This window comes from Dryobates pubescens, chromosome 36 (assembly GCF_014839835.1).
Source record: "Dryobates pubescens isolate bDryPub1 chromosome 36, bDryPub1.pri, whole genome shotgun sequence".
Classification (NCBI taxonomy): domain Eukaryota; kingdom Metazoa; phylum Chordata; class Aves; order Piciformes; family Picidae; genus Dryobates; species Dryobates pubescens.
The window spans coordinates 5,570,191-5,636,371 of NC_071647.1; the positions used below are offsets into that span (position 1 = coordinate 5,570,191).

Consider the following 66,181-nt stretch of genomic DNA (forward strand, 5'->3'; position numbering starts at 1 on the left):
GGCAGGGGGGTGGGAGCTGGGGGGTCTTTGAGGCCCCTTCCAAGCCTGACAGTTCTGTGACTCTGTGACTGCCCAGAGCCTTGAACCCAGCCAGGCCAGGGGCTGGTGGTTAAACATTGTCCCAGCTGCATGGCTGGCTGCCAGCCACAGCCTTTTGCTTGCTGCCTGCAGGGAGCTGAAAGCTTGAGGAGAAGCAGCAGCAGCAGCAGCAGCCCCCAGCACAGGGGCCCTGGGACCCCCTTGCTTCCACCTGGTCCCCCAGGCATGTGCTCTGCAGCCACCCTGCCTGGGCTTCTGCTTTTCATCTCCTCCCTGACAGCTGGAGCCTCTGCAAAGCAGTAAGCACTCTGTGTCTGCCTGGCCCTGCCTGCTGCATGCTCTGCTGCCACTGCTGCATGCTCTGCTGCCACTGCTGCATGCTCTGCTCCCACTGCTGCATGCTCTGGTGCCACTGCTGCATGCTCTGCTGCCACTGCTGCCAGCTCTGGTGCCACTGCTGCATGCTCTGCTCCCACTGCTGCATGCTCTGGTGCCACTGCTGCCATGCTCTGCTGCCACTGCTGCGTGCTCTGCTGCCACTGCTGCATGCTCTGGTGCCACTGCTGCATGCTCTGCTCCCACTGCTGCATGCTCTGCTGCCACTGCTGCGTGCTCTGCTGCCACTGCTGCATGCTCTGGTGCCACTGCTGCCAGCTCTGGTGCCACTGCTGCATGCTCTGCTGCCACTGCTGCATGCTCTGGTGCCACTGCTGCATGCTCTGGTGCCACTGCTGGCATGGTCTGGTGCCACTGCTGCATGCTTTGCTCCCACTGCTGCATGCTCTGGTGCCACTGCTGCATGCTCTGGTGCCACTGCTGCCAGCTCTGCTGCCACTGCTGCATGCTCTGCTCCTACTGCTGCCATGCTCTGCTGCCACTGCTGCCAGCTCTGCTGCCACTGCTGCATGCTCTGGTGCCACTGCTGGCATGGTCTGGTGCCACTGCTGCATGCTCTGCTGCCACTGCTGCCAGCTCTGCTGCCACTGCTGCATGCTCTGGTGCCACTGCTGCATGCTCTGGTGCCACTGCTGCATGCTTTGCTCCCACTGCTGCATGCTCTGGTGCCACTGCTGCATGCTCTGGTGCCACTGCTGCCAGCTCTGCTGCCACTGCTGCATGCTCTGGTGCCACTGCTGGCATGGTCTGGTGCCACTGCTGCATGCTTTGCTCCCACTGCTGCATGCTCTGGTGCCACTGCTGCATGCTCTGGTGCCACTGCTGCCAGCTCTGCTGCCACTGCTGCATGCTCTGGTGCCACTGCTGGCATGGTCTGGTGCCACTGCTGCATGCTTTGCTCCCACTGCTGCATGCTCTGGTGCCACTGCTGCATGCTCTGCTCCCACTGCTGCATGCTCTGCTGCCACTGCTGCATGCTCTGCTGCCACTGCTGTATGCTCTGGTGCCACTGCTGCATGCTCTGCTGCCACTGCTGCCATGCTCTGCTGCCACTGCTGCCAGCTCTGGTGCCACTGCTGCCATGCTCTGCTGCCACTGCTGCATGCTCTGGTGCCACTGCTGCATGCTTTGCTCCCACTGCTGCATGCTTTGCTCCCACTGCTGCATGCTCTGCTGCCACTGCTGCATGCTCTGCTGCCACTGCTGCATGCTCTGGTGCCACTGCTGGCATGGTCTGGTGCCACTGCTGCATGCTTTGCTCCCACTGCTGCATGCTCTGCTGCCACTGCTGCATGCTCTGCTGCCACTGCTGCATGCTCTGGTGCCACTGCTGCCATGCTCTGCTGCCACTGCTGCATGCTCTGCTCCCACTGCTGCATGCTCTGGTGCCACTGCTGCCATGCTCTGCTGCCACTGCTGCCAGCTCTGCTGCCACTGCTGTATGCTCTGGTGCCACTGCTGCCATGCTCTGCTGCCACTGCTGCCAGCTCTGGTGCCACTGCTGCATGCTCTGGTGCCACTGCTGCATGCTCTGGTGCCACTGCTGGCATGCTCTGCTCCCACTGCTGCATGCTCTGCTGCCACTGCTGCATGCTCTGGTGCCACTGCTGGCATGCTCTGGTGCCACTGCTGCATGCTCTGCTGCCACTGCTGCGTGCTCTGGTGCCACTGCTGCATGCTCTGCTGCCACTGCTGCCAGCTCTGGTGCCACTGCTGCATGCTCTGGTGCCACTGCTGTATGCTCTGCTGCCACTGCTGCCAGCTCTGGTGCCACTGCTGTATGCTCTGCTGCCACTGCTGCCAGCTCTGGTGCCACTGCTGCATGCTCTGCTGCCACTGCTGCATGCTCTGGTGCCACTGCTGCATGCTCTGGTGCCACTGCTGCATGCTCTGCTCCCACTGCTGCATGCTCTGCTGCCACTGCTGCCAGCTCTGGTGCCACTGCTGCATGCTCTGCTGCCACTGCTGCATGCTCTGGTGCCACTGCTGCCAGCTCTGGTGCCACTGCTGCATGCTCTGCTGCCACTGCTGCATGCTCTGGTGCCACTGCTGCATGCTCTGGTGCCACTGCTGCATGCTCTGCTGCCACTGCTGCATGCTCTGCTCCCACTGCTGCATGCTCTGCTCCCACTGCTGCATGCTCTGCTGCCACTGCTGCCAGCTCTGCTGCCACTGCTGTATGCTCTGGTGCCACTGCTGCCATGCTCTGCTGCCACTGCTGCCAGCTCTGGTGCCACTGCTGCCATGCTCTGCTGCCACTGCTGCCAGCTCTGCTGCCACTGCTGCATGCTCTGGTGCCACTGCTGCCATGCTCTGCTGCCACTGCTGCCAGCTCTGGTGCCACTGCTGCATGCTCTGGTGCCACTGCTGCCATGCTCTGGTGCCACTGCTGCCAGCTCTGGTGCCACTGCTGTGGCAGTCCTGGCTGTGAGCCATTGCTGCTGGGGGTGGCAGTGCCTGGGGTGCTGGGTGGTCCCCACAGAGAACTTTGCAGCTGGGGTTGGTGCCTTGGGGCTGGTTTGGTGCAGGGCCAGGGCTCAGCACAGCCTTTGCTCCCTGCTCAGATGGACCTTGGCTGCTCCCAAGGGGTTTCGCTGCAGGGGGCTCTGCCTTGGCCTCCCAGGGAGCAAGGTGGAGCCCTGCAGAGACCACCCAGGGCCAGGACAAAACCCAGGAGCCCCACACCAGGGGAGCCTGGAGTGGAAAGGAGCCCCGAGGCTTGGGGGGGTGGGGCTGGGGGGTGTCTCTGCTACCCTCCCCTCACGGGGTGCCCCCTCCCCAGGCACTACCTGGTGCTCTTCCCCTCTGCCTTCCACTACCCATACACGGGCCAGGTGCACATCCACCTCCTGGGGCTGGAGGCGCCGGTGAGGGTCACCCTGCACCTGGAGAGCAGCCATGAGGTGCCTGATGCGGTGCTGGAGGAGCAGGGCAGTGGGGTCCTGCAGCTGCCTTGGCCTCGCTTCACCCATGTGAGACACAGCCCCGCGGGACGGGGGGGAGCCAGCCCCTGCCCCTGCCAGAGCCAGAGCCAGAGCCAGAGCCAGCCCCTGCCCCTGCCAGAGCCAGAGCCAGCCCCTGCCAGAGCCAGAGCCAGAGCCAGCCCCTGCCCCTGCCAGAGCCAGAGCCAGAGCCAGAGCCAGCCCCTGCCCCTGCCAGAGCCAGAGCCAGAGCCAGAGCCAGCCCCTGCCCCTGCCCCAGCCCCTGCCAGAGCCAGAGCCAGAGCCAGAGCCAGAGCCAGAGCCAGCCCCTGCCCCTGCCAGAGCCAGAGCCAGAGCCAGAGCCAGAGCCAGAGCCAGCCCCTGCCCCTGCCAGAGCCAGCCCCTGCCCCCTCCTCCTGCCCCTGCCCCTGCCCCTGCCAGAGCCAGCCCCTGCCCCTGCCAGAGCCAGAGCCAGAGCCAGCCCCTGCCCCTGCCAGAGCCAGAGCCAGAGCCAGAGCCAGCCCCTGCCCCTGCCAGAGCCAGAGCCAGCCCCTGCCCCTGCCAGAGCCAGAGCCAGAGCCAGCCCCTGCCCCTGCCAGAGCCAGAGCCAGAGCCAGCCCCTGTCCCCTGCCCCTGCCCCTGCCAGAGCCAGCCCCTGCCCCTGTCAGAGCCAGCCCCTGCCCCCTGCTCCTGCCCCTGCCCCTGCCAGAGCCAGCCCCTGCCCCCTGCCCCTGCCAGAGCCAGCCCCTGCCCCCTGCCCCTTCCCCCTGCCCCTGCCAGAGCCAGCCCGGGGCAGCTGGCAGGGCACAGGAGCTCCATCCTGGGTGGAGAGGGAGGGAGGGAGGTGAAGAGCAGAGGGACAGGAGGAACATAGAGACCTTGTGGGCTCTATCTGCATCATCTTCCCACACACAGCAGTGCCCTGGTGCCCTTCTGGTGCCCTCCTGGTGCCTCCCTGGTGCCAGAGGGTGGTGGGGCCGGGCTCTGGGTGTGCTGTCTCGGGGGCACCCACCCCAGGCTGTGGCCCCAGCTCTGCTCTTTTGCTGGGGGCAGATGGCTGCGGAGCACGAAGCCTTCTACGAGGTGGCAGAGCTCCAGGTCTCCATCCAGGGAGCTGCCCTGCAGGTCTTTGAGAAGCTGATGGTGGTGGTGGAGGCCTTGGAGCCCAGAGTCCTGCTCCAGACGGATAAGGACTCCTACGAGCCTGGAGCAGCTGGTGAGGGGCAGCAGCCGCGGGGGGAGCTTGCAGGCTCTGGGGGTGAGGTGCCCGGGGGTGAGGTGCCTGGGGGTGGGGTGCCTGGGGGTGGGGTGCCCAGGGGTGGGGTGCCCGGGGGTGGGGTGCCCGGGGGTGAGGTGCCCAGGGGTGGGGTGCCCGGGGGTGGGGTGCCCGGGGTGAGGTGCCCAGAGGTGGGGTGCCCAGGGGTGGGGTGCCCAGGGGTGGGCCCTGGGCTGCAGCAGTCACCCCTGCCCCTGCCTTTGCCTTCTGCAGTGAAGCTGAGAATCGTCTGCCTGGACCAGAACCTGATGCCCAGAGACAGGAAGGTGAGGAAGGGTCGGGGTGCAGGGTGGGCATGGAGGCAACAGGGTCCCCACGGGCCCAGGATGAGCAGCCTGGGCAGCAGTGGCACATCCTTCAGTGCCAGCACAGACAGAGCTTCCAGTGCCAGCACAGTGCCACAGGCTTCAGTGCCAGCACAGAGACTCCAGTGCCAGCACAGTGCCACAGGCTTCAGTGCCAGCACAGTGCCACAGCCTTCAGTGCCAGCACAGAGACTCCAGTGCCAGCACAGTGCCACAGGCTTCAGTGCCAGCACAGTGCCACAGCCTTCAGTGCCAGCACAGAGACTCCAGTGCCAGCACAGTGCCACAGCCTTCAGTGCCAGCACAGAGACTCCAGTGCCAGCACAGTGCCACAACCTTCAGTGCCAGCACGGAGACTCCAGTGCCAGCACAGTGCCACAGCCTTCAGTGCCAGCACAGAGACTCCAGTGCCAGCACAGTGCCACAGGCTTCAGTGCCAGCACAGACACAGCCTTCAGTGCCAGCACAGTGCCACAGCCTTGTGCCAGCACAAGCATGGAGGAGATGTGTGTGGGGAGGGAATTCCCCAAACACCAAAGGGATGTGGCACAGCCTGAGTGCCCTGGGTACCAGCCCTTGCCTTTGGCACTGGCAGTGGCACTGGCACAGCTCTGCAGGGGCCAACCCAGAGCCCCCAGACTCAAAGCCCAGCTCAGCCCCGGGGGCTTTGGGCAGGCTGAAGGTTTCCTCTCTCTCTCTTTGCAGCTCCAGCTGGTGGTCTTGCAGGTGAGTTGTCACCAGGTGCCCACCTGCCAGCTCCCTGGGGAGCAGCCAAGGGCCCCAGCACGTGTGTGGAGCTGGGCACAAGGAGCAGGGAAAGGGACACCCCACCCCCACCCCCGCGGCTGCTGAGAGAAGTTGTCAGCAGCAAGGCTTTGGGACCCTCACCCTCATTTCCAGCCCACTCAGGTCAGCTGGGTGCCCGCCTGCGGGATGGGGATGCCCTCTGGGCATGGATGGAGGTGGCAGTGCCTATGGGCACAGAGACTCTGACCCAGGCTGGAGAAGCCCCTGAGCCCGCGGCCCGGGCTGGGGCAGCCCCCTGCCCCCTCCAGCTGCCGCGGCCCGGGCTGGGGCAGCCCCCTGCCCCCTCCAGCTGCCGCGGCCAGGCTGGGGCTCGGCGCAGGCAGCCCCCCAGGGGCAGTTTTCCCTTGGCAGGGCTGATCCCCTCGGGGCTGCTCTGAGCATGGTGGCAGGGCAAAGCCTCTGCTCCTTGTGGGGGGTCCCACGCAGGACTTGAGCTCTCGAAGTTGTCAGCCCACGCCCGGCCCCACGGGCGAGGGCTGACAGCGGCTGTCCCCGTGTGCAGGACCCCGACTTCGAGCAAGTGATGGAGTGGAGGGGGGTGAGGCTGCGGCAGGGCATGGCGGAGCTGTCCTTCCTGCTGCCCCCTGACTCCGTCCCGGGCACCTACACCATCCGCACGGGGACAAGCAGCCACAGCTTCAGCGTGGAGGAGCAGGGTGCGTGGGGACACGGGAGCCTGGGCTGCTCCTGCCGCCTCTGGCGACGGCCGGGAGCCGCCGAAGGAAGCTATGGGCACAGCCCCGGTCCCCACTGGGGTCCCTCCTTCCCTCCCCCCCAGGTCTCCCCCAGTTCGCGGCGCTGCTCCAGCTGCCCCACGCCGTGACGCCGGAGGACGAGACGATCCCACTGCGCGTCTGTGGGTGGTGAGTGGCAGGGCAGCGCCGGCAGCGAGCCCGGCCCGGCAGCGAGCCCGGCCCGGCAGCGAGCCCGGCCCGGCAGCGAGCCCGGCCCGGCAGCGAGCCCGGCCCGGCAGCGACCGGCCCGGGGTGATGCTGCCCCCAGCAGCCACCCAGCCAGCTCCTGCTCCCCGCCCAGGAACCCCTCCGGGAAGGCTTTCCGGGGCAGCGCTGATGCCAGGCTGTGCCAGTACAGCCTCCTCCCGGACGGACCCACCCGGCAGTGCGCCGTCTTGGGGGGCCAGGTGAGGGCATCGGCAGAGCCGGGGGGCGCAGGGCTGCTGGTCCCGGAGGGGTCTCCCCACGCTGGGCTGCTGATGGCTGGGCGCCTCAGCTGGGCATCAGCACCCACCCTGCTCTCCCGCAGCGGTGCTGCAAACCCAGAGACCACCCCCCCAGGAGAGCAGAGGAGCCGAGCGGGGACCTTTGGGTGGTTCTTGGGCCAGGATGGGCAGGAAGGGGCCAGGCAGGTGTGCGTGGCACGGAGTGGCACCAGCCCGGCGAGGGGGAACAAGCCTGCGGGATGCCAGGGCCCCAGGACAGGAGGGAGGGGGCGGCCGGGGGGGGTGAGGGTGAGGGCAGATGGCACTCAGGGGCCCAGCCAGGGGCCGGGGCTGACGCTGGCGCTCGCTTCAGACAGGGAGGAAGGGCTGCTTCTCCAGCGAGGTGCCGACGGCTGCCTTCAACCTGAGCAGCCCGCACGCCAAGCCTCGGCTCTACGCCGTCGCCCGGCTGCAGCAGGAGGGCACCGGTGAGCAGCGCCCTGCCAAGGGCCACCCCGCGGCGTCCTGGAGTGGTGGCACCGGCAGGGCACGGCACTACTGCTCCCCTCGGGTCTCCCTGGGGTCTCTCCCCTCCCCATCCATGAGCACAGAAGCAGAGGTCGGTGGTGGCTGGGAAGGACCTCTGGAGCTCACCCAGTCCAACCCAGCAGGGCACCCCCAGCAGCTTGCCCAGCAGCACAGTGCCCAGAGGGGGTTGGAAGCTCTCCACACCAGGACACTCCACAACCTCTCTGGGCAGCCTGCTCCAGGCCTCCAGCACCCTCACACCAAACAACTTTCTCCTCCTGCTCAGATGGAACCTCGTGGGGTCCAGTTTGTGCCCTCTGCCCTTTGTGCTGTCCCTGGGCAGCACTGAGCAGAGCCTGGCCCCAGCCTCTTGCCCCCCAGCCTTTAGCTCTTGCTGAGCATTGCTCAGCTCCCCTCTGGGGCTGCTCTTCTGCAGGCTCTCAGCCCCAGGGCTCTCAGCCTTTGCTCTTCACAGAGCTGCTCCAGGCCCCTCAGCAGCTTTGGAGCCTCCCCTGGACTCCCTCCAGCAGTTCTCTGTCTCCCTGGAACTGGGGAGCCCAGAACTGGACCCAGGACTCCAGATGTGGCCTCACTAGGGCAGAGCAGAGGAGGAGGAGAACCTCCCTGGACCTGCTGGCCACACTCTGCTTACTGCCTCCCAGGACCCCATTGCCCTTCTTGCCCATCAGGGCACCTTGCTGGCTCATGTGGATCTTGTCCCCCAGCACTCCCAGGTCCTTCTCCTTGGAGCTGCTTCCCAGCAGGTCTCCCCTCACCTGTCCTGGTGCAGGAGGTTGTTCCTCCCCAGGGGCAGGGTCCTGCACTTGCCCTTGCTGACCTTCATGGGGTTGCCTCTGCCCAGCTCTCCCCTGGCTGGGTCAATCACTGTGCTTTTGAGAGTCTCTGACCCATCTTTCTTGGAGGGCAGCACTGGGACAGTTGCTGAGAGCCTCTCTCCTCTCTCCTTCTTGCTCTCTGCTCTCTCCTGTCTTCTCTCTCCTCTCTCTTCTCTCCTCTCTCCTCTCCCCTCACTCCTGTCTTCTCTCTCCTGTCTCCTCTCCCCAGGGCTGTGGCACACAGTGACCCAAACCTGTCAGGTTGTGCAGGAAACAGCCACAATCAGCCTCCAGAGCCCTGATTTCTTCTACAATCCTGGGGCTCCCTACAAAGCCACGGTAACAGGGTGGGGGCTGCACCCTGCTGCACCCAACCCTGCTCTCTCTGAGCCCCAGCCCTGCCCTGCCACCCCTGCCCTCTGCCCCACGGCTGCAGCCCAGCCCAGCCCAGGGCATTTCCCTTTCTTTCCCGGTGCAGATGCTGCTGAAGGGCCCCAAGGGCTCTGTGCTGAGGGAGAAGGAGGTCCTCCTTGTGATCAACAACGTGACAGGGGTGGTGGGGATGCAAACCCTGCTCACAGATGAGCTGGGGAGAGCCTCTGTGGAGCTGGACACCTCTGGCTGGAGTGACAAAATCACCCTGCACGTGAGTGAGCCCTCAGGAGACAGAGGTCTTCTTATGGGGCACCTTCCAGCCTCCTCTTGACCCCAGCTGGTCCTTTTACCCCCTCAGCACCCCCCTGGTGAAAGCTCCACCTGTTCCTTAGCCCTCTTCAAGCCTTGGTTGCCCACCTGAAGACCCCAGCTGGTCCTTTTACCCCCTCAGCACCCCCCTGGTGAAAGCTCCACCTGTTCCTTAGCCCTCTTCAAGCCTTGGTTGCCCACCTGAAGACCCTTCCTGCTCCTGCTGCACAACTCTCAGTCCTGGTGCTCTCTGCAAATTCCTCCTTTCTGCCTTCCTGCTCTCCTACTCCACTGCCCAGATTCAGGACCCCTTTCTGCCTTCCCCACCTGGGGCACAAGATCAGATCCTCATGGGCTGGGCTTTCAGTTCCTATCCCCTGCTCACACCTGCTGCTCAGCCCTTGCCTCCTCCTCCTGCCACCCCCTTCGAGGGTCCCTTGTGCTGGTGCTCAGCTCTCTGCTTTGGGTGCTGAGCACAGCTGGGCTCTGCTCCTTGGCAACCTCCCTGCAGGGATGCCACAGCTGCAGAGTGGCTCTGCCCCCCTCCCTGCTTCTGCTCTTTGCTGTTGCCCTCAGGGAGCCTTCAAGGATGGGCCTCCAGCTGCAGAGCCTGAAATCCTGGGCAGCTCCCACTACCAAAGTGTTGTTTACCACCTGTACCCCAGCTCCTGGGGGGGAAAAGCCTTCCTGGCCATCCACAGGGTGGCAAAGGAGCTGCCCTGTGGCCAGACCCTGCAGTTGGAGGTGGATTACTTCTTGAGGGAGAAGGCCACGGGGATGGAGCAGCACAGCCTGGATGTGGTCTTCCTGGTGAGCCTTCACCTGGGGAGGGATGGGAGGCTGCAGGGGAGGCTGTACAGGGGTGGGGGTCAGCAGAAACCATTCCCAGCCAGCCCTGGGAGCTGGCCCTGGCAGGTCTTGAGGCCCCATTTCCATCCCTCCTGCAGGATGTGGCTCTAATGGTGTCTCCCTGAGCCTCCTCAGTGGTATCCCCTCAGCTGCTTGTGCTCATTCCCTGCTCAGCATCAGTTTGGTTGTTCCATCTCCTCCTCTGCAGGTCCTGGCCAAGGGGGCCATAGTCACTGTCCTCAGGAAAGAGCTGCCTGCAGAGCCTGGTGAGTCTCAAGGCATGGATGGGCTGTGCAGGGCTCTGCTCTCCATCCCTGGCCCTCATAGGCTCACAGCATCATGAAATGGTTTGGGTTGGAAGGGACCTTCAAGCTCATCCAGTTCCAGCCCCCTGCCGTGGGCAGGGACCCCTCCCACTAGCCCAGCTTGCTCAAGGCCTCATCCAGCCTGGCCCTGAACACCTCCAGGGAGGAGGCAGCCACAGCCTCCCTGGGCAGCCTGTGCCAGAGTCTCCCCATCCACCTCCTCTCCTTTCCTGTGGTCCAGGGCTGAAAGGCTTCTCCCTGGAGCTGCCCATCAGCCTCCAGCTGGCACCCAGGTTCAGGGTGCTGGGTTACATGGTGCTGCCTGATGGGGAGCTGGTGGCTGACAGCACCAAGTTCAGCGTGGCCAAGTGCTTCCCCACCAAGGTGAGCAGGGGCTGCCAGAGCCAGGGGAGCTGCTGCTGGGCTTGGTGGGGTGCTGCAGGCACTGAGCCTCACTCCTCAGCAGAGCTTTCCCTCACCCCCAGACTCTCCTTTCAGGGAGGGTTCTCCTTCCCCTCCCATTCCTGCTGCTGCTGCAAACCACCTCCTGGCTGTGCTCACGCTGCTCGCTCTCCATCCTCTGCTGGTGCCTGGGGCCAGGCTGTGGCACAGAGGTGCTTCCTGGGACCAGCTCCCACTCTCCTAATGCAAAGGCTTCCTCCCTCCCCAGGTGAACCTCTCCTTCTCGGAGCAGAGGGCCCTGGGGGGCTCCCAGCTCCGGCTGAAGGTGCAGGCTGCCCCAGGGTCACTCTGTGCCACCTACGCCAGGGACCATCGCGCTCAGCCCTCGGCTTCCAAGCCCAAGCTCAACCCTGACGTGGTGAGGATGAAGTAACCTCAGAGCTGAGCTGGCCCTGGGCTGGGACATGGGGCCAGCAGTTTCTTTTCACTGCCTCCTATTCTAGAGGAGGGCAGCAGGGACCCTGGGGAGCTGCTGGGTGTGCAGGAGCCTGCAGTGAGCCACTGCCACCACCCATGGCCCTTGGGGCTTTGCTGGGGAGATGCTGCACCACTGCCTGGTGGTGCCTCCCAGCAGCATCCACAGCCTCCCTGGCCACCCTGTTCCAGTGTCTCCCCACCCATCTCCCTCTCCTGTGCTCCAAGGCTGAGAGGCTGCCTCTCCCTGGAGCTGCCCATCCGCCTCCAGCTGAGGCGCTCCGTGGTGCCTCCTGGCAGGGGGTGGGTGGTGGGAAGCATCCCCTGCTCTTGGAGAGAAGAGAGATGGGGCAGTGATGAGGCCCAGGGGAGAGGCTGGCAGCAGGGCAGCATCACTGCCATGCCCTGAGAGGTGCAGAAGCTCCAGGAGCAATGCCAGGGGCCACAGAGGCTGGAGCTGGGCCGGCAGCGTTCTGTGTGTGGCTTTGGTTTAGGTCTATGACAGCATCCCCAGGTTCTATGAAAGCAACTACCCCGTTGAAGTGGACGACTATGACTTACCCACGTGTGCACTGCTGGGGTTCAGAGGCATAATCACAGGTTTGCCCTCCCTCAACTGCTTCGAGGTGCCAGGCAACCACAGCTGGAGGCGCTGCTTCCGCAGCCTGCGGCGCAGGGCCGCAGACGCCCCAGGCCCCTCCACCCTCATGCAGGTAGGAGCCCCCCAGCCCTCCCTCACACTCCTCTCCCTCCCAGGGTGCTGGGGGACACCTGCCCCCCCCCCCCCCCCCAGCCAGCCCCTTGTCTGTGCTCCTGAACGATGCTCACAGACTCGTTCCGGTTGGCAAAGCCCTCTGGGGCCAGCAGCCCAGCCCCAGCCTGCCCCCAAGGCACTGCCCCAGGGGCCATGGCCACAGGCTTCCTGAGCACCTCCCTGGGCAGCCTGTGCCAGTCCCTGACCACCCCTGCAGCAAGGAAATTGTTCCTCACATCCAACCTAACCCTCCCCTGGTGCAACCTGAGACCTCTTGTCCTGTCAGTGCTGCAGGCTGGGGTCAGAGTGGCTGAGAGCAGCCAGGCACAAAGGGACCTGGGGGTAGTGGTGGACAGCAGCTGAACAGGAGCCTGCAGTGTGCCCAGGGGGCCAAGAAGGCCAAGGGCATCCTGGCCTGCAGCAGGAAGAGTGTGGCCAGCAGGAGCAGGGAAGTCCTTGTGCCCTGTGCTCAGCACTGCTGAGGCCACACCTGGAGTCCTGGGTCCAGTTCTGGGCTCCTCAGGTTAGGAAAGAGGTTGAGCTGCTGGAAGGTGTCCAGAGAAGGGCAAGAAAGCTGGGGAGGGGTCTGGAGCACAGCCCTGGGAGGAGAGGCTGAGGGAGCTGGGGTTGCTTAGCCTGCAGAAGAGGAGGCTCAGGGGAGACCTTCTTGCTCTCTGCAACTCCCTGCAGGGAGGTTGGAGCCAGGTGGGGGTTGGGCTCTTCTGCCAGGCAAGCAGCAGCAGAACAAGAGGACACAGTCTCAAGCTATGCCAGGGGAGGTTCAGGCTGGAGGTGAGGAGAAAGTTCTTCCCAGCAAGAGAGATTGGCCACTGGGATGTGCTGCCCAGGGAGGTGGTGGAGTCCCCATCCCTGGAGGTGTTTAGGAGGAGAGTTGATAGGGTGCTTGGTGCCATGGTTGAGTTGATTAGGTGGTGCTGGGTGAGAGGTTGGACTTGGTGATCTCTGAGGTATCTTCCAACCTGGTTGATTCTATTCTGTTCTGGGCCATGTTTCAGGCTGCAAGTTTGAAAGTGATCACCAACACCCTCCTGGGTTGTTCCTCCAGGATCCGGTACCAGACGTTCAAAAGCCGCCTCTTCATCAGAGGCAAGTGGGGAGGGGCTGGAGCTGCCTGTGTGCTGGCTGCAGAAGGCCAGGCAGGGACCTCCTGCCTCTTCCCTTCCTTTCTGACAGCAGACTGTTTGCAGGAGCAGCCCTGGAGGACATTGAGCAGGCAGGGGTCCTGCAGGACACCGGGCTGCGGAGGGACTTGCTGAGGACCTGGCTGTGGGAGCTGCTCCCTGTGGGGTGAGTTGGGAGCCCCAGCAGAGCTGGAGCCGAGGGGCTGCCCTTATCTCACCAGCCTCACCCCTGGGTGCAGCACCCACAGCTCCAGCTCAGTGCCCAGGAGTGACACTGAGACACGGCCAGCTCCTTCCCTTGGAACTCAGCACCATACCCAAGAGGGATTCAGGATCTGTTCTGTAGGCAGGGGCTGCCGTGAGGGGCGGGGGCTGCCGTGAGGGGCGGGGGCTGCCGTGAGGGGCAGGGGGGCTGCCAGGAGAGGCGGGGGCTGCCGTGAGGGGTAGGGGCTGCCGTGAGGGGCGGGGGATGCCGTGAGGGGCAGGGGCTGCCGTGAGGGGCGGGGGCTGCCGTGATGGGTAGGGGCTGCCAGGAGAGGCAGGGGCTGCCGTGAGGGGCGGGGGCTGCCGTGAGGGGCAGGGGCTGCCGTGAGGGGCGGGGGCTGCCGTGAGGGGCAGGGGCTGCCGTGAGGGGCGGGGGGCTGCCAGGAGAGGCAGGGGCTGCCGTGAGGGGCGGGGGCTGCCGTGCGGGGCGGGGGCTGCCAGGAGAGGCAGGGGCTGCCGTGAGGGGCAGGGGCTGCCGTGAGGGGTAGGGGCTGCCAGGAGAGGCAGGGGCTGCCGTGAGGGGCAGGGGCTGCCGTGCGGGGCGGGGGCTGCCGTGAGGGGTAAGAGCTGCCGTGAGGGGCGGGGGCTGCCGTGAGGGGTAGGGGCTGCCGTGAGGGGCGGGGGCTGCCGTGAGGGGTAGGGGCTGCCGTGAGGGGTAGGGGCTGCCGTGAGGGGCGGGGGCTGCCAGGAGAGGCAGGGGCTGCCGTGAGGGGCAGGGGCTGCCGTGCGGGGCGGGGGCTGCCAGGAGAGGCAGGGGCTGCCAGGAGAGGCAGGGGCTGCCAGGAGAGGCAGGGGCTGCCAGGAGAGGCAGGGGCTGCCGTGCGGGGCGGGGGCTGCCGTGAGGGGCAGGGGCAGGGGCAGTGAGGGTGCCTCAGCCCATCCCCGAGTCTGTGCTGGCCTGCAGGTGTCCCTCAGCTCTCCTGGCCCCCCGCAGGCACTGAGCTGCCGGTGGGGACAGGTCCCCAGCGCCTGCAGGAAGGGCACAGGCTGTGCCCAATCACCCCCAGCCTGCGAGCTCTGTGCCATCCTCCCCTGCCCCGCAGGGAGAGCGGCTCCGCAGAGATGGTGGTGACAGTGCCCAACGCTACCGCCAGCTGGGAAGCTGGGATGCTCTGCACGACTCCCCTGGGCTTGGGGCTGGCCCCTGCCACCACCCTGACCACCTTCAAGCCCCTCTCCGTGGAGCTGGCACTGCCCTACTCCGTGGCCCCCCACGAAGCCTTCACCCTGGTGGCCACCGTCTCCAACTACCTGCAGCAGTGCCTGCGGGTGAGCGGGGCTGGGGAGGGGGCCCTGGGGCTGGGGTCTGGCGGGGGCTGACGGAGCTGTGGCCGTGGTCTGGCAGGTCCAGGTGAGGCTGGTGACATCTGTGGAGCTGAAGGTGCTGGCAGGAATCAGCAGGGTCTACAGGGACTGCGTCTGCCCGCAGGAACCGAGGACCTTCCACTGGAGACTGAGAGCCACCAGCCAGGGTACAGAGGGGACAGCAGAGGGCTGGGGAGGGGGCAGGGGAAGGCCAGCAGTGACACCCCTCACAAACCTCCCCTTTCTCACTGCTTTCCTCATCTCTTCCTCCCTCTCCCAATCACCTCTCTCCTCTTTCCCTTTTTCCTTCTCCACTCTCCAGCCTCTTCCCTTCCATTCTCTTCCCTTCCATTCTCTTCCCTTCCATTCTCTTCCCTCCAATTCTCTTCCCTCCAATCTCTTCTTCCCTCCAATCTCTTCTTCCCTCTCCCAACCACCTCCCTCCTCTTTCCCTTTCCCCTTCAGCCTGACCTCCATCCCTGGAAAGGTAATGAAGCAACTTATGCTTGGTGCTGTCCCACCCCTGGAGGTGTTTAGGAAGAGCCTGGCTGAGGCACTTGGTGCCATGGTCGAGTTGATCAGATGGTGCTGGGTGAGAGGTTGGACTTGAGGATCTCAAAGGTCTTTTCCAAGCTGGTTAATTCTATTCTATTCTATTCTATTCTATTCTATTCTATTCTATTCTATTCTATTCTATTCCATTCCATTCCATTCCATTCCATTCCATTCCATTCTATTCTATTCTATTCTATTCCATGCCATTCCATGCCATGCCATTCCATGCCATTCCATTCCATGCCATTCCATTCCATGCCATTCCATTCCATTCTCCACTCTCCAGCCTCTTCCCTCCAATTCTGGTCCCATCACACCCCCACCCCCCCACCCTCCTCCTCTTCCTTCCCCAGCTCCCCAGGATGCCTCTGAGCTGGAGCCAGCCCCTGAGGCAGTGTCACAGTGACCTCTCCATCTGCCTCTGCAGGGAACATGACTGCCATGGCTGTGGCCAGGACCCTGAAGTCTGGGAACCTCTGTGGCACCCAGGGGCCCACAGTGCTCAGCCAGGGGCAGCAGGACACCGACTCCAAAGTGCTGCTGGTGCAGGTGAGCAGAGCTGTGCTGGTGGTGGCAGACTGCTGCTGGTGCAGCTGAGCAGAGCTGGGAGCCAGGCTGAGAGAGTTGGCCTTGGGCAGCCTCCAGGGAGACCTTCTGGTGGCCTTGCAGTGCTTCAAGGGCCCAGCAGAGAGCTGGGGACAGAGCTTTGAGCAGGGCCTGATGGGACAGGACAAGGGGGGATGGTTGGAAAGGGCAAGAGGGAGCTTGAGAGTGGAGAGAAGGAGAAAGGTTTGGCACTGAGGGTGGGGAGAGCCTGGCCCAGGCTGCCCAGAGAGCTGGGAGCTGCCCCATGCCTGGCAGCAGTGCAGGGGAGGCTGTCTGGGGCTGTGAGCAGCCTGCTGGGGCTGGGGCTGTCCCTGCTGGCTGCAGGGGGCTGCACTGGGTGAGCTTTAAAGGTCTCTTCCCTGATTCTATCCATGCTGTATTCCTCTTTTTAAGCCTCCAGCATCAAAGTGAAGGAAAAGTGCAGCTGCCTGGCTGTGCCTCCACCCCCATCCCTGCCACAGCCAGCAGACACCCATGGCCTCCAGAGCTGGCAGCCTCTTCCTATCCCTTGGTCCCCTTCACCTGACCCAGCAGGAGCCTGAGCAGCGTGGTTGAGAAGAAGACTCTGAGCCCACCATGGAGTCCTGGTGCCCCTGCAGCCCCTTGGAGAGGACACCAGGGCAGCTGAGCTGAGCCTGGGCTGACCACAAGCCTTGGGAGATGAGTGGAAGGATGATGGGTGGCCATGGAGAGGGGGCCCTGGGTGCAGCCCTGGCCCTGGCCCCACTCCACCAGGCTGGAAACCAAAGAAATCTCCAAGGGGGCTAAAGGAGGTGGAAGCAGCAAATTGTTTTGCTTGCAAGAAAACTTCTTTTCTCCAGGCTCTCTCCCACCCCTGCTGACCCAAACTCTGCTGGTCTTGGAGGCTCAGTGATGTGCCAGAGGGGATGCATCTTCCCTTTGCTTTGCTGAATAAAGAGCTGGAAGCAGAGAGAGCACTGATGGCATGGGCAGCAAGGCAGGAGGAGAAGCAGCACCACATGGGCTCAGGGCTGCCAGCTCTGCAGGGCTGGGGACAAGGCACTTGGGCTCCTGCTCCCAAGTCACCAGCAGATGACAAAACCTCTGGGCAATGCTTCCCCTGCAGGCACTGATCCCACAGGCAGAGCCCTTCCTGCTCCTGGGTCAGCCTCCTGCTCCTCCAGGTGCCCAACACATCCTGTGCTGTGTCCTGAAGGGCCTGGAGTGCTGGTGGCCCCCAGCTCCTGCCACAGTGACCCCCAGGGTGCCTGTGGGGCACTGAGCCATGCCCACACCCTGGGGCAGCAGCAGGAGCTCAGGGCCGTGCTCCCTTCTTGTGTTCATGGGGCTGGGGGAGACCAAACTCTTCTGGACACCAGCACCACGTGGGACTGCTCCTGAAGGATGGGGAGGGGGGCACAGGAGGGTGCCCAGCAATACCTGAGCAGGGCAGGCAGGGGGACAGCAGCCATGGGCACTGAGAGCCCACAGGGAAGAGCACAGCTCCACAGAGCCACTGGATGGCAGAACAGGTTGAGCTGGAAGACACCTTTCAAGTTCAGCCAGTCCAAGCCCTGCAGCCAGCAGGGACAGCCCCAGCCCCAGCAGGCTGCTCACAGCCCCAACCAACCTCCCCTGCACTGCTGCCAGCCATGGGGCAGCTCCCAGCTCTCTGGGCAGCCTGGGCCAGGCTCTCCCCACCCTCACTGCCAAACCTTTCTCCTTCTCTCCACTCTCAAGCTCCCTCTTGCCCTTTCCAACCATCCCCCCTTGTCCTGTCCCATCAGGCCCTGCTCAAAGCTCTGTCCCCAGCTCTCTGCTGGGCCCTTGAAGCACTGCAAGGCCACCAGAAGCTCTCCCTGGAGCCTTCTCTCCTGCAGGCTGCCCAAGGCCAACTCTCTCAGCCTGGCTCCCAGCAGAGGGCTTCCAGCCCTGCCAGCACTGCTGTGGCCTCCTCTGGCCCTGCTCCCCCAGCTCCCTGTCTGTGCTGAGGGCTCCAGAGCTGCCCCAGCCCTGCAGGGGAGGTCTGAGCAGACCACAGAGGCAGAATCCCCTCCCTGCCCCTGCTGCCCACCCTGCTGGGGCTCAGCCCAGGCCAGGGCTGGGGCTGGGCTGGCAGTGCTCAGTGCCAGCTCCTGTCCAGCTTCTCCCCCACCAGCACCCCCAAGCCCTTCTCCACAGGGCTGCTCTCAGGGGCAGAGTTAGCCCAGCCCAGTGCAGCCCTCACCCTGCACCATGCTCCTCCCTCCACCCAGCTCTGCAGCCCACAGAGAAGCTGTGGTGTCTGCAGGGATGCTCTGAGTGCAGTGATGCCCCCAGGCAAGGAGATGGAGCCCCCCTCACCGTGCCCCCCTCAGCACAGGCAGGACATGGTGCACACACCACCAGCTGTGGGCTGTTTATTCTTGCACCCTTCTCTCACAGTTCACCATCAAGGATGCTCTGCCCCCGTGGCAACATCCCCTGGGCCTCCTGCCCCCTCCCCAAGCCGTTCACTGCACTCTGGAGCCCTGCCCAGGGCTGGCTGCAGCTCAGCAGCATTGCCAGCTTGCAGGAGCCTCTGGAAGAAGCAACCCAGCAAGCCCATGGGGGAGCCTCACCACCAGTCACACCATCAGGGCTGGGTGGGAAGTGGTGCCATGAACCCCCCCCAGCACAGTCCCACACTGCTCTGCTTCCCCTGGCACCAGGGCACTGCTGCAGGGTCGCACAGGAGGGTGGAGGTTGGAAGGGACCTCTGGAGAGCATCCAGCCCAAACCCCCTGCTCCAGCAGGGCACCCACAGCAGGCAGCCCAGGGCCACCATGGCCAGCTGGGGCTGGGATCTCTGCAGAGCAGGAGCCTCCACAGCCTCTCTGGGCAGCCTGCCCCAGCCCCCCAGCAGCCTCACACCAAAGAAGTTTCTCCTGGTGGAGCAGGGCAGTGGCAGGTCTGCAGAGCACATGCCCAGGGGACCAGGGGACAGCAGGGCCCAGCCTCTGGCTGTGCCACCTCCCTCTCAGCCCTGAGAGCCTTGGTCCTAGTTGCTGGTCTGGGCTGTGCCCTGCTGGCCCCCTGGGCTGGCTGTGTCCCTGGCAGCAGCAGCACAGGGCCGGTGCCCAGGGCCACCCGCGGCCATCTGGGCGAGGACGTCAGCCATGGCCTGCCAGACCCTCTCTGCCAGCTGGGGCACATCCTTTGGGGTCAGGCCCTGGGTTTCTACCCTGGGGAGGATCTGGATGCTGCAGGTCCCTGAGGAGGGAAGGGAAAAGCCAAGGATGCTGTTAGACAAAGCCACCAGGACAGAGGGCTTCCCCCCAGCTGCCTCTCCCAGCCTCAGGCATCCCGCAGGGAGCCCTCCCAGCCCCAGCTGCCTCTCCCAGCCTCAGCCATCCCACAGGGAGCCCTCCCAGCCCCAGCTGCCTCTCCCAGCCTCAGCCATCCCACAGGGAGCCCTCCCAGCCCCAGCTGCCTCTCCCAGCCTCAGCCATCCCACAGGGAGCCCTCCCAGCCCCAGCTGCCTCTCCCAGCCTCAGCCATCCCACAGGGAGCCCTCCCAGCCCCACCTGCCCCACAGGATCATAGGCTCAATAAGGTTGGGAAAGAGCTCAGAGAGCATCAAGTCCAAGCTGGCACCCAACACCTCCTGACAACTAAACCATGGCTCCAAGTGCCACATCCAGTCCCCTCCTGAGCACCTCCAGGGATGGGGACTCCACCACCTCCCTGGGCAGCACATCCCAGTGGCCAATCTCTCTTGCTGGGAAGAACTTTCTCCTCACCTCCAGCCTAAACCTCCCCTGGCACAGCTTGAGACTGTGTCCTCTTGTTCTGCTGCTGCTTGCCTGGCAGAAGAGCCCAACCCCCACCTGGCTCCAACCTCCCTGCAGGGAGTTGCAGAGAGCAAGAAGGTCTCCCCTGAGCCTCCTCTTCTGCAGGCTAAGCAACCCCAGCTCCCTCAGTCTCTCCTCATGGCCACCCCCAGCCCTGCCCTCCAGCAAGGGGCTTCTCATCCACCACTTACCAGAGGTGAATCTCTTCTCCTTCGAGCTGAAGAAGTCCCAGTATGGGGAGATGACCATGGGGAAAATGGGAACCTGCAGGAGAGGAGGCCTCAGGAATGTCCTCCACACAGACCCCCCCACACCTCCCCACCAAGGGGGGGACTCCAGCTCCTGCCTTGCCCCAGGCTCCAGCAGGTCCTCATTCCCTGCCTGGAGCCTGCACAAGCAGGATGCCTGTCCCTGGGGACTGCAGACCCCAAGAGACCCTCAGGTTCCCCATCCCACTGCCTCAGGGTGCAGGCCCACCCCAGTCCATCCAGGACAAGTGGAGGAGGAGGATGGAGAAGGGTGGAAGACTAGGATGAAGGAGCAGGATGGGGGAGAAGGATGAGGAGGAGGATGGGTGAGAAGGATGGAGAGGAGAATGGGGAGGAGGAATGGGGAGAAGGAATGGGGATGAGGATGGGGGAGAAGGATGGAGAGGAGAATGGGGGAGGAGGATGGGGAGAAGGATGGGGGAGAAGGATGGGGGAGGAGGATGGGGGAGAAGGATGGGGGAGAAGGATGGGGAGGAGGATGGGGAGGAGGATGGGGGAGGGGATGGAGAGGAGGAATGGGGGAGGAGGATGGGGGAGGATAGAAGAGGAAGATAGAGGAGGAGGATAGAGGAAGAGGATAGAGGATTAGGATAGAGGAGGAGGACAGAGGAGGATGGGGGAGGAGAACGGGGAGAAGGAATGGGGAGAAGGCATGGGGAGAAGGATGGGGGAGGAGGAATGGGGAGGAAGAACGGGGGAGGAGGATGGGGGAGGAGGATGGGGAGGAGGAATGGGGAGAAGGAATGGGGAGAAGGATGGGGGAGGAGGAATGGGGAGCAGGAATGGGGAGAAGGAATGGAGAGAAGGATGGGGGAGGAGGAATGAGAAGGAGAAATGGGGGAGGAGGATGGAGAGGAGAATGGGGGAGGATAGAAGAGGGGGATAGAAGAGGAGGATGGAGGAGGATAGAATAGGAGGATAGAATAGGAGGATAGAGGAAGAGGATAGAGGAGGAGGATAGAGGAGGAGGACAGAGGAGGATGGGGGAGGAGGATGGGGTTAGGAGGACGGGGGGAGGAGGACGGGGGGAGGAGGAGGAGGATAGTCTCACCTGAGCCTGCACGGCCAGGTGGAAAGCCCCACGCTTGAAGGGCAGCATGGACCTCTGCTGGTTCCTGGTGCCTTCAGGGAAAATCAAGATCCGGAGCTGCACGGGAGAGACGTGAGCATGGAGCCCGAGCTCAGCACCCCGGAGCCTGCCGCGCCCTCCCTCCCCGCCGCCCCCGGACCCCGCCGCCGCCCCCGGCCCCCCGCTGCCCCCGGACCCCCGCCGCCGGCGCCCTCACGTTGTCCCGCAGCATGGTCCTGGCCGTCCGGGAAATGACTTCGATGGCCTCTGCCCTGCGGCGGCGGTCGATGAAGATGATGCCGCTGAGCCAGCAGGCCCAGCCCACCGTGCCCAGGTAGAGCAGCTCCTTCTTGGCCATGGGCACGCAGCGCTCGGGAATCACCTCCACCATGCCTGCGGGGCGGACGGCAGGGGAAAGCCTCTGTCCCCGCCCCGAGGGACCGAGCAGCCGGCGGCTGTGGCGACCCGGCAGCATCCCCCACCGCCTCAGCCCCGCCGCCGCAGCGCGTCCGGAGCGCCAGGCTCCTGTGCCCCCAGCCCTCCTGTGCCCTCCCGTGCCTGCCATGCTGCCCTCTACACAGCCTGGTGCTGGCCTTGCTGGGACCCCCAGGGTGAGCCTGGTCCACCCTTAGAATCAGAATCATTTGAGTTGGAAAAGATCTTCAAGGTCATCAAGTCATAGAATCAGCACAGAGGCACAGAATGGTTTAGGCTGGAAGGGAGCTCAGAGATCATCTCCAACCTCCCCACAGTGCCCAGGGACACCTCTCAGCCAGACTCAGCTGTTCAAGGCCTCATCCAACCTGGTCTTGAGCAACCCCAGGGAGGAGGCAGCCACAGCCTCCCTGGGAAGCCTGTGCCAGACTCTCACCACCCTCAGACTGAAAAACTTCTCCCTCAGCTCCAGTCCAACCCTGCTCTGCCTCAGCTCCAAACCATTCCCCCTTGGCCTGGCTCCAGACACCCTCAGGGAAAGTCTCTCTGCAGCCTTCCTGCAGGATCCCTTCAGCTCCTGGCAGGCAGCTCTGAGGTCCCCCTGGAGCCTTCTCCTCTGCAGGCTGCACAGCCCCAGCTCCCTCAGCCTGTGCTCCCAGCAGAGCTGCTCCAGCCCTTGGAGCATCTTTGTGGCCTCCTTTGGACTCTCTCCAGCAGATCTGTGTCCTGCTGCTGGGGACAGCAGAGCTGGAGGCAGGATTGGAGGTGAGGTCTGAGCAGAGCCCAGGGGCAGAATGCCCTCTGCTGCCCTGCTGCCCACCTTGCTCTGGCTGCAGCCCAGCACACAGCTGCCTGCAGGGCTGCAGGAGAGCACTGCTGGCTCCTGGGGAGCTGCTCAGCAATCAATACACCAAACCATTAACCCTCCTCTGCCAAGACCACCACTAAGCCATGTCCCCAAGCACCACATCTCCCCAGCTTTGAAACACCTCCAGGGATGGGGACTCCACCACCTCCCTGTGCAGCCTGGCCCAGTGCCTGACAAACTGCAGCACCCTAAATGCTGCCCTTGCAGTGATGAGCTCCACACCCCCTCCTCCCTCACCCCCACCCCCATCCCTTCCACATACCCAGGAGGTCAAGGGAAGCCTGGTGGTTGCAAACCATCACAAAGGGCTCCTTGATGTTCAGGTGCTCAGAGCCCCTCACCTGCATCTTGATGCCATAGATGTGTTTGAGGGGCAGGAGCGCAGCACGCAGCAGCCTAGGGCAGAGGAAGAGGTTGGGAGCAGATCAGCAAACACAGGCTGGGGCTGGTTGATGTTTTCCAGCCCTCCACAGCCACTCAGGGAGCAAGGTGCAAGCTGGGCCAGGCCAGACCTGGTCTCCACAAGCAGAGTCCCCCAAGGTGGGTCTGGGTCCAGTTGCAGTGGTGCTTGTCTGTTCTAAGAGCCAAGCTGGCCTCAAGTTGCACCAAAGGAAGTTTTAGGTTGAGCATGAGGGAAAATATCTTCCCCAAAAGGGTTCTCAAAGACTGGAGCAGGCTGTGCAGGGAGGTAGCTGAATGCCCAGCCCTGGAGGTGTCCCTCAGCTGTGGTGCTGAGGGACATGGCCTAACACATCCAAGTGCCAGGTTCTACACAACAACCCCAGGCAGTGCTACAGGCTGGGGGCAGAGTGGCTGAGAGCAGCCAGGCAGAGAGGGACCTGGGGGTGCTGGTGGACAGCAGCTGAACATGAGCCAGCAGTGTGCCCAAGTGGCCAAGAAGGCCAAGGGCAGCCTGGCCTGCAGCAGGAAGAGTGTGGCCAGCAGGAGCAGGGAAGTCCTTGTGCCCTGTGCTCAGCACTGCTGAGGCCACACCTGGAGTTCTGTGTCCAGCTCTGGGCTCCTCAGGTTAGGAAAGAGGTTGAGCTGCTGGAAGGTGTCCAGAGAAGGGCAAGAAAGCTGGGGAGGGGTCTGGAGCACAGCCCTGGGAGGAGAGGCTGAGGGAGCTGGGGTTGCTTAGCCTGCAGAAGAGGAGGCTCAGGGGAGACCTTCTTGCTCTCTGCAACTCCCTGCAGGGAGGTTGGAGCCAGGTGGGGGTTGGTTTCTTCTGCCAGGCAAGCAGCAGCAGAACAAGAGGACACAGTCTCAAGCTGTGCCAGGGGAGGCCTAGGCTGGAGGTGAGGAGAAAGTTCTTCCCAGCAAGAGAGATTGGCCACTGGGATGTGCTGCCCAGGGAGGTGGTGGAGTCCCCATCCCTGGAGGTGTTTAGGAAGAGCCTGGCTGAGGCCCTTGGTGCCATGGTTGAGTTGCTCAGATGGTGCTGGGTGAGAGGTTGGGCTGGATGATCTCTGAGGTCTCTTCCAACCTGGTTAATTCTATTCTATTCTATTCTATTCTATTCTATTCTATTCTATTCTATTCTATTCTAATGATCTTTCAAGGTCTCTTCCAGCCCAAGCTACTCAATGATGTCTCCAAGGACTCTCCCTGCAGAGCAGCCCAAGGGCAGCTTTGTGCTGCAGGTGGAGGGGGAAGAGACCAGGGAAAGGAAAAGCAACTCAGCTTCGTTGAGGAGAGGAAAGCCCTGGGGACAACTTCATGGACCTGCAAGGGTGGGCAGAGGTGGAGGCTCCACCTGTGGAGATGAAAGGGAGAAGAAGGAAGAGTGGTGTCACCATGCAGGGAGGGTTGGGCAGGCAGGGTAACAGCAGGATGGCAGAGTGATGAAGGGTATGGGAAAACCAAAATGGATGGAGGGAGGATGGAGCAATGGGGATTGCAGCACCCAGAGCAGAGATAAAGCACCAGGAAGCTGATGGTGATGAAATGGAGCACTGCAACCCACAGCAGGAGCAGAAACCATGCCAGGGTCCACACATCTGGCAGCAAGCTGTCAGGGGAAACCCACTGGGGACAGGGCAGGGGACAGAGCTGTCAGCACCAGGTAGGGATGAGAAAGCCAATGACATCCTGGGCTGCAGCAAGAGAAGCAGAGCCAGCAGGACCAGGGAGGGGATTCTGCCCCTCTGCTCCACTCTGCTGAGACCACAGCTGCAGCTCTGGGGCCAGTTCTGGAGCCTCTGTGCTAGGAAGGATCTGGAGGGGCTGGAAGGTGTCCAGAGCAGGGCCAGGAGGAGGAGCAGAGGGCTGGAGCTGCTCTGCTGTGAGCACAGACTGAGGGAGTTGGGGTTGTGCAGGCTGGAGAGGAGAAGGCTCCCAGGAGACCTCATTGTGGCCTTCCAGGATCTGCAGGAGGCTCCAAGAAAGCTGGGGAGGGACTTCTGAGGGTGTCAGGGAGTGATAGGACTGGGGGGATGGAGCAAAACTAGAAGTGGGGAGATTGAGATTGGCTGTGAGGAAGAAGTTGTTGCCCATGAGGGTGGTGAGAGCCTGGCACAGGCTGCCCAGGGAGGTGGTGGCAGCCTCCTGCCTGGAGGTGTTTGCAGCCAGGCTGGAGGTGGCTGTGAGCAACCTGCTGTGGTGTGAGGTGTCCCTGGCCACGGCAGGGGGGTTGGGACTGGCTGAGCCTTGAGCTCCCTTCCAGACCTGAGAATTCTGTGATTCTATGGTACAAAAGTCTGGGAGGAGACAGCAGAGGCAGGCACGGAGGGAGGAGGAGGAGGAGTGCTGCGGGGAGGGTCTGCTGCAGCAGAAGCCCCTCGGGGGATGCAGAGAAGCAAAGCAGCCGTGGCAGCGCCCCGGAGCCAAGCCCAGCGACAGGATCGTGCTGCAGGGAGCAGGCTGTGGGGCTTGGAGGCTGAGGAGGAGATGGAGCCGGGCGTGCAGCCGCGCCGGGAGGGTGGCTGCGAGCTGGCGGTGGAAGAAGGCAGGGCAGGGCAGGGCAGGGCAGGGCAGGGCAGCGCAGGGCAGGAAGTCAGCCCTGCGATGCCCTCCCCCTGCCGCCCGGCCGGGAGCCTTCCTGCCGCGGCTCCGAGCAGCTCCATCCATGTGCCTGTGAGCACAGCACGGCAAGGACGAGGGAGAGAAGCTCCGCGGGGAGCCCGAGGACCACCAAACCTCTGCCCACCCTGCTGCCCAGGGCCAGCAGGTGACAGAGGATGGCTCCAGCTCGGCGGATGCCAGCGGCTCAGGAATGACACAGTGACATCTCCCCTGGAATGCCATCGTGCCCAGGAATCCGGTGACAAGATTGCAACAGCCTTGGCAGCAGGCAGCCCTTCCTCTGGCGTTGCACAGCGATGCTATCTCGGCTGCTGCCACCCTGCCAGCGTGTGCCAGGCCGGGCGGGCACCGTGCCACGAGGCAGCTGACGGCACCAGCGCATCCCAAAGCTCCCTCTGACAAAACGTGGTCCTCGGGGCTCCCACTGGGCCAGCCCTGGCTGCACTGCCAGCAGGCAGCCACGGGGGTGAGCCTGTGCCCTGCTGGTGATGGTGCCTCCCAGCTCTGCCAGCCTCCCACTGCGGCCCTCCCGGGCGGTGACCTCAATGCTTCGACAGCCAGGGATGATCCCCTCCGTGCTACCTCATCCTCTAGCCCTCCCCCAGCTGGCCTCCCTCCCCCAGCTGGCCTCCCTCCCCGTGGGGAAACCCACACCACAAGATGAAGATGGAGCCTTCACAGCCACGTGGCCATGACCACAGCCCTCGGCGTGGCTCCAGGGCTCAACCGGCAGCCAGGAGGTGCACCCAGAGCAGCAGAGAGCCCTGTGGCCATGAGGCCACGCAGCATCAGAGCCCAGCCCCAGCCATCTCCACACCAGCAGCCCATCCCCAGGCCGTACTCACTTCATGTTCTCCACAGAACGCCCCCGGAAGGCCGCCAGGGGGGACAGGAGGGTGGCCAAGGTGACAATCCAGCAGTTGAAGAAGGCCACCTTGCAGAAGTACTGGACAGTGGCACTGCAGCAGTAAAGCAGCAGGGCCAAGGGGAGGAGGAGCAGCAGCCCGTGGAGCAGGACCACCTCCATCACGCTGCCCTGGGCAGGAGGGTGCTGAGGAGCTCAGCTCCTGCTCCCGGGAGGCAGGCAAGTGGCACAGGGGACACTGAGGAGCAGGGCAGTGACTCAGGTGCTCAGCACAGCAGGCTGTGGGCGTTTGGGGCTGGTTCAGGGGAAGGTGCTGTGTGTATGCCACCCTGTACAGAGGTCAGGGCTGGACTGGTTCAGGTGGGAGGCAGGCAACCCCACCAGGAGTGCACAGTGGAGGTGACTCAACCCCAGGGGACCCTGAGTCACCCAGGGTGTCCTTGCTGCCAGGGGCCCTCCTGTTGCGGTGCCTCCGACTTGGTGCAATCAGATCTGTTGCCCACAAAGGTGGCCTTGCTCTGGGCACCTCCCCTGGCCACAGGGACCCCGGGAAAGTGGGATTTCAGCTGGCAGGGACAGCAGGAGCTGGATCTGCTCCGTGCCCAGCAGCCTGGCAAGGCTCACTGCAGAGCCCTGCTGGCACGCTGGCGAGTGCCCAAGCCTCACCCTGCAGGTGATCAGTTATTGGAAACCATCCCCCTGCTGCTCCCTGCCTGGGCCTGCAGCAGGCTCCTGCTGCTCCCCACATCCTGCTGCCCACACTGGGGGCTGCAGGAGCCCCTCTGCCCTTCCTCACCCAAAGCCCAACAGCCATAAGGTTAAGGGAGGCCTCCTGGCTCTCCACAGCTCCCTGGGAGGAGGTTGTCATGAGGTGAATGTCACAAGCTCTGCACCAGGAGGCTGCTGCAACGCTGCAGCAGATTGCCCAGGGAGGTGGTTGAGGCTCCATCCCTGGAGATATTCAAGGTGAGGCTCAGCAGGGCTCTGGGCAGCCTGATCCAGTGGAGGATGTCCCTGCTGGCTGCAGGGGATGAATGGATGGATGACCTTTGGAGGTGCCTTCCAACCCAACCCATTCCATGACTCTCTGCTAGAGCCTCAAGCTGCACCACGGGAGGTTGAGACTGGACATCAGACAAAGGGGTGGTCAGGATTCGGCCCAGGCTGCCCAGGGAGGTGCTGGAGCCACCAGCCCTGGAGGTGCTCAGAAGCTGTGCGGCTGTGGTGCCTGGGGCCGTGGCTCCGTGGTGCAGAGCAGGGCTCATGGCTGAGCTCAATCACCTTGAAGGTCAGCCCAAGCCATGGCAGCAGGCTGCAGGCCCTGTGCCCCCCCCGGGCTGCAGGAGATGCCAGCCCTCGCCCCACTTGGCAGGCAGGGCAGGGCCGGTTGCGTTAGGTGTTTACCGGGCTGCAATTAGCAGAGGGCTGTAATTAGCCTCCCCTTCCGCTCCCAGCGGCCAGGGCTGCCCCGGGAGAGCTCTCCCCTGGCTGCTCGAACCCAGCGCTCGGCAGCGTGCAGCTCTCCCTGGCCTGCTCTCAGCATCTGCCCGCTGAAGCTGTTCCACGTCCCAGGCCCTGCCGGGGGCTGCCAGATCCTTCGGCTCAGCTCTGACCCTTGCGGCAGCAGCCTGCGAGCAGGGAGCTCCCCTGCAGCCTTCCCGCGGCAGCCCTGCCCCGCTCCGGGGCAAACGGGGCCCGTTCTGCCTGCCCGGGCTGCGGCAGCTCCAGCAGCTCTGTGCCTGGCAGCACCCACCCTCGGCAGAGCCCCCCCCGGCAGAGCCCCCCTGAGCAGGACCCCCCTCGGCAGAGCCCCCCCCGGCAGACCCCCCCTGAGCAGGACCCCCCTCGGCAGAGCCCCCCTCGGCAGAGCCCCCTGAGCAGGACCCCCCTCGGGAGAGCCCCCCCCGGCAGAGCCCCCCTGAGCAGGACCCCCCTCGGGAGAGCCCCCCCCGGCAGAGCCCCCCTGAGCAGGACCACCCTCGGCAGAGCCCCCCTCGGCAGAGCCCCCCTGAGCAGGACCACCCTCGGCAGAGCCCCCCTCGGCAGAGCCCCCCTGAGCAGGACCACCCTCGGCAGAGCCCCCCTCGGCAGAGCCCCCCTGAGCAGGACCACCCTCGGCAGAGCCCCCCTCGGCAGAGCCCCCCCTGAGCAGGACCCCCCTCGGCAGAGCCCCCCTCGGCAGAGCCCCCCTGAGCAGGACCCCCCTCGGCAGTGCCCCCCTCGGCAGGAAGCCCCTCAGCAGTGCCCCCCTCGGCAGGAAGCCCCTCAGCAGGAACCCCCTCAGCATCAGTCAGTAGCTCAGAGAGGTTCTCCTCCCCCTCTGCTCTGCCCTGCTGAGGCCACAGCTGGAATCTTGTGCCCAGTTCTGGGCCCTCAGTGCAAGAAGGAGCTCAGGGAACTGCTTGAGAGAGCCCAGCACAGAGGCACAAAGATGCTGCAGGCAGTGGAACATCCTCAGGAGGAGAGCCTGAGGGAGCTGAGGGCTCTGCAGCTTGGAGCAGAGGAGCCTGAGAGGTGAGCTCCTTGCTGCTGCTAAAGCTGTGCAGGGTGATGCCCAGAGGCTGGAGCCAGGCTCTGCTGGGGGATGCCCAGTGCCAGCACAAGGCAATGGTGGAAGCTGAGGCCTGGGGAGCTCCAGGAGGAAGAATCATTTCCCTGTGAGGGTGACAGAGCCCTGGAGCAGGCTGCCCAGGGGGGTTGTGGAGTCTCCTCTCTGGAGGTACTCAAGCCCCACCTGGATGTGTTCCTGGGTGACCTGCTCTGGGTGACCCTGCTCTGGCAGTGGGGTTGGGCTGGATGAGCTCTCAAGGTCCCTTCCAGCTCCTGACCTTCTGTGACTCTGTCATCTCCCCTGCTGCCTTCCCCCCCATGCCCAGGGCTGCTCCTTCCACCCACACCTGCTCCCTGTCTGAGGTGGGAGCAGCCTTTGGGCTGCTGGATGGATGCTGCTGTCCATGCCTGCAGCTGAAGGGGACCAGCCGGAGCCCAGGGCTGCTTCCAGCAGGGGTGTTGCAATCCCCATTGCTTCACCCTCCCATGGCTCTCATTGTTCCATATTCCAGCCCAGCTTGGGTCACATCTCCAGCCCACCCTTCCTGTCCACCCCATCCTCAGGTGACTCCTCTCCTCCTCCTTCCCCTGTCTGCCTCTGCAGATGTGGAAACCTTTGTGCAGCAGGCTGGGTCCTCCTCAAACCCTTCCCTTCTGCCTCTGCCTGGCCACTCTCATGGCCCCCGATGGTGCTCCCGGCCCCCAGTGGTGTTCCCCGGCCGCCGGGTGGTGCTCCCAGGCCCCCGGGTGGTGCTCCGTGCCCTTTGCTGGTGCTCCGCAGCCCCCGATGGTGCTCCCCCGATGGTGCTCCCAGGCCCCGGGTGGTGCTCCCCGGCCCCCGATGGTGCTCCCTGGCCTCCGATGGTGCTCCCTGGCCCCCGATGGTGCTCCCGGCCCCTTGCTGGCGCTCCCCGGCCCCCGGGTGGTGCTCCCGGCCCCTTGCTGGCGCTCCCCGGCCCCCGATGGTGCTCCCGGCCCCGGGTGGTGCTCCCCAGCCCCCGATGGTGCTCCCGGCCCCGGGTGGTGTTCCCGAGCCCTCGGGTGGTGCTCCCCGGCCCGCTGGGTGGTGCTCCCCCGATGGTGCTCCCTGCCCCTTGCTGGTGCTCCCCAGCCCCCGATGGTGCTCCCGGCCCTGGGTGATGCTCCCTGGACCCCGATGGTGCTCCCTGGACCCCGATGGTGCTCCCAAGCCCCCGGGTGGTCCTCCCGGCCCCCGGGTGGTGCTCCCAAGCCCCCGGGTGGTGCTCCCCGGCCTCTTGCTGGTGCTCCCGGTCCCGGGTGGTGCTCCCCGGCCCCCGGGTGGTGCTCCCAAGCCCCCGGGTGGTCCTCCCGGCCCCCGGGTGGTGCTCCCAAGCCCCCGGGTGGTGCTCCCCGGCCCCTTGCTGGTGCTCCCGGCCCCCGGGTGGTGCTCCCCGGCCCCTTGCTGGTGCTCCCGGCCCCCGGGTGGTGCTCCCGGCCCCCGGGTGGTGCTCCCCGGCCCCTTGCTGGTGCTCCCGGCCCCCGGGTGGTGCTCCCCGGCCCCCGGGTGGTGCTCCCCGGCCCCTTGCTGGCGCTCCCGGTCCCGGGTGGTGCTCCCCGGCCCCTTGCTGGCGCTCCTAGCTGGAGCTGTGCCTTCTCGCCACAGCGCAGCAGCACCCTGCTTTAGCTGCACGTTGCGGAGCAGGAGCCAGGCTGAGCGGAAGCTGTGCCTGTGCCAAAGCACAGCTGAGTGCCAGGCTGGAGGAGGAGCCTCCTGTCCACAGGGGCTCCAGCAGAGACACAGGAGAGGCATGGAGCCAGAGACTCACAGAATGGCTCAGGTGGGAAGGGAGCTCAGAGCTCACCTCCTCCAACCTCCCCGCCACGGGCAGGGACACCTCCTAAGCAGCCCAGGTTGCTCAAGGCCTCATCCCAGCTGGCCTTGAACACCTCCAGGGAGAGGGCATCCCCAAAGTCACCTTCAAGGAGACTCCAGCTTCCAGAGCCTTCCAGGTCCAGTGCCAGCTTGCAACTTCCCTGCCCCCCAGACCCAAATCCAAGGGGAAGCAACCCTTGTGCCCTGCAGCACCGGCAGCCCTCCTGCCCAGAGGGGGCACAAGGAGGGGGATTTAAGGTGCAGCTGCCTGGGCACCAGCTTGCTGCATGCTCTGAGCTCCCCACGACCACCAGCCCTGAACCTTCCTGCCACGAGCTCTGCTCCTTAAGGCTGCTCCTCCTGACAGCTGGGCTGCAACCTCACCCTGGGGGCAGAGCAGGGCTGCCCCCCTTAAGTGGGGCTGTGGTGGCAGCAGAGGCAAGGAGCAGCTTCCAGCACCCAAAGTACCTCTGCCCCCCACTTCCCTCTCCCTCCTGGGGAGCAGAGAGGGCACTGAACCCTGGGCACCACCATGACCACCTCCTTCCCAGGCTGCTGCCCCAACCTCATCCTCACCAGGGCCAGATCCAGCTCAGCCAGGAGCATCCCAGCACCCTCCCTGCCTTGCCCCAGCACCCTCCCTGCCTTGCCCCAGCACCCCCTGCTTTGCCCCAGCACCTCCCAGCCTCACCCCAGCACCTCCCAGCCTCACCCCAGCACCCTCCCAGCCTCGCCCCAGCACCCTCCCTGCCTTCCCTTGCCCCAGCACCTCCCTCCCTCGCCCCAGCACCTCCCTGCCTATCCTTGCCCCAGCACCCCCTGCTTTGCCCCAGCACCCCCTGCCTTGACCCAGCACCCTCCTTTCTTTGCCCCAGCACCTCCCAGCCTCGCCCCAGCACCCTCCCAGCCTCGCCCCAGCACCCTCCCTGCCTTCCCTTGCCCCAGCACCCCCTGCCTCGCCCCAGCCCCCTCCCAGCCTCGCCCCAGCCCCCTCCAACCCTCCCCCAGCTTGCAGAGAGCCCTGACCCCCAGGCAGGAAGCCAGAAGCCTGGCTCATTAGAGCTGCTTAATTAGGGAGAGCAGGGCCCTGGACAAAGCCAACGAATTACAAGTCAGCAGCGCTGCCCGGGGAGAGCTGCAAGGGGACTGCAAGCAGAGCAGCACCACCTGGGCTGGCATTTGCTCATGCCCCCCCCCCCCCCCGCTTTGGAGGTGGGCTGGAGGGGGACAAGACACAGCTTGTGCTGCTCCTGTGGCCTCCTGGCACTGCTGGAGAGCCATCTGCAGAGCATGGAGAGCCTCTTCCTTCTCTGGGGGCAGGGGGGGGGAAGGTCTCGTGGTGGCATCTGGGGTTTGGTGGCATCCAGAGCTGGTACTAGGGGGGGTGGCTGGTGGGGGGAGGAAGTCAAAGTGCCCAGCAAAATGCACTTTGTGCATTTTGCTGGGCACTTTGACTTCCTCCCCCCACCAGCCACCCCCCCAGAACCAGCTCTGAGGAGCATGCCCAGCACCAGCAGGGCTGGCAGGGGCAGGAGAAGCCACCCTGGAGCTCAGAGCATCTCCTCCACCACGTCGTAGTACTCTGTATAGGGGAGAGAAAAGAAAGCAGAGGTCCTGCAAGCTGTCCCCTTGGGAGGCAGTGGGAAGAGCTCAGCTTGAGGGCAAGGTGCCCCTCCACCTGGCAGGGCATGGCCTCACCTGAGGCTGGGGGGATGCTGGGTCCCACGGTGCCCGTGGCGCTGGGGGGTGGAGGAGGGGGCACGGCCCGGCTGGAGTAGAGGGGGCGAGGGCAGGAGTTGAAGGGGGCAGGGCTGGCACCCTGCCCCCCGTGCCCCAGCGCCAAGGGGGGGGTTGCAGGCAGCCCTGTAGCTGGGTGCCACGGTCCTAAGATGGCTCAGGTTGGGGAAGGGTCTCTGGGGTCGCCCAGTCCGCGCCCCCCCCCCCCCCCCCGTGGGCCACCAAACCGCGGCCCCCCCCGGGTGCCGCAGGCTCCCCGAGCGCCTCCAGGGGCTGGGGGGCTCCACCACCCCCCTGGGCAGCCTGTGCCAGGTCCTGACCACTCTTGCTCCTCACGGCCAGCCTAAACCTCCCCTCCTGGGGCAGCCTGAGGCCGTTCTTTGCTGTCGCTTGATCCTTGGGAGCGGAGCCCAACCCCCACCCGGCTCCAACCTTTCAGGGAGCTGCGGAGAGCCAGGAGGTCTCCCCTCAGCCTCCTCTTCTCCAGGCTGGACACCCCCAGGGTCCCTCAGCTGCTCCTCCCCAGCCCTGCTCTCCAGACCCTTTCCCCCTCCCCCCTTTCAGGAGCTCCTTACTCACAGCTGCCCCTCCTCAGCTGCTGGCCCCGTGTCCAGGTACCGCACAGCTGCTGCCCGCTGCCCCTCCGCTGGCACCGGCCAGGACAGGACAGGAGCAGGCCCAGGGCAGGGGATGTAGTGATGGTGGAAAACCACAGCCTCCTCCTCCTCCTCCTGGCTCTGCACAGGCACTGCCAGCACCTGCAGGGAGCAACAAAGGGCAGGGCTGTGCCAGGCCCCCGTTGGCAGCCACCTCCCCGGGGCACTGCTTCCCAGAGCGCCAGTGAGACACTTCCCGGGGAGCCCCCCCCCCGGCTGTGATGCCACCAGCACTGCCTGGCACTCCCAGGGCCCTGCTGGGTGGGCTCCATCCCACACAGAGCCCCCCACGTTCAGCCAGGGTGGGAACCCAGCTGCTGGGCACACGGGGAGGGGGCAGTGCCACAGGGGAGACCTCCAAGTGCTGCTGTGAGGAGCCCCTGTGAGCCTGCTGCAGAGATGCAGTGAGCAGGGTCCAGCCTCAGCCAGCCTGGTGAAGTGGTGGGCACAGGGTGGGCAACACAGGAGGGGGCATGCCTGGAGACCCCCAGCTGGCTGCTGCCCACAGCCCAGCTCCTGCCCCCACCAAGAAAGCAGCAATGGTCCCTCCCAGGGGGTTGAAATGGGGCAGGTGAGTTGGGTTGAGGATGGGGTTTACATGACACCCCTGACAGTGCCACCCTGGCAGTGCCACCCTGCCCAAGGAGCAGAGCTCAGCCCAGAGCTGCAGCTGGCAGGGAGGGTCCTGCCTCTTCCCAGCTGGGTAAATCCCTCCCCAGGCAGCCTGGCTGTGCCCTGTGCTGGTGGAAGTGGGGAATCAAAGCAGCACAAAGAGCCCCAAAACCCCCAGGGGCTGCAGAGCCTGGGCTGTGCCCACCCTGCTGCTGTGCCCACCCTGCTGCTGTGCCCACCCAGCTTCTGTGCCCACCCAGCTGCTGTGCCCACCCAGCTTCTGTGCCCACCCAGCTGCTGTGCCCAGAAGGGTCCCACCCAGGTGGGACACACAATGACCTGGCTGGAAAGCATCATCAGGTCCAGAACCAAACATCTCCCTGGACACAGCTGTTGGACCATGGCCCTGAGCTCCTCATCCAAACAGCTCTGAAGCTGTGCCCAGCTCTGGGCTCCTCAGGTTAGGAAAGAGGTTGAGCTGCTGGAAGGTGTCCAGAGAAGGGCAAGAAAGCTGGGGAGGGGTCTGGGGCACAGCCCTGGGAGGAGAGGCTGAGGGAGCTGGGGTTGCTTAGCCTGCAGAAGAGGAGGCTCAGGGGAGACCTTCTTGCTCTCTGCAACTCCTTGCAGGGAGGTTGGAGCCAGCTGGGGGTTGGTCTCTTCTGCCAGGCACCCAGCAGCAGAACAAGAGGACACAGTCTCAAGCTGTGCCAGGGGAGGTTTAGGCTGGAGGTAAGGAGGAAGTTCTTCTCAGAGAGATTGGCCACTGGGATGTGCTGCCCAGGGAGGTGGTGGAGTCTCCATCCCTGGAGGTGTTTAGGAAGAGCCTGGATGAGGCCCTTGGTGCCATGGTTGAGTCGATCAGGTGGTGCTGGGTGAGAGGTTGGACTGGATGATCTCAAAGGTCTCTTCCAGCCTGATTAATTCCTTTCCCTTCCCTTCCCTTCCCTTCCCTTCCCTTCCCTTCCCTTCCCTTCCCTTCCCTTCCCTTCCCTTCCCTTCCCTTCCCTTCCCTTCCCTTCCCTTCCCTTCCCTTCCCTTCCCTTCCCTTCCCTTCCCTTCCCTTCCCTTCCCTTCCCTTCCCTTCCCTTCCCTTCCCTTCCCTTCCCCTCTCTTCTCAGAAACCCCTCCAGGCATGGGGACTCCACCACTGCCCTGGGCAGCCTGGGCCAGGCTCTGACAACCCTTGAGGGGAAGAAATTGTTCCTCCTGTCCAACCTAAGCCCTCCCTGGGGCACCTTGAGTCTGTTTCCTCTTGTCCTGTCACTTGTTCCTGGGAGCAGAGCCCAACCCTCACCTCCCTCCAACCTGCTTCCAGGGAGCTGCAGAGAGCATCGAGGTCTCCCTCAGCCTCCTCCAGGCTGACCAACCCCAGCTAGAGAATCAGAGCCACAGAATGCTCTGGGCTGGAAGGGAGCTCCCAAGGTCATCCTGCCCACCCCCCTCTGCAGTCAGCAGGGACATCCTCCACTGCAGCAGGCTGCACCTTGAACGCCCCCAGGGATGGGGCCACAGCCAGCTCCCTGGGCAGCCCCTGCTCCCTCAGCTGCTCCTCACAGGACCTGTGCTCAGGACCCCTCAGCAGCCTCATTGCCCTCCTCTGGACACACTCCAGCCCCTCAACACCCCTGAGCAGCCCTGGAAAGGTTCCTTTGCCCACCCCTTTGCTCCTGTGGTGCCTGTGGCCATCCCCTGTCCCTGAGGCTCACCTGGGCAGCGGCTGGGGCTGGCCCGAGCCCGCAGGAGGTCAGGGCAGCCACGGCCAGGCTGTTCATCAGCACCTGCTGCAGCTGGGAGCTCTGAATCATCATCAGCTCCAGCAGATCTGCCAGGGAGTGAGGGGCTCTGTGTCACAGAGGGCTCAGAGCAAGGGCATGGGAATCACAGAAGGGGTTGGGCTGGAATGGCCTTCAGGGTCACCCAGTTCCAGCCCCCTGCCATGGGGGAACATGGAATGGTTGGGGCTGGAAGGGACCTTAAAGGTCATCCAGTTGCAGCCCCCTGCCATGGGGATCATGGAATGGTTGGACTGGGAAGGGACCTCAAAGGTCAGCCAGTTGCAGCCCCCTGCCATGGGGGAACATGGAATGGTTGGGGCTGGAAGGGACCTTAAAGGTCATCCAGTTCCAGCCCCCTGCCATGGGGATCATGGAATGGTTGGGGCTGGAAGGGACCTTAAAGGTCATCCAGTTGCAGCCCCCTGCCATGGGCAGGGACCCCTCACACTGCAGCAGGTTGCTCAGATGCTTCTCCTCCTGCCTGGCACTCGCTGCCCTGCCCAGCCCAGCTGCTGGCAGGGACATTGCTCTCACTTGCAGGAGTCAAACTCTCTGCATGGCAGCTCCTGGCCAGCCTGGCACCCTCCAGCCCCAGCTGGACCAGAGCCTGGCTGCACAGTGGGATGGGGCTGGGGCTGGTGGTGCCTGGCTGGAGGGGATGGGCTTGGCCTGGGGCACATCTCTGCAGTGGGGCAGCACAGGCAGGGGCAGGCAGAGGTGTGAGCTCCATCCCACCTCCCCTGAGAGCAGGAGGCTGTTCCCTGCCATCCCCCACAGCCTCCTGCTTCATGTGAGGCTGTGTGGAGGGAAACAGTCTGGGACTCCTGGAATGGGTTGGGTTGGGAGGGACCTCAAAGCTCATCCAGCTCCAACCCCCTGCCATGGGCAGGGACCCCTCCCACCAGCCCAGCTTGCCCAAGGCCTCCTCCAGCCTGGCCTTCAACACCTCCAGGGCTGGGCTGAGCCCCTGGGCTGGGGCTTGTCCCTGTGCCCAAGCACAGGAGGAGCTCAGGCAGGCTGCCCCCTCCCCAGTGTGGGAGGCCCATGTGGCATCTCAAACTGCTCTTGCTTGGCTCAGGCTCTGCAGTGGGCACAGTTCAGCCTTTTCTCCTTCAGCAGTGGGAGGAAACAGCTGCTCTGGCTCGCTGAGGGCTGCTCACAAAAGGGGATGAGTGGGGCTGGAGGCATCAGACTTTGCACCCATGTGGAGGAGAATGGCTCTGCCCCTGGCAGCGCTCAGCAGCTTGGCAAAGCCTCTGCCTTGGCAGAGCTGATGGCCTGGGGGTGTCAGCACAGGGAAGGCACAGCAGGGGCAGCTCTGCTCTGCTCCACACCACACACCAGGCAGCTCAGAGTCACAGAAGGCATCAGGTTGGAAGGGACCCTCCAAGGGCACCCTGTGCAGCCCCCCTGCCCTCAGCAGGGACAGCTCCAACCAGAGCAGGCTGCTCAGGGCCACAGCAAGGCTGAGCTTGAATGGCTCCAGGGATGGAGCCTCCACCACCTCCCTGGGCAGCCTGTGCCAGGGTCTCCCCAGCCTCCCTGTGCAGAGCTTCCTCCTGACGGCCAACCCTAACCTCCCCTGCTCCAGTTTCCAACCATTGCCTCTCATCCTGTCCCCACAGCCCCTCCCCAGCCTGCCTGTGGGTCCCCTGCAGATCCTGAACCCCCATGAGGAGGCAGGAGCTGGGGCTGGGCCCTGGGGGCTGATCCCACCTCCACTGCCAGGAGCTGGGGCCAGGGGAGGAGCACAGCACCACAGACTGCTTGGGGTTGGAAGGGACCTTCCAAGGTCAGCTGGTCCAACCCTCTGCAGTCTGCAGGGACCTCTTTAGGGCAAGGATGCTCAGTGCCTCTGCAGCCCCTGCCTGGCTCCACATGAGGAGCTGGGACCCAAGTGGCTGTGCAGGCAGCAGCTAGCTCCCCACTGCCCTTGCCTGGGTGCCCAAGCTGCAGGCTGGCTGCTGAGGGCACCTCAGAGCATCCCCAGTGGCTGCAGGCACCGAGTCCTCCTGCCAGATGCCTGCAAACCTGCTGGGGGTGGCATCCCAGCTGCCTCCCAGATCCCCCTGGCTTTGGGCATGGGGCCTGTGAGCCCCTGCTAGCTGCAGCCTGGCTGCCAAAGGCTTTGGGCACCCCTGGGCCACATCCCCAAACCCTTTCATGGCTGCAGGGACTGCACTGGGCTGGAGGGGACCCTCCAAGGGCATCTTGGCCAAACCCCCCTGCAGTCAGCAGGGCCAGCTCCAGCTAGAGCAGGCTGCCCAGGGGCACAGCAAGGCTGAGGGATGGGCTCCAGGGCAGCTCCAACCTAGAGCAGGCTGCCCAGGGCCACAGCAAGGCTGAGGGATGGGCTCCAGGGCAGCTCCAGGGGGGAGCATCTGGGGCTGGTTTTGGCAGTCCAACCCTCCCTCTCCTCCAGAATCTCCTTTCATGGGGGTGCAGGGAGCTGGTCAGAGCTGGAGCTGGGGGGAGGAGGGATGGAGCCAGCAGCCAGGCATTGAACAGGGAGCAGCAAGCACACAAAGTGCTGGCAGCAACGAGGGGATCCCACCCACGGTGCTGGAACAGCAGCCAGCCCCCAGGGCAGGGCTGTGAGGGGCTGGGGGGGCTCCAGCTGCTCTCCACCCCAGCTCCCAGGGGCAGAAAGCTGCTTTTAAAGGCAGCTCCATGTAGAGAAGGCATCAGGTTGGAAGGGACCTCAAAGATCCTCCAGTTCCCACCCCCCAGCCCAGCTTGCTCAGGGCCTCATCCAGCCTGGCCTTGAACCCCTCCAGGCAGGAGGCAGCCACAGCCTCCCTGGGCAACCTGTGCCAGGCTCTCCCCAGCCTCACTGCACAGAATTTCTTCCTCCTCTCCAGTCTCAGTCTCCCCTCTCCCAGCTCAAAGCCATTGTTCCTCAGCCTGGCACTCCCAGCCCTTGTCCAGAGTCTCTCCCCAGCTCTCCTGGAGCCCTTCAGGTACTGGAAGGCTGCTCTGAGGTCTCCCTGGAGCTTACTCTTCTCCAACCCTAACTCTCTCAGCCTGTCCCCACAGGGGAGGGAGGCTCTGAGCATCTCTGTGGCCTCCTCTGGACCCTCCCCAGCAGCTCCAGGTCCTTCCTTTGTTCCATGTCACAGCATCACAGAATCCCCAAGGTTGGAAGAGACCTCAAAGAGCATCGAGTCCAAGCTGTCACCACAGAGCTCATGGCTAAACCCTGGCTCCAAGGGCCACAACCAAGCCCCTCTGGAACACCTCCAGGGATGGGGACTCCACCACCTCCCTGGGCAGCACATCCCAGTGGCCAATCTCTCTGTCTGGGAAGAACTTTCTCCTCCCCTCCAGCCTAAACCTCCCCTGGCACAGCTTGAGACTGTGGCCTCTTGTTCTGCTGCTGCTTGCCTGGCAGAAGAGCCCAACCCCCACCTGGCTCCAACCTCCCTGCAGGGAGTTGCAGAGAGCAAGAAGGTCTCCCCTGAGCCTCCTCTTCTGCAGGCTAAGCAACCCCAGCTCCCTCAGCCTCTCCTCCCAGGGCTGTGCCCCAGACCCCTCCCCAGCCTCCTTGCTCCTTTCCCCACTGCCCCAACTCTGCACATCTCTGCCCATGGCATCCCCAGGGACCACAACCCCCCCACCCCCACCCCCCCATCTCTGCTGCCTGCTCCCCCAGCCCTGATTGCTGGGTCCTAGGTTGCACAGGGCTGGGTGAAGCCCTGCAGCCAGGACTGCCCTGCACTTGCCATGGTCCCTGGGGCTGGCACCTGGCCCACTCTGCTCCCACCTAACCTTGCCAAGGAGCCCTGCTGACGCCCCCTGCACCCCCAGGAAAGGAGATCTGGGAGCAGAGAGAGAGTTGGACTTCCAAAAGCAGCCCAAAGCAGCTCCCTGGGAGCATCCTGGGGTGGCCAAGGCAGCCCAGGCTCAAAGCTTGGTTAAACCACCACGAAAGAGAGCCTGTGGCACAAAGCAGCAGGGGAGGCAGAGTGTGGCAGCCCGGGGAGGGTGGGCACAGACACCCCCCCGGCTCCCTCCCCCCGAAAAGGCTGGGAAAGGAGCAGAGGATGGAGCCGAGGGTTGGCCTCTGCCCTGCGCTCCCGACTCACCTCCCCGGAGGGGCGAGGGGCCGGCGGGGGGCGGCAGGGCCCCGGGGAGCTGCTGCAGGATGATCAGCGGCTGCTGGGACACCGGCACAGCTCCGGGGGCACACCGCTGGCACCGGGGCTGAAAGGCAGGAGGGGAAGGAAAACCCCTGGGGGCTCCCACCCGAGCGTCCTGGTCGGGTGGCACCGGGAGAGGGGGCAGGAGCTGGGGGCAGGGAGGAGAGGGGACAGGAGCTGGGGGCAGGGAGGAGAGGGGGCAGGAGCTGGGAGCTGAGAGGAGAGGGGACAGGAGCTGGGGGCAGGGAGGAGAGGGGGCAGGAGCTGGGGGCAGAGAGGAGAGGGGGAAGGAGCTGGGGGCAGGGAGGAGAGGGGGCAGGAGCTGGGGGCAGGGAGGAGAGGGGGCAGGAGCTGGGGGCAGGGAGGAGAGGGGGAAGGAGCTGGGGGCAGGGAGGAGAGGGGGCAGGAGCTGGGGGCTGAGAGGAGAGGGGACAGGAGCTGGGGGCTGAGAGGAGAGGGGACAGGAGCTGGGGGCAGAGAGGAGAGGGGGCAGGAGCTGGGGGCAGGGAGGAGAGGGGGCAGGAGCTGGGGGCTGAGAGGAGAGGGGACAGGAGCTGGGGGCAGAGAGGAGAGGGGGCAGGAGCTGGGGGCAGGGAGGAGAGGGGGCAGGAGCTGGGGACTGAGAGGAGAGGGGGCAGGAGCTGGGGGCAGGGAGGAGAGGGGGCAGGAGCTGGGGGCAGGGAGGAGAGGGGGCAGGAGCTGGGGGCTGAGAGGAGAGGGGGCAGGAGCTGGGGGCAGAGAGGAGAGGGGGCAGGAGCTGGGGGCAGGGAGGAGAGGGGGCAGGAGCTGGGGGCAGGGAGGAGAGGGGGCAGGAGCTGGGGGCAGAGAGGAGAGGGGGCAGGAGCTGGGGGCAGGGAGGAGAGGGGGCAGGAGCTGGGGGCTGAGAGGAGAGGGGACAGGAGCTGGGGGCAGAGAGGAGAGGGGGCAGGAGCTGGGGGCAGGGAGGAGAGGGGGCAGGAGCTGGGGGCTGAGAGGAGAGGGGACAGGAGCTGGGGGCTGAGAGGAGAGGGGACAGGAGCTGGGGGCAGGGAGGAGAGGGGGAAGGAGCTGGGGGCAGAGAGGACAGGGGGCAGGAGCTGGGGGCTGAGAGGACAGGGGACAGGAGCTGGGGGCAGGGAGGAGAGGGGGCAGGAGCTGGGGGCAGGGAGGAGAGGGGACAGGAGCTGGGGGCAGAGAAGAGAGGGGGCAGGAAGCAATAAGAGGGAGGAGAGTGGAGAGGACCTGGAGACAAGGAAGAGAGGGGATGGGGACTGGGGGCAGGGAGGAGAAGGGACAGGAACCAGTGGCAGAGAGGACAGGGGATGGCAGCTGGTGGCAGAGAGGACAGGGGGCAGGAGCTGGGGGGCAGATTGAGAGTGGCCCCGGGGGGAGTAGGACCCCACCCCTGGGGACATGTCCCTGTGCAGAAGTGCCCACCCCAGGGACCCAGGGTCTGCAGAGAGCAGCGCTGCTGCCCCCAGCCCTTTACACCCACCCCAACCCCAGCCCAGCTCCTACCCCCACCCCCATCCTGCCTCCCCCATCCCAGCTCTGCCCATCCCAGAGACCTCCGGAGCCGCTCTCCGGGGCTTACCTCCTGCGGGGGGAGGCAGGGCCCCGCCGGGGTGCCCCTGCAGCCCCCGTGTGTGCCCCCCCCTGTGCCCAGCTCCATGGCAGGGGCGGGCAGCAGCGCTGGGCGAGCAGCGGGGCTGGTTGCTATGGCTGCTGGGGCTCAACAAACCCTCCCTGAAGCTTTGTCCGGCGGGGAAACATTCCTGGGCTGCTTTTGCCTGTGGAGTATCCCCAGGATAACCTCCCCACTGCAAAAGGCTGGGGGGCAGGGCTGGTTTGTGTCCCCTCCCCCGGCCCCCAAGGGCACTTCTGAGCCTGCAGAACCACCTGCCCTGCAGGGGAGGCAGCTGGGGGCAGGGGGCTGCAGGGGAGGCAGCTGGGGGCAGGGGGCTGCAGGGGAGGCAGCTGGGGGCTGGGGGCTGCAGGGGAGGCAGCTGGGGGCAGGGGGCTGCAGTTTATCCAAGCTCTGCCACTGGTCCCATTTGCAGGACAGCTCTGGCCCCAGCGCTGGGGGCTGCCCAGCTCCAATGCCTTAGCAGCAGTGGTGGCTGTGGCAGCTCCAGGGGAGTGCTTTGGGCTTCATGATCTCAAAGGTCTTCTCCAAGCTCAACAGCTGCATGGTTCTGTGATGCAGAGCTGGGGGATGCTGGGCTGGGGGATGCTGGGCTGGGGGATGCTGGGCTGGGGGATGCTGAGCTGGGGGATGCTGGGCTAGGGGATGCTGAGCTGGGGGATGCTGGGCTGGGGGATGCTGGGCTGGGGGATGCTGGGCTAGGGGATGCTGAGCTGGGGGATGCTGGGCTGGGGGATGCTGGGCTGGGGGATATTGAGCTGGGGGATCCTGGGCTGGGGGATGCTGGGCTGGGGGATGCTGAGCTGGGGGATGCTGGGCTGGGGGATGCTGGGCTGGGGGATGCTGGGCTGGGGGATGCTGAGCTGGGGGATGCAGAGCTGGGGGATGCTGAGCTGGGGGATGCTGAGCTGGGGGATGCAGAGCTGGGGGATGCTGAGCTGGGGGATGCTGAGCTGGGGGATGCTGGGCTGGGGGATGCTGGGCTGGGGGATGCTGGGCTGGGGGATGCTGAGCTGGGGGATGCTGGGCTGGGGGATGCTGAGCTGGGGGATGCTGGGCTGGGGGATGCTGAGCTGGGGGATGCTGGGCTGGGGGATGCTGGGCTGGGGGATGCTGAGCTGGGGGATGCTGGGCTGGGGGATGCTGGGCTGGGGGATGCTGAGCTGGGGGATGCTGAGCTGGGGGATGCTGGGCTGGGGGATGCTGAGCTGGGGGATGCTGAGCTGGGGGATGCTGGGCTGGGGGATGCTGAGCTGGGCAATACTGAGCTGTGGGATCCTGAGCCCTGACCCAGCCAGCCCTGTGCAGAGCAAGGGTTGCTGAGCTGAGGGCTCAGAGAACCATGAAAGGCTTTGGGTTGGAAGTGACCTCAAAGCTCATCCAGCTCCAACCCCCTGCCATGGGCAGGGACCCCTCCCACCAGCACAGGCTGCTCCAGGCCTCATCCAGCCTGGCCTTCAACACCTCCAGGGAGGGGACAGCCACAGCCTCCCTGGGCAGCCTGTGCCAGGCTCTCCCCAGCCTCACTCTCAACAGTTCCTTCCTCATCTCCAGTCTCAGTCTGCCCTCTCCCAGCTCAAAGCCCTCATCCTGGCACTACAAGTCCCTCCCCAGTGGGAATTCCCTGCTCCCTCCTGCCAGGATTTGGCAGTCTGGGGCTCTGCAGCATCCCAGGCTGGAGCTGATTCCATCTTTATCACCTTGGGGTTTTCTTCACCTTGCTGAGCCCTGGGGAACTGGCAGCAGCAGCAGGGGCTGCAGTTCCAGGGCTGTTAGCCTGTGTTGCCTTCAAGCTGCTGCCAGGTCACCTCCTCAGGAAGTGGGAACACAAATGCAGGGCTTGGACCTCTCCCATGGGAGAGGCTCACTCCTGCCACCACCTCCTTGATTGGGTCTTACTGAAAGGTCCTTTCAAGGGCTGGCAGAAGGCAGCTGGATGGGCTGGGAGGCAGCTGCAGCCTGTCCCTGGGGGCTGAGCTGTGCCACCTGCAGCTGGGCAGGGCTGGGGGTGGCAGAGCAAAGCCTCTGAGGTGCTTTGGGGAAGGATCATTGCTCCCTTCTGACCCAGAGCTTTCTGTGGTTCTCTGAGTCTGGGAGGGAGAGATTTGGGCACCAGCCTGGGATGGGATCACACAGTCACAGAATGCTTGGGCTGGGAAGGGACCTTAAAGGTCATCCAGTTGCAGCCCCCTGCCATGGGGATCATGGAATGGTTGGGGCTGGAAGGGACCTCAAGGCTCAGCCAGTTCCAATCCCCCTGCCATGGGCAGGGACCCCTCACACTGCAGCAGGTTGCTCAGATGCTTCTCCTCCTGCCTGGCACTCGCTGCCCTGCCCAGCCCAGCTGCTGGCAGGGACATTGCTCTCACTTGCAGGAGTCAAACTCTGCATGGCAGCTCCTGGCCAGCCTGGCACCCTCCAGCCCCAGCTGGACCAGAGCCTGGCTGCACAGTGGGATGGGGCTGGGGCTGGTGGTGCCTGGCTGGAGGGGATGGGCTTGGCCTGGGGCACATCTCTGCAGTGGGGCAGCACAGGCAGGGGCAGGCAGAGGTGTGAGCTCCATCCCACCTCCCCTGAGAGCAGGAGGCTGTTCCCTGCCATCCCCCACAGCCTCCTGCTTCATGTGAGGCTGTGTGGAGGGAAACAGTCTGGGACTCCTGGAATGGGTTGGGTTGGGAGGGACCTCAAAGCTCATCCAGCTCCAACCCCCTGCCATGGGCAGGGACTCCTCCTCCCAGCCCCAGCTTGCTCAGGGCCTCCTCCAGCCTGGCCTTCAACACCTCCAGGGAGGAGGCAGCCACAGCCTCCCTGGGCAGCCTGTGCCAGAGTCTCCCCAGCCTCACTCTAAAGAATCTCTTCCTCATCTCCAGTCTCAATCTCCTCTCTTCCAGCTCAAAGCCATTGTTCCTCAGCCTGGCACTCCCAGCCCTTGTCCAGAGTCCCTCCCCAGCTCTCCTGGAGCCCTTCAGGTACTGGAAGGAGGTGGCTGCCTGGCTGCCAGGCTTCGTTCCCCTGCGCGGTGCCAGACTGGGTCAGGAGCGGTTTGGGATTGGTTTTCTCTGCCCCTCAGGAGCCAGGGCAGCCTGCGGGGGCTGAGCCGCCCCGGCGCTGCTCGCTTCACCTTCCGCCGCTCTCGGGCAGCGCTGCAGCCTCCTGCCTGCCTCTCCTCGCTTCGGGAATCTCCCTGGCTCCGGGTTGTCCCCGGGGAAGGAGGCTGGCACGGGGCAGAGGCTGGCACAGGGCAGAGGCTGTCGCCTCGCCCCCCCTGGCCGGCAGCTCAGTGAGCGACCGCCGCGGGGCCGGGGTCCCAGGCGCCACCCGGCGCGACCGGCCCCGGGGCGAGCTGCTGAGGGTGGCCCAGGGCCTCGGACTGGGTGGCCCCCAAGGTCCCTTCCAAGCCCCACCACGATGGGACTCGGGGATTCTGTGCCCTCGCCCTCTCCATCTCCCTCTCCTGTTCCTTTTCTCTCTTTCTTCTTCTCCATTTCTTTCTCCTCCTTCTCTTTCTCCTCCTCCTTCTCCTCCTCCTCCTCCTCCTCCTTCTCCTCCTCCTCCTTCTCCTCCTCCTTCTCCTCCTCCTCCTTCTCCTCCTCCTCCTCCTTCTCCTCCTTCTCCTCCTCCTCCTTCTCCTCCTCCTTCTCCTCCTCCTTCTCCTTCTCCTTCTCCTTCTCCTTCTCCTTCTCCTTCTCCTTCTCCTTCTCCTTCTCCTTCTCCTTCTCCTTCTCCTTCTCCTTCTCCTTCTCCTTCTCCTTCTCCTTCTCCTTCTCCTTCTCCTTCTCCTTCTCCTTCTCCTTCTCCTCCTCCTCCTCCTTCTCCTCCTCCTTCTCCTCCTCCTTCTCCTCCTCCTTCTCCTCCTCCTTCTCCTCCTCCCTCTCCCTGCAGGAGTGCAGCAAAGAACACCCCCAGAGGTGCTCAGGCTGCCAGGGGGGACCAGAGGACATCCAGAGCAGGTCCCCTACCAGCCCTTGTTGTGCCACCCCTGCCTCTACACTCGGCCCTGTTCCCCAGCTCCTGGATCCTCCCTCCAGATGAGGACAATGCCAGCAGCAGGCTGTGCCCAGAGCCAGGCAGGCTCTGCCAGCAGCAGGGGGTAATCAGCACTGTAATTAAATGTGCAAATTATGGGAATTTGGGAGAGTGAACAAAAGGCAGAGAAATAATCCAGAGGGGGGTGGAGAAATTAGGAGCAGAGAGCAAAATCCAATCGAGCAGAAAATAGCCCAAGTGGAGCCAAGTGCAGGGGGCTGGGGCAGTTGGTCTCAGAGTTCTCCTCCCCTGGCATCTGGGGGGGGGGCTCTGGGGTCCTAAACTCCAGCCTAAACCTCCCCTGGCACAGCTTGAGACTGTGTCCTCTTGTTCTGCTGCTGCTTGCCTGGCAGAAGAGACCAACCCCCACCTGGCTCCAACCTCCCTGCAGGGAGTTGCAGAGAGCAAGAAGGTCTCCCCTGAGCCTCCTCTTCTGCAGGCTAAGCAACCCCAGCTCCCTCAGCCTCTCCTCCCAGGGCTGTGCTCCAGACCCCTCCCCAGCTCTGTTGCCCTTCTCTGGACACCTTCCAGCAGCTCAACCTCTTTCCTGACCTGAGGAGCCCAGAGCTGGACCCAGGACTCCAGGTGTGGCCTCAGCAGTGCTGAGCACAGGGCAGAAGTGCAGGCTGCAGCAGATCCCACAGAGATGTTCTGGGTAGGAGGCTTGGGGGGGTCCAAGGCTGGCTCTTTAACCCCCAGAGCTCATCCTGGCCCCTCCTGGCTTTCCTCCTCCTCCCTTTGCCCCTCCTGCCCTCTCTGCTTCATCATAAAAGCATTCTAATGGTGAACTTTGGGTCAAAACTCCTCATGCTGGAGGGGTTGGGACTTGCAGCATGGATAATTTGGTTGATTGATTGATTGATTGATTGATTGATTGATTGATTGATCATCAGAAGCCCCCAGTGAGGATCTGGCCTCATAGCTGGCCTTGAGGGGCTGGGTGTCCACAGCTGGCCCCGAGAGGAGCTCCATCCCTAGGCATGGGAAGTGCTCAGCAGGTTGTGGCCATCATGGGCTGGGGGTGCTCCCACTCCTGGGCTCCCCCAGCACCCCCTGAGCTCTGCTCTGCTTTGGAAGCAAGGTTACAGCCCCTGGTGCCCTGCTGGCACCAACACACCAAGGGCAGGGGCTCAGACAAGGCCAAAATGGGGATGGGGATAGGGTGTGGGGTGAGGGTGGGGATGGGGATGGGATGGGGATGGATGAGGATGGGGATGGGGATGGGGATGGATGAGGATGGGGATGGGGATGGATGAGGATGGGGATGGGATGAGGATGGGGATGGGGATGGGGATGGGATGAGGATGGGGATGGGGATGGGGATGGATGAGGATGGGGATGGGGATGGATGAGGATGGGGATGGGATGAGGATGAGGATGGGGATGGGGATGGGATGAGGATGGGGATGGGGATGGGATGGGGATGGGATGGGGATGGGGATGGAGATGGGGATAGGGATGGAGATGGGATGAGGATGGGGATGGGGATGGGATGGGGATGGGATGAGGATGGGGATGGGGATGGGATGAGGATGGGGATGGGGATGGGATGGGGATGGGGATGGGATGGGGATGGGGATGGGGATGGGATGGGGATGGGGATGGGGATGGGATGGGGATGGGGATGGGATGAGGATGGGGATGGGGATGGATGAGGATGGGGATGGGATGAGGATGGGGATGGGGATGGGATGAGGATGGGGATGGGGATGGGATGGGGATGGGGATGGGATGGGGATGGGGATGGGGATGGGATGGGGATGGGATGGGGATGGGATGGGGATGGGGATGGGATGAGGATGGGATGAGGATGGGGATGGGGATGGGATGAGGATGGGGATGGGATGAGGATGGGGATGGGATGAGGATGGGGATGGGGATGGGGATGGGATGAGGATGGGGATGGGGATGGGATGGGGATGGGGATGGGATGGGGATGGGATGAGGATGGGGATGGGGATGGGATGGGGATGGGGATGGGATGAGGATGGGGATGGGGATGGGGATGGGATGAGGATGGGATGGGGATGGATGAGGATGGGGATGGGGATGGGATGGGGATGGGGATGGGATGGGGATGGGATGAGGATGGGGATGGGGATGGGATGAGGATGGGGATGGGATGAGGATGGGGATGGGATGAGGATGGGGATGGGGATGGGAATGGGATGAGGATGGGGATGGGGATGGGATGGGGATGGGGATGGGATGGGGATGGGATGAGGATGGGGATGGGGATGGGATGGGGATGGGGATGGGATGAGGATGGGGATGGGGATGGGGATGGGATGAGGATGGGGATGGGGATGGATGAGGATGGGGATGGGGATAGGGATGGGATGAGGATGGGGATGGGGATGGGGATGGGATGGGGATGGGATGAGGATGGGGATGGGGATGGGATGGGGATGGGGATGGGATGAGGATGGGGATGGGGATGGGATGGGGATGGGATGAGGATGGGGATGGGGATGGGATGGGGATGGGGATGGGATGGGCATGGGATGAGGATGGGGATGGGGATGGGATGGGGATGGGATGAGGATGGGGATGGGGATGGGATGAGGATGGGGATAGGGATGGGATGAGGATGAGGATGGGGATGGGGATGGGATGGGGATGGGGATGGGATGAGGATGGGGATGGGGATGGAGATGGGGATAGGGATGGAGATGGGATGAAGTTGGGATTGAGAATGGAGATGAGGATGGGGATGGAGATGGAGATGGGGATAGAAATGGGGATGAGATGGGGCTGGGGATGAGATGGGGCTGAGATGGGGCTGGGCAGTGGTGCTGGGGTCACCAGCCCCTGCCATCCAAGCCCCCAGCCCCTGTGCATGCATGTGGCCAGGCACACACCGGTGCCAGGGCAGGTGTTGGCACACCTGTGTGTGCACAAGCACAGCACCACCACCCCCCCTCCTCGGAGCTCTCTACCCTCCTGAAGCCCCAGGCCCCACACAGAGCAAGCCAGGGAACCCTCCCTGCACCCCACCCTTCCCCCCCACTGCCCACAGCCTTCAGGCAGCAGCTTCCAGCTCAGCAGCACCCAAGGAGCAGGCAAGAGGGCTCCCTGCTCCCCTCGGGGCTCAGCTGGGTGGTCCCAGGTCCTTGAGGGGAGCAGCTGGGGGGGTGCTGGGAGCCCAGGGGTGGCCAAACCGGGCAGTGCCAGGCTGAGGTGTGCCCCCCCCCCGGCGCTGCTCCTCACATCCAGCCCCTCTGGGTGGGGAGGGGGGGGTGGAGCTTGCTGTATTCGCAGCTCCAGGAGCTGTGACATTCAGCCGGGCAGACAGAGCCCAGCAACACCGGGCAGCCACAGCCCCAGCTGGGGGGGGGCACAGGCACAGGGGCAGCCACAGCCCCAGCTGGGGGGGCACAGGCACAGGGGCAGCCCCACCCCGCTGGGACTCAGCACCCAAGAGGGTCCGAAGGGGGGCTGGAGGGAGCCAGGAGCAGGGGAGAAGCAGTGAAGTGTGGGCAGGAGCTGGAGGCTGCTGGGTCACCCCTGGGAGCTGGGGGCCCGGTGCGACCCTCGCCCCCCCCCCAGCGTGCAGGAGGGGCTGGGCTGAGCCTGGGCAGCCCTGGACGGGGCAGCAGAGGGTTGGTTCCAGCCATGGGGGGCCCGTGGAAGCCCCCCAGCACCGGCACGCTGCTGCTCCTGCTGCTCACACGCCTGATGCTGCAGGTAAGTGCCCCCGGGGGGGGGAGCGTGGTGGGGAGCGGGGGGGCAGGGACCACAGTGTCCCCCTGCCTGTGACAGCCACCTCGGGCTCCAGTCAGCCCTGGGGAGCTGCCTGCAGCCCTGCCCAGGGGTCAGGTTCCCCCCAGCATGGTCCCACCCCTGTCCCCAAACCTCTGCCCATCCCTCATGCTGCCCGACCCGGGGTGTCACCAACCCTGTCCCTGTCCCTTGTGCTGCCCGACCCAGGGCTGACACCAACCCTGTCCCTGTCCCTTTGCTGCCCGACCCGGGGTGTCACCAACCCTGTCCCTGTCCCTTGTGCTGCCAGACCCAGGGGTGACACCAACCCTGTCCCTGTCCCTTGTGCTGCCAGACCCAGGGCTGACACCAACCCTGTCCCTGTCCCTTGTGCTGCCCGACCCAGGGCTGACACCAACCCTGTCCCTGTCCCTTGTGCTGCCAGACCCAGGGCTGACACCAACCCTGTCCCTGTCCCTTGTGCTGCCCGACCCAGGGCTGACACCAACCCTGTCCCTGTCCCTTGTGCTGCCCAGCACAGGGGTGGCACCAACCCTGTCCCTGTCCCTTGTGCTGCCCAGCACAGGGGTGGCACCAACCCTGTCCCTGTCCCTTGTGCTGCCCGACCCGGGGTGACACCAACCCTGTCCCTGTCCCTTGTGCTGCCCAGCACAGGGCTGACACCAACCCTGTCCCTGTCCCTTGTGCTGCCCGACCCGGGGCGACACCAACCCTGTCCCTGTCCCTTGTGCTGCCCTACCCGGGGTGACACCAACCCTGTCCCTGTCCCTTGTGCTGCCCGACCCGGGGTGACACCAACCCTGTCCCTGTCCCTTGTGCTGCCCGACCCAGGGCTGACACCAACCCTGTCCCTGTCCCTTGTGCTGCCCGACCCGGGGTGACACCAACCCTGTCCCTGTCCCTTGTGCTGCCCGACCCAGGGCTGACACCAACCCTGTCCCTGTCCCTTGTGCTGCCCGACCCGGGGCGACACCAACCCTGTCCCTGTCCCTTGTGCTGCCCGACCCGGGGTGACACCAACCCTGTCCCTGTCCCTTGTGCTGCCCGACCCAGGGCTGACACCAACCCTGTCCCTGTCCCTTGTGCTGCCCGACCCGGGGTGACACCAACCCTGTCCCTGTCCCTTGTGCTGCCCGACCCGGGGTGACACCAACCCTGTCCCTGTCCCTTGTGCTGCCCAGCACAGGGCTGACACCAACCCTGTCCCTGTCCCTTGTGCTGCCCAGCCCAGGGGTGACACCAACCCTGTCCCTGTCCCTTGTGCTGCCCGACCCGGGGTGACACCAACCCTGTCCCTGTCCCTTGTGCTGCCCAGCACAGGGGTGGCACCAACCCTGTCCCTGTCCCTTGTGCTGCCCAGCACAGGGGTGGCACCAACCCTGTCCCTGTCCCTTTGCTGCCAGACCCAGGGCTGACACCAACCCTGTCCCTGTCCCTTGTGCTGCCAGACCCGGGGTGGCACCAACCCTGTCCCTGTCCCTTGTGCTGCCCGACCCAGGGCTGACACCAACCCTGTCCCTGTCCCTTGTGCTGCCCGACCCGGGGTGGCACCAACCCTGTCCCTGTCCCTTGTGCTGCCCGACCCGGGGTGGCACCAACCCTGTCCCTGTCCCTTGTGCTGCCCGACCCGGGGTGACACCAACCCTGTCCCTGTCCCTTGTGCTGCCCAGCACAGGGCTGACACCAACCCTGTCCCTGTCCCTTGTGCTGCCCGACCCGGGCTGACACCAACCCTGTCCCTGTCCCTTGTGCTGCCCAGCCCAGGGGTGGCACCAACCCTGTCCCTGTCCCTTGTGCTGCCCAGCCCAGGGGTGGCACCAACCCTGTCCCTGTCCCTTGTGCTGCCCAGCCCAGGGGTGGCACCAACCCTGTCCCTGTCCCTCCTGCTGGTGACACCAAGCCTCAGCCCTCGAGCTGCAGCTCCTCTGCACTCTGCAGTCCTTTCCTCCAGCTTCTGGGCAGGGTTTGGTGGCAGGGGGGCTCGGGGGCTCGGGGGTGATGCTGGGCCCCCACTGTGCTCCTTGGGCCTGGGACAGGGCAGCCAACAAAGGTCCAGCAGAGTCCAGCTCCAGGAGCTGCTCCAGGCCATCCCCAAGGAGGGTGACCCTGGTCTGCCCTGCCCTGGGGACTCTGCCTTCCCTCCTCACAGCAGGGGCTGGGGGGGGGCTTCACCCACAGTGTCCTGTGTGCCTCAAAGCAGCCTCAGCCCCCAAGGGCCTGGAGGAGCAGCTTGGAGGCTGCTGGGCTGGCTGGAGGGAGCAGGGGGCAAGGAGCATGCCTGGGGTGCTCCCATGGGTGGGAAGACCCCTGGGGACAGGTGGCACCGAGCCCCTGCTGGGATGCAGAGGGGACAAGGAGCTGCTGCAGCCAGCAGCCAAACCCAGGCTGAACTTGGCCAAGATGCTCCATGGCAGACACCAGGACCTGGAGGGGCCCTGGTGGGAGAGGGGTTGGATCCACCTCCCTCTCCAAAGTGGAGGATTCCTCCTGGTGGATTCCTCCTGCTGCTGCCTCCTTCTGCAAGGCCTTCAGCTGATGTGGAGAGGAAAAGGGAAGGGAAAGAAAGGGAAGGGGAGAAAAAGGGGGGAAGGGAAGGGAAGGGAAGGGAAGGGAAGGGAAGGGAAGGGAAGGGAAGGGAAGGGAAGGGAAGGGAAGGGAAGGGAAGGGAAGGGAAGGGAAGGGAAGGGAAGGGAAGGGAAGGGAAGGGAAGGGAAGGGAAGGGAAGGGAAGGGAAGGGAAGGGAAGGGAAGGGAAGGGAAGGGAAGGGAAGGGAAGGGAAGGGAAGGGAAGGGAAGGGAAGGGAAGGGAAGGGAAGGGAAGGGAAGGGAAGGGAAGGGAAGGGAAGGGAAGGGAAGGGAAGGGAAGGGAAGGGAAGGGAAGGGAATACAAACAGGGACAAGGAAGTGCTGGAGGCTTTGAGGGTTTTATAAGGATAAAAGTGAGGGAATCAGGCTGCTTCTCAGCAGGGGCAACTGAGGCACATCAAGTCTGTGCCCTCTGCCCTTTGTCCTGTCCCTGGGCACCACTGAGCAGAGCCTGGCCCCAGCCTCTTGCCCTCCCCCCAGCCTTTAGCTCTTACTGAGCATTGCTCAGCTGCCCTCTGGGGCTGCTCCTCTCCAGGCTCTCAGCCCCAGGGCTCTCAGCCTCTGCTCCTCCCAGAGCTGCTCTGATGTCTCCCATTGAAATCCAGCAGCTTGAAGAAGAGCAAAACCACAGCCAGCAGGGGCAGGATCAGACATGCCCCAAGAGGTTGGGCTTTAAAAGCTCCCAGGAGGTGGTTTCCATGCTCAGGGTTTGAACTTGCTCCTCTCTGCCTGAGCTCCTGGGGTTGGCTGCTCCACCTCTGAGCTCAGCTCCCCTGCATGGAGCCTCCTGGTGGAGCAGTGGCCTGGAGCACCACACAGCTGTGGAGGGAGCTGGCAGTGATCTTGCTGCTTCTCAGAGGTCTTTGCAAGGCAAAGAGCAGAAAGCTAAGGAAATGTCAGGGGCCAAAGCACCTGGATGCAGATAAGCTCCACTGGGGCTGGCTGCAGCAGAGCTCTGAACACTGCCTGGAGCCCTGCCTGGAGCCCTGCCTGGAGCCCTGGCTGGAGTCCTGCCTGGAGCCCTGGCTGGAGTCCTGCCTGGAGCCCTGGCTGGAGCCCTGCCTGGAGCCCTGCCTGGAGCTCTGCCTGGAGCTCTGCCTGCTCTGGGCTCCTGCTGCCCAGCATACAATCACAGAGCTGTCAGGGTTGGAAGGGAGCTCAAGGCTCAGCCAGTTCCAGCCCTCTGCCATGGGCAGGGACCCCTCCCACCAGCCCAGGCTGCTCAAGGCCTCATCCAGCCTGGCCTTGAGCACCTCCAGGAGGGATCATCCACAGCCTCCCTGGGCAACCTGTGCCAGGGTCTCCCCAGCCTCACTCTAAACCATTTCTTCCTCCTCTCCCAGCTCAAAGCCATTGTTCCTCATCCTGTCCCTCCCAGCCTTTGTCCATAGTCCCTCCCCAGCTCTCCTGGAGCCCTTCAGGTACTGGAAGGTTGCTCTGAGCTCTCCCTGGAGCCTTCTTTTCTCCAGGCTCAGCAGCCCCAGCTCTTGTCCCTACAAGGGAGGTTCTGCAGCCCTCTGATCATCTTCATGCCCCCCTCTGGGCCCTCTCCAGGTCCTTCTCAAGCTGGGGGATGCTCAGTGTCCTTCTTATGCTTTCCCTCCTCTCAAGGTGCAAGCAACACATCCTGACTGCTCCATCATCCTCTACTTCCAACAGCAGGAAGCTGAATGTCTGGAGATCATCAGGAGTGAAAACCAAACAGCAGCCTCCTCTGGGCCCCCCAGGCAGCAGGGTGAGTGCCAGCTGCCCACCCAGCCCAGGGGCAGCTCCCAAGGCAGGTGGGAGGTTGGCTGAGGGGAGCTTGGGAGTGGGATCCATGGTCAGAGGACAGAGAGGGCTGCAGAACAGGAAGGTGTTTCCAGGCACATGGAGGCCAAGGGTGAGGCCAAGGTCCCTTCCAACCCAACCCATTCCATGATCCTGTAACACACCTGAAGGTGTCAAGGGGAAGGGGCCAGGGCTAGGGCTAGGGTCTGGGTTAGGGTTAGGGGTAGGGTCAGGGTTAGGGTCGGGGTTAGGGTTAGGGTCTGGGTTAGGGTTAGGGTTAGGGGTAGGGTCAGGGTTAGGGTTAGGGTCAGGGTTAGGGTTAGGGTTAGGGTCGGGGTTAGGCTTAGGGTTGGGGTTAGGGTTAGGGTTGGGGTTAGGCTTAGTGTTAGGGTTGAGGTTAGGGTTAGGGTTGGGGTTAGGTTAGGGGTTAGGGTTAGTGTTGGGGTTAGGGTTAGGCTTAGGGTTAGGGTTGGTCTTAGGGTCAGGGTTGGGGTTAAGATTTGTGTTGGGGTTAGTGTCAGGTTTAGTGTTAGTGTTAGGGTTAGTGTTAGGGTTAGAGTTGGGATTAGGTTAGGGTTAGGATTAGGGTTAGGGTTAGGGTTAGGGTTAGGGTTGGTGTTAGGGTTAGAGTTGGGGTTAGGTTTTGGTGCTCAGTGTTGCTCAGTGACAGCAGAAGGGGCAATGGATTAGGGTTAGGGTTAGGGTTAGGGTTAGGTTAAGGGTCAGGGTTAGGGTCAGGTTTAGGGTTAGGGTTAGGGTTAGGGTTAGGGTTAGGGTTAGGGTTAGGATCAGGGTTAGGGTTTGTTTAAGGGTTAGGATTAGGGTTAGGGTTAGGGTCAGGGTCAGGGTTAGGGTTAGGGTGCAGGGTTAGGGTTAGGGTTAGGGTTAGGGTTAGGGTTAGGGTTAGGGTTAGGGTTAGGGTTAGGGTTAGGGTCAGGGTTAGGGTTTGTTTAAGGCTTAGGATTAGGGTCAGGGTTAGGGTTTGTTTAAGGTTTAGGATTAGGGTTAGGGTTTGGGTCAGGGTTAGGGTTAGGGTTAGGGTTAGGGTTAGGGTTAGGGTTAGGGTTAGGGTTAGGGTTAGGTTAGGGTCAGCGTTAGGGTTAGGGTTTGGGTCAGGGTTAGGGTTAGGGTTAGGGTTAGGGTTAGGGTTAGAGTTAGGGTCAGGGTTAGGGTTTGTTTAAGGCTTAGGATTAGGGTTAGGGTTAGAGTTAGGGTCAGGGTTAGGGTTAGGGTTCGGTTAAGGGTTAGGTGCTCAGTGATGCTCAGTGGCAGCAGAAGGGGCAATGCATACAAGCTGAACACAGAATACAGGGTTATCCAGGTTGGAAAAGCCCTTTGAGACCATAGAGTTCAACCCTTCCAACTGGTTCAGGTTGGAAGGGACCTTGCAGATCACCTGGTTCCACACCACCCCCACCCCTGCCCTGTGCAGTGTAAATATTTCTGCCTCACATCCAATGTAGAAGTCAGAGAGAGCTCCTGGGATTGCTCTGAGTGCAGCTTCCCTGGCTGGGAACAGCTGCAGGTTAATGATGTTCCTCCTGGAGGTTAATCATGTCCCTGCTCAAGGAGAGCTGTCCTGGTAGCAGGATGCCCCTGGCTCATCCTGCCTGTGCTGCAGCACTGATGCTCCCAGACCCCGAAGCTGCTGGGCTGTGCTCATTTCCAAGGCAACTGAGAGTCATTTAAAGATGGACTGAGTGCTGCAGGGGGAAGCAGAGCAGCCTCAGGCCAGTCACTCCCCAGCGAGCCCTGCAGTGCTCTCTCCTCTCCTCCTCCTGTGCTGGAGAGGGTCTTGGAAGCAGGATGGATGTGGATGGAGCTCCTGCTGCAGGGCAGCTTCCCGTGGGAGGAAAAGACTTAGAATAGAAACATAGAAGCAATAAGGTTGGAAAAGAGCTCAGAGCTCATCCAGTCCAAGCTGTCACCCAGCACCTCCTGACAACTAAACCATGGCTCCAAGTGCCACATCCAAGCCCTTCTTGAACACCTCCAGGGATGTTAGACCTGTGCCTTTCAGAGCAGTGGAGTGAAGTGGAGTGGAGTGGAGTGGAGTGGAGTGGAATGGAGTAGAACAGAATGAACCAGGTTGGAAAAGACCTCAGAGCTCATCAAGTCCAACCTCTCACCCAGCACCTCCTGACAACTCAACCATGGCACCAAGTGCCACATCCAAGCCCCTCTTGAACACCTCCAGGGATGGGGACTCCACCACCTCCCTGGGCAGCACATCCCAGTGGCCAATCTCTCTGGCTGGGAAGAATTTCTTCCTAACATCCAGCCTGAACCTCCCCTGGCACAGCTTTAGACTGTGTCCTCTTGTTCTGGTGCTGCTTGCCTGGCAGAAGAGCCCAACCCCCACCTGGCTCCAACCTCCCTGCAGGGAGTTGCAGAGAGCAAGAAGGTCTCCCCTGAGCCTCCTCTTCTGCAGGCTAAGCAACCCCAGCTCCCTCAGCCTCTCCTCCCAGGGCTGTGCCTCAGACCCCTCCCCAGCTTTGTTGCCCTTCTCTGGACACCTTCCAGCAGCTCAACCTCTTTCCTGACCTGAGGAGCCCAGAGCTGGCCACAGGACTCCAGGTGTGGCCTCAGCAGTGCTGAGCACAGGGACTTGCTGTGCCCAGGCAGGTACAGAGAGAGCAGAGGAGGAGAGAGGCTTCCACTTCATGGTCATAGAATCACAGAATGGTTTGGGCTGGAAGGGATCTCCAAAGCTCATCCAGTCCAAGCCCTCTGCACTCAGCAGGGACATCCTCCACTAGCTTAGGTTGCTCAGAGCCTTGCTGAGCTTCCCCTTGAAGATCTCCAGGGATGGGATCTCAGCTGCCTCCCAGGGCAACCTGCTGCAGTGTTCCAGCACCCTCCTGGTGCAGAACTTGTTCCTCACACTCAATCTAAATCTTCTCTGCTCTAGTCTGAAGCCACTGCCCCTGCTCCTGTCCCTGCAGGCCTTTGTAGTCCCTCTGCAGCCTACTTGTAGCCCACTTCAGCTACTGGGAGGCTGCTCTAAGGTCTCCCTGGAGCCTTCTCTTCTCCAGGCTGAGCTAACCCCAGCTCCCCCAGCCTGTCCTTGGAGCAGAGGTGCTCCAACCCCTTGATCATTTCCCTGGCCTCCTCTGGATTCACTCCATCAGGTCCTTGTCCTTCCTGCATTGAGGACTCCAGAACTGGATGCAGTGCTCCAGGTCCCTGGAGGTGCTCAAGAGGGGCTTGGATGTGGCACTTGGAGCCATGGTTTAGTTATCAGGAGGTGTTGGGTGACAGCTTGGACTTGATGAGCTCTGAGGTCTCTTCCAACCTGATTGATTCTATGATTCTAGGTGAGCTCTCAGCAGAGCAGAGGAAGGTTCAGGGGTGCTGAGCTGGGCCATGGTGGCTGAGGGGTGCAGAATGCACCCACCTGCATTCCTTTAGATGCCACTGGGAGCTGGGGTGGTTCAGCCTGGAGAAAAGGAGGCTGAGGGGAGGCCTTTGGCCTTTCCACAACTCCCTGGAAGGAGGCAGGAGCCAGGTGGGGGTTGGGCTCTTTAAGCAAGGACAAGAGAAAGTGTCCTCAGGTTGCCTCAGGGGAGGTTTGGGTTGGACACTGTAAGAGACTTCTTGGCTGGAAGGGCTCTCAAAGACTGGAACAAGCTGCCCAGGGAGGTGGTGGAATCCCCACCCCTGGGGGTGTTGCAGGGATGTGGTGCTGGGGGCCATGGTTCAGCCCTGGCAGAGGATCTGAGAGGTCTCCTCCAACCAGCCCCAGTCTGTGACTCCCTGATAAAGTGCCAGCCTTTCCCTCAGCCCTCACAGGAGCTCTGGGCCTGGTGTCATTCCAGGTCCTCTCTCCACCATGGGGCTAAAAGGAGCTCTGGGAGCTGGGGGAGGCCATTCCAGAGGAGGGGGCCAGGATGCTGCTGATTCCTGCGTGGGGACAGCAGGGCCCCCCCGAGCAGATCGGGTGACTGCTGCTGCTCTCTGCTCTCCCCTTACAGCCTGGGCTGTGCCTGGGCACTGGGGGCTGGCTGTGTGCCCCCAGCACGTCCCTGCCCTCAGCACTGACCCTCCTGCCAGGGGCAGTGATCCCCCAGGGGTCAGTGCTGGGCCCCAGCCTGCTCATCCTTTATTGATGATCTGGAGGAGGGCATTGAGTCCATCAGCAGTGAGTTGGCAGCTGACAGCAAGCTGGGGGCAGGAGTTGAGCTGTGAGAGGGTAGCAGAGCTCTGCAGAGGGACCTTGCCAGGCTGGGCAGAGGGGCAGAGGCCAAGGGCAGGAGATTGAACACAGCCAAGTGCCAGGGGCTGCACATTGGCCACAGCAACCCCAGGCAGTGCTACAGGCTGGGGGCAGAGTGGCTGAGAGCAGCCAGGCAGAGAGGGACCTGGGGGGAGTGGTGGACAGCAGCTGAACAGGAGCCAGCAGTGTGCTCAGGCCAAGGGCATCCTGGCCTGCAGCAGGCAGAGTGTGGCCAGCAGGAGCAGGGAAGTCCTTGTGCCCTGTGCTCAGCACTGCTGAGGCCACACCTGGAGTCCTGTGTCCAGCTCTGGGCTCCTCAGGTTAGGAAAGAGGTTGAGCTGCTGGGAGGTGTCCAGAGAAGGGCAAGAAAGCTGGGGAGGGGTCTGGGGCACAGCCCTGGGAGGAGAGGCTGAGGGAGCTGGGGTTGCTTAGCCTGCAGAAGAGGAGGCTCAGGGGAGACCTTCTTGCTCTCTGCAACTCCCTGCAGGGAGGTTGGAGCCAGGTGGGGGTTGGGCTCTTCTGCCAGGCAAGCAGCAGCAGAACAAGAGGACACAGTCTCAGGCTGTGCCAGGAGAGGTTTAGGCTGGAGGTAAGGAGAAAGTTCTTCCCAGAGAGAGTTGTTAGCCTTTGGAATGTGCTGCCCAGGGAGGTGGTGGAGTCCCCATCCCTGGAGGTGTTCAAGAGGGGATTGGATGTGGCACTTGGAGCCAGGGTTTAGTTGTCAGGAGGTGTTGGGTGAGAGGTTGGACTTGAGGATCTTGGAGGCCTCTTCCAAGCTGGCTGACTCTGTGCTTCTGTCCCTCCCCAGGCTTGGTCTTAGCAAGGAGTTCTTCCCAGACAGAGAGATTCCCTCTGGGATGTGCTGCCCAGGGAGGGGTTGGGGTCCAGGTCCCTGGAGGTGTTTAAGAAGAGCCTGGAGGAGGCCCTCAGTGCCATGGGCTGGTTGATTCGTTGGGGCTGGGGGATCTGTTGGACTTGAGGATCTCTGAGGTCTCTTCCAGGCTGGCTGACTCTGTGCTTCTGCCCCTGCCCAGGCTGCCTGACCCAGTGGGATGGAGTCAGCTGCTGGGGGGCTGTGCCCCTGGGCCAGTCCCGAGCTGTGTCCTGCCCTGACCTCCTCCACATCTTCAAGAAGTCCAAAGGTGAAGTGCTCTGAATGCAGCCCCTGGGGCCCAGCCCTGCCTGCCTGGGCCCCTGGGGCCACCTCAACCCTTCCCCCCTGGTCCCACAGCTCCTGCCCCATCCAGAAGCTGGGCCCCTCTTGCAATCCCATCAGGGGGTGGGCAAAGCCCAGGGATGTGGGGTGCTGCCTCACCAGGAATGTCCCCAGGTACCCTCTCACCACCCAGTGCCAAGTATCTCCTGGGGGCAGAGCACTTGGGGACCTCATCCTCCAACTGGAGACCCCAGGGCAGTCCCCAAGCCTCTTGGTGCCCTCCTGTCTGTACCCACACCCAGCCCAAGGCTCCTGAGCACTCCAGGCCCCAAGGATGGGCAATGCAGCATGAGATGAGGATGCTGTCAGGGCTGGATGCTCTCCTGGGGCAGGAGCTGCTCCTCCAGGAGCGTGAAGGAGAGCCCCCAGCTGGGCCACATGGCATCTGAGCACTTCCCTGGCGAGGGAGGGCTGGCAGACCCTTGCTTTAGGGCAGAAACAGATCAGGACAAGCCTGATGAAGGATCAGAAAATCCCCTTCAGAGCCTTAACTCCATCCCACTGCATGGCTTCGTGCTGCCATACCCAGCCCTGGGGTGCCCTGGCACCTTCAGGCAGGGCACCAGAGGGCAGAGGTGTGAGCTGCAGGGGGGAGGCAGCCAGGCCCCGTGGGTACCGTGCAGCTGTCCCAGCTGGGGCTCAGGCAGCCCCCTGGAGAGCAGGCTGCTGCTGCTGGGCTGCACCTTTGGGGGGGCTGCTGCTGCAGAGGTGCTGCCTGTGGCTCTCATGAGATCCTCTCCTGTTGCTGCAGCTCTGATCCGGAGGAACTGCACCGAGTCAGGATGGAGCTCCCCCAGCCCTCCCTACCACACTGCCTGCCAGCTGGAGGACAGCAGCAGCACCAATGACACCGAGGCCAAGGCCAGTGGGGTGCCCCAGGACCCTCCCTAGCATCACCCCACCCCACACTGCCCCATGCTGCTGGCCAGTGAAGGTGGACTGGGGGATATCTCATTGGCCTTGGCCTCGGCTCTGGGCTGCCTGGAGGGATCTGAGCTCGGCTGGGCCCCAGCCCAGCCTGGGCAAGGGTTGGGGCATCACCCTCTGACCTCCCTGCCCAGCACAGAGCAGCACTCCCAGTCCCTGCTGCCTCACTCTGCTGGTGCTTTCCCTTCCAGAAAGGCTATTTTGTCACCATGAAGGTGCTTTACACCTGTGGCTACTCCACCTCCCTGGCAGCCCTGTTCCTGGCCATTGGCATCTTCTCCTGCTTCAGGTAGGGCTTGGAGCTGGCTGCTGCATGGGCTGCAGCTGGAGGACAGCAGGGGAAGCTGTGAGGAGGGGGAATCCCCCTCCCTGAGCAGGCTTCATCCCTGGCAAAAGGAGAACACTGAGGAGCTGGAGTGGGCAAGGAAGGGCAAGGAAGCTGCTGAAGGGTCTGCAGGACAGGGCTGGGGAGGAGCAGCTGAGGGAGCTGGAGGAAAGGAGGCTGAGGAGAGACCTTCTGGCTCTGTACAGCTCCCTGAGAGGAGGTTGCAGCCAGGGGGGGCTTGGTCTCTTCTCCCAAGGAGCCAAAGGATAGGACAAGAGGAAATGTCCTCAAGCTGCCCCAGGGGAGGTTCAGGTTGGCCATGAGGAACAATTTCTCCCCCAGAAGGGTGGTCAAGGCCTGGCCCAGGCTGCCCAGGGCAGTGGGGGTGTCCTCACCCCTGGAGGGGTTTCAAGGTGATGCTCAACAAGGCTGGGGACAGCCTGGTCCAGGGGAGGATGTCCCTGCTGACTGCAGAGGGGTTGGACTGGAGGAGCTTTGGAGGTGCCCTCCAGCCCAGAGCCTTCCATGGCTCTGTGACCATGGAGAATGCAGAATGCAGAATGCCTCTCTCCTCTGCTGTCCCTGGTGCTCCCTGGGCACAGCAAGCCTGTTTCCCACCTCCAGGAAGCTGCACTGCACCAGGAACTGCATCCACATCCACTTCTTCAGCTCCTTCATCCTGCGTGGGGTGGCTGTGCTGGTCAAGGACTCCGTCCTCTTCTCGGACGACTCCGCCGACCACTGCACCCTGTCCACGGTGAGGAGCTGAGCCCTGGCGCCCTGCAGGAGCAGCAGGGAGGGCCAGCAGAGCCAGGGAGGTTCTCCCCCTCCTCTGCTCTGCCCTGCTGAGACCTCATCCTGAGTGCTGCCTTCAGCTCTGGGCTGCCCAGCTCAGGAGGGACAGGGATCTGCTGGAGAGAGTCCAAGGGAGGGCTGCAAGGATGCTGCAGGGACTGCAGCACTGCCTGGGGAGGAGAGGCTGAGAGCCCTGGGGCTGTTCAGGCTGGAGAGGAGAAGGCTGAGAGCCCTGGGGCTGGTCAGGCTGGAGAGGAAAAGGCTGAGAGCCCTGGGGGTGTTCAGGCTGGAGAGAAGAAGGCTGAGAGCCCTGGGGCTGGTCAGGCTGGAGAGGAGAAGGCTGAGAGCCCTGGGGCTGGTCAGGCTGGAGAGGAGAAGGCTGAGAGCCCTGGGGCTGGTCAGGCTGGAGAGGAGAAGGCTGAGAGCCCTGGGGCTGTTCAGGCTGGAGAGGAGAAGGCTGAGAGCCCTGGGGCTGGTCAGGCTGGAGAGGAGAAGGCTGAGAGGGGATTTAATCAATGATTATAAATATCTGAGGGCTGAGGGCAGGAGGGAGGGGACAGGGACAGGCTCTGCTCACAACCCCAGGCAGTGCCACAGCATGACAGCAAGCTGGGGGCAGGAGTTGATCTGTCAGAGGGGAGGAGAGCTCTGCAGAGGGACCCTGCCAGGCTGGGCAGATGGGCAGAGGCCAAGGGCAGGAGATTTAACAAGTCTGAGTGCTGGGTGCTGCACTTCAGCCACACCAACCCCCAGCAGTGCTCCAGGCTGGGGTCAGAGTGGCTGAGAGCAGCCAGGCAGAAAGGGACCTGTGGGGGAGTGGTGGACAGCAGCTGAACAGGAGCCAGCAGTGTGCCCAGGCGGCCAAGAAGGCCAAGGGCAGCCTGGCCTGCAGCAGGAAGAGTGTGGCCAGCAGGAGCAGGGAAGTCCTTGTGCCCTGTGCTCAGCACTGCTGAGGCCACACCTGGAGTCCTGTGTCCAGTTCTGGGCTCCTCAGGTTAGGAAAGAGGTTGAGCTGCTGGAAGGTGTCCAGAGAAGGGCAAGAAAGCTGGGGAGGGGTCTGGAGCACAGCCCTGGGAGGAGAGGCTGAGGGAGCTGGGGTTGCTTAGCCTGCAGAAGAGGAGGCTCAGGGGAGACCTCATTGCTCTCTGCAACTCCCTGCAGGGAGGTTGGAGCCAGCTGGGGGTTGGTCTCTTCTGCCAGGCAAGCAGCAGAACAAGAGGACACAGTCTCAAGCTGTGCCAGGGGAGGTTCAGGCTGGAGGTGAGGAAGAAATCCTCCCCAGCAAGAGAGATTGGCCCTGGGGATGTGCTGCCCAGGGAGGTGGTGGAGTCCCCATCCCTGGAGGTGTTCAGGAAGAGCCTGGATGAGGCCCTTGGTGCCATGGTTGAGTTGATCAGATGGTGCTGGGGGAGAGGTTGGACTGGATGATCTCAAAGGTCTCTTCCAACCTGGTGGATTCTATTCTATTCTATTCCCCATTCCATTCCATTCCATTCCATTCCATTCTATCCTCCTCCTCACAGGTGAGCTGCAAAGCAGCCATCACCTTCTTCCAGTACTCAGTGCTGGCCAACTTCTACTGGCTGCTGGTGGAGGGGCTGTACCTGCAGACCCTGCTGCTGCTGACCTTCACCTCCGACAGGAGGTACATCTGGTGGTACATCCTCATCGGCTGGGGTGAGTGTGGGGCCCCTCAGCACATCATCCCCCCCCCTGCACTGAGGTCCCATGGCACAGGCCAAGGGGGGCAGCACCACTTTGGGGACCTCACAGAGCCACAGAACCTCCTAGGCTGGGGAAGAGCTTTAAGATCTCCCCACTGCTAGCTTTGCTCCATCCCCCCTGAGACCAGGGAGAGCTAATTGTGGCCTTCCAGGATCTGCAGGGGGCTGCAGGAAAGCTGGGGAGGGACTTTTGAGGGTGTCAGGGAGGGATAGGACTGGGGGGGATGGAGCAGAACTAGAAGTGGGGAGGTTGAGATTGGCTGTGAGGGAGAAGTTGTTGCCCAGCAGGGTGGTGAGAGCCTGGCACAGGCTGCCCAGGGAGGTGGTGGCAGCCTCCTGCCTGGAGGTGTTTGCAGCCAGGCTGGAGGTGGCTGTGAGCAACCTGCTGTGGTGTGAGGTGTCCCTGCCCATGGCAGGGGGTTGGAGCTGGCTGAGCCTTGAGCTCCCTTCCAGCCCTGAGAGTTCTGTGAGTCTGGGGTCAAGGGATGGAGGGGAGGTACAGAGATGAGTCAGGGCCCCAGGGTGACTGCACATCACTGCTGTCCTGTCCTTGCAGGGGTGCCCATGCTCACAGTCTGCACGTGGGTGCTCACCAGGCTGCAGTATGACAACCATGGGTAAGAGCTGCCAGTCCTCACCCTCCTCCAGGCCAGCTTGGCCATGGGTGCCCCACACACAACCCTCCTGCCTGGGGGGCTGAGGGGGAGCAGAAGTGGAGCAGCTCTTTGTTCCAAGGCTGCTCCTGTTTCCTGGGGAGGCCCAGAGCCCCTCCCTGTGCAACTGGGGCTGGGAGGTGGTGGGGCAAGACCTGGGCTAGGAGGGTGCAGGTGGGTGGCAGAGCCACTTCTCCTCTCCCACAGGTGCTGGGATGACCACAGCAGTGTCTACTGGTGGGTGATCAAGGCTCCCATCCTGCTGGCCATATTTGTGAGTATGTGCCCCAGAGCTGGGGCTCCATCTCCATGGGCAGAGGTCTGTGCAGAGCCTGAGCCACAGCTTCCTGCGGCAGGTGAACTTCCTCATCTTCCTCAACGTCACCAGGATGCTGGCCCAGAAGATCTGGTCCCCAGACATCAGCAAAAGCTACAAGCAGCAGTACATGTAAGGGCCAGGGGGGAGCTCCCCTCCCCCTGATTTCATTCTGGGGGGGAGGGGAGGGAAGCAGCAGGGCTCCATCCCCGGAGGGGCACAGAGGAGAACCATCCTCAGAGCCCCCCGGACCTGTCTTGTACGGGGAACCTCTCTGGCTTCAGACCAAGCTCTTGGGAAGGGTTTGTGGGGCAGGGGGCAGGCAGCAGCTGCTGCAGGCAGGGCCCTGCTGATGGCAGCACCGTCCACAGGAGGCTGACCAAGTCCACGCTGCTCCTGATCCCTCTCTTCGGGGTGCACTACGTGGCGTTCGCCCTGCTGCCCGAGCACACCGGCGTGGCCGCCCGGCTCTACTTCGAGCTGGTCCTCGGCTCCTACCAGGTACAGCCCAGGGCAGGGGGGAGGCAAGGTCCCAGCCTCAGTGTCCCAGCCTCTCAGTGTCCCAGCCTCACAGTCCCAGCCTCAGTGTCCCAGCCTCAGTGTCCCAGCCTCACAGTGTCCCAGCCTCAGTGTCCCAGCCTCAGTGTCCCAGCCTCTCAGTGTCCCAGCCTCAGTGTCCCAGCCTCTCAGTGTCCCAGCCTCTCAGTGTCCCAGCCTCAGTGTCCCAGCCTCTCAGTGTCCCAGCCTCTCAGTGTCCCAGCCTCACAGTGTCCCAGCCTCAGTGTCCCAGCCTCTCAGTGTCCCAGCCTCAGTGTCCCAGCCTCAGTGTCCCAGCCTCTCAGTGTCCCAGCCTCAGTGTCCCAGCCTCAGTGTCCCAGCCTCACACTGTCCCAGCCTCAGTGTCCCAGCCTCAGTGTCCCAGCCTCACAGTGTCCCAGCCTCACAGTGTCCCAGCCTCACAGTGTCCCAGCCTGTGTCCCAGCCTCACAGTGTCCCAGCCTCACAGAGTCCCAGCCTCACAGTGTCCCAGCCTCACAGAGTCCCAGCCTCAGTGTCCCAGCCTCAGTGTCCCAGCCTCAATGTCCCAGCCTCAGTGTCCCAGCCTCACAGTGTCCCAGCCTCACAGTGTCCCAGCCTCAGTGTCCCAGCCTCAATGTCCCAGCCTCAGTGTCCCAGCCTCACAGTGTCCCAGCCTCACAGTGTCCCAGCCTCAGTGTCCCAGCCTCACAGTGTCCCAGCCTCACAGAGTCCCAGCCTCAGTGTCCCAGCCTCACAGAGTCCCAGCCTCAGTGTCCCAGCCTCTCAGTGTCCCAGCCTCAGTGTCCCAGCCTCAATGTCCCAGCCTCAGTGTCCCAGCCTCACAGTGTCCCAGCCTCACAGTGTCCCAGCCTCAGTGTCCCAGCCTCAGTGTCCCAGCCTCACAGTGTCCCAGCCTCACAGAGTCCCAGCCTCACAGTGTCCCAGCCTCACAGAGTCCCAGCCTCACAGAGTCCCAGCCTCACAGTGTCCCAGCCTCAGTGTCCCAGCCTCAATGTCCCAGCCTCAGTGTCCCAGCCTCACAGTGTCCCAGCCTCACAGTGTCCCAGCCTCACAGAGTCCCAGCCTCACAGTGTCCCAGCCTCACAGAGTCCCAGCCTCACAGAGTCCCAGCCTCACAGTGTCCCAGCCTCAGTGTCCCAGCCTCAATGTCCCAGCCTCAGTGTCCCAGCCTCTCAGTGTCCCAGCCTCACAGTGTCCCAGCCTCAGTGTCCCAGCCTCACAGTGTCCCAGCCTCACAGTGTCCCAGCCTCACAGTGTCCCAGCCTCACAGAGTCCCAGCCTCAGTGTCCCAGCCTCACAGAGTCCCAGCCTCAGTGTCCCAGCCTCACAGTGTCCCAGCCTCAGTGTCCCAGCCTCACAGTGTCCCAGCCTCACAGAGTCCCAGCCTCAGTGTCCCAGCCTCACAGAGTCCCAGCCTCAGTGTCCCAGCCTCAGTGTCCCAGCCTCTCAGTGTCCCAGCCTCAGTGTCCCAGCCTCACGGAGTCCCAGCCTCAGTGTCCCAGCCTCACAGAGTCCCAGCCTCACAGTGCCCCAGCATGTCAGAGGCTGGAAGGGACCTCCAGAGACAATCACAGAGCCTCTGAGGCTGGAAAAGAGCTCTGAGCTCCCCGAGCCCAGCCTGCCCCTGGCACCAAACTCTGCCACCAGCTGCCACATCCGAGCTCCTCTTGATGACCTCCAGGGATGGGGACTCCACCACCTCCCTGGGCAGCACATCCCAGTGCCCAGTCAGCCTTTCTGTGAGGAACTGCTTCCTAACAGCCAACCTAAAGCTCCCCTGGCACAGCTTCAGGCCATGCCCTCTTGTCCTGGCACTGTTTGCCTGGGAGCAGAGCCTGACCCCCACCTGACTGCAACTTCCTTTTAGGTAGTTGTAGGTAGTGCTAAGGTCCCCTCTAAGTCTCCTCTTCTCCAGGCTGAGCACCCCCAGCCTCTCCTCATCTGACTTCCCCTCCAGCCCCCTCCCCAGCTGCTCTGCTCTGGCCCTGCTCCAGCCCCTCAGGATCCAGCCCAGAGCTGCACACATCAGGTCCAGCCCCAAGTACCCAAGCTGGCCCTCCCCAGCATCACCCCAGGAGCCCCCAGGATGTGAGAAGGCTGTGTCCCAGGCACCCCTCAGACACTGCCCTGTGGTCTGAGGAGCAACCTGCACTGATCCCATGGGATGGGGAAAGAGGAGTGGGAGGATGCTGCGTGAGGCAGCAGATCATGGAATGGAATCACAGGTTGGGTTTGGTTGGGGAAAGACCTTTGGGATCCTCCAGCCCAACCATTCTCTCACTCTGCCAAGGCTGCTGCCAAGCCCTGGCCCTCAGCACCACATCTACATGGCTTGGAAACCCCTCCAGGCATGGGGATACAACCAGCTCCCTGGGCAGCCTGGGCCAGGGTTTGAGAACCTTCTCAGTGAAGAAGTTTCTTCTAATCTCCAACCTGGACCTCCCCTGGGGCACCTTGAGGCCATTTCTCTTGTCCTATCTCTTGCTCCCTGGGAGAAGAAACCAACAGCCAGGGCACCACTCACCCCTGGC

At 63.6% G+C, this 66,181-nt stretch overlaps 3 protein-coding genes across 3 annotated transcripts in view; 1 reads left to right on the top strand and 2 right to left on the bottom strand.

The window, feature by feature from the left end:
- Positions 1–16,474: 16,474 nt before the first annotated feature.
- Positions 16,475–26,072, bottom strand: AGPAT1 (1-acylglycerol-3-phosphate O-acyltransferase 1). The gene is made up of 7 exons (XM_054176618.1): positions 25,888–26,072; positions 22,284–22,417; positions 20,936–21,111; positions 20,701–20,796; positions 19,572–19,644; positions 18,677–18,799; positions 16,475–16,527 (listed from the first exon to the last, which is right to left on the bottom strand). The coding sequence occupies exons 1-7, from the start codon at positions 26,067–26,069 to the stop codon at positions 16,475–16,477; spliced, it is 837 nt and encodes a 278-aa protein (XP_054032593.1). The 5' UTR covers positions 26,070–26,072.
- A 5,769-nt stretch (positions 26,073–31,841) lies between these two features.
- PRR29 (proline rich 29) lies at positions 31,842–40,861 on the bottom strand. The gene is made up of 6 exons (XM_054176620.1): positions 40,784–40,861; positions 39,157–39,274; positions 35,003–35,136; positions 32,608–32,786; positions 31,990–32,060; positions 31,842–31,873 (listed from the first exon to the last, which is right to left on the bottom strand). The coding sequence occupies exons 1-6, from the start codon at positions 40,859–40,861 to the stop codon at positions 31,842–31,844; spliced, it is 612 nt and encodes a 203-aa protein (XP_054032595.1).
- A 7,578-nt stretch (positions 40,862–48,439) lies between these two features.
- The window catches only part of LOC104309560 (vasoactive intestinal polypeptide receptor 1), a 21,953-nt gene continuing 4,211 nt past the window's right edge, over positions 48,440–66,181 (top strand). Inside the window, exons 1-11 of the mRNA XM_054176664.1 lie at positions 48,440–48,547; positions 52,780–52,903; positions 58,189–58,296; positions 59,122–59,231; positions 59,489–59,586; positions 60,247–60,379; positions 61,941–62,094; positions 62,698–62,758; positions 63,002–63,068; positions 63,151–63,242; positions 63,482–63,611. Of these exons, the coding sequence (XP_054032639.1) occupies positions 48,476–48,547; positions 52,780–52,903; positions 58,189–58,296; positions 59,122–59,231; positions 59,489–59,586; positions 60,247–60,379; positions 61,941–62,094; positions 62,698–62,758; positions 63,002–63,068; positions 63,151–63,242; positions 63,482–63,611 (1,149 nt within the window). The 5' untranslated portion in view covers positions 48,440–48,475. The remainder of the gene's footprint in view (positions 48,548–52,779; positions 52,904–58,188; positions 58,297–59,121; positions 59,232–59,488; positions 59,587–60,246; positions 60,380–61,940; positions 62,095–62,697; positions 62,759–63,001; positions 63,069–63,150; positions 63,243–63,481; positions 63,612–66,181) is intronic.

What these genes read in the sequence shown, in the direction of transcription:
- AGPAT1 (XM_054176618.1), bottom strand. Translation starts at nt 26,069, where the DNA reads ATGGAGGTGGTCCTGCTCCACGGGCTGCTGCTCCTCCTCCCCTTGGCC. An exon ending in CGTTCTGTGGAGAACATGAA is followed by an intron (nt 22,418 to 25,887) that starts GTGAGTACGGCC and finishes CCTCTGCCCTAG; the next exon opens with GCTGCTGCGTGCTGCGCTCC. An exon ending in GGCTTCCCTTGACCTCCTGG is followed by an intron (nt 21,112 to 22,283) that starts GTATGTGGAAGG and finishes TCCGCCCCGCAG; the next exon opens with GCATGGTGGAGGTGATTCCC.
- PRR29 (XM_054176620.1), bottom strand. Translation starts at nt 40,861, where the DNA reads ATGGAGCTGGGCACAGGGGGGGGCACACACGGGGGCTGCAGGGGCACC. An exon ending in CCCCTCGCCCCTCCGGGGAG is followed by an intron (nt 35,137 to 39,156) that starts GTGAGTCGGGAG and finishes TGTGACACAGAG; the next exon opens with CCCCTCACTCCCTGGCAGAT. An exon ending in CAGCCCCAGCCGCTGCCCAG is followed by an intron (nt 32,787 to 35,002) that starts GTGAGCCTCAGG and finishes TGCTCCCTGCAG; the next exon opens with GTGCTGGCAGTGCCTGTGCA.